This window comes from Artibeus jamaicensis, unplaced genomic scaffold (genome assembly GCF_021234435.1).
Source record: "Artibeus jamaicensis isolate MK-2021 breed Jamaican fruit bat unplaced genomic scaffold, CSHL_Jam_final contig_475, whole genome shotgun sequence".
NCBI classification, from domain to species: domain Eukaryota; kingdom Metazoa; phylum Chordata; class Mammalia; order Chiroptera; family Phyllostomidae; genus Artibeus; species Artibeus jamaicensis.
The window spans coordinates 6,597,338-6,669,426 of record NW_026521852.1 but is presented as its reverse complement, the minus strand read 5'-3'; the positions used below and the strand labels follow the sequence as shown (position 1 = coordinate 6,669,426).

General features: G+C 37.4%; 1 protein-coding gene and 2 pseudogenes across 1 annotated transcript; 1 reads left to right on the top strand and 2 right to left on the bottom strand.

The window, feature by feature from the left end:
- Positions 1-4,145: 4,145 nt before the first annotated feature.
- On the bottom strand, positions 4,146-5,084 carry LOC119064510 (olfactory receptor 10J1-like; annotated as a pseudogene).
- Positions 5,085-45,515: 40,431 nt separating this feature from the next.
- FCER1A (Fc epsilon receptor Ia) lies at positions 45,516-52,711 on the top strand. The gene is made up of 5 exons (XM_037128573.2): positions 45,516-45,582; positions 45,979-45,999; positions 47,036-47,290; positions 50,952-51,209; positions 52,374-52,711. Exons 1-5 carry the CDS (start codon positions 45,528-45,530, stop codon positions 52,538-52,540), a joined length of 756 nt encoding a protein of 251 aa, XP_036984468.1. The 5' UTR covers positions 45,516-45,527; the 3' UTR covers positions 52,541-52,711.
- An 11,107-nt stretch (positions 52,712-63,818) lies between these two features.
- Positions 63,819-64,751, bottom strand: LOC119039129 (olfactory receptor 10J3-like; annotated as a pseudogene).
- Between the last annotated feature and the right edge of the window lie 7,338 nt (positions 64,752-72,089).

Genomic DNA, 72,089 nt, shown 5'->3' with positions numbered 1-72,089 from the left:
GACAGAATACCGTAGTTGAAAAATAATTAAATAAAAAATGATTTTTTCTAAATTAAAAAACAAAGTCAATTCCATATTTAGTTTGTTGAGGAACTTTCATATTGTTTTCCACAGAGGCTGAAACCATTTAATAAAGTACAGCACCTATTTATCATAGAGCAGTCAGCAAAGTTGGAATCGAGGGAAGATTTTTCAACATAATAAAGGCCATATAAGAGAGGCCTACAGCCAACATGATACTCAATGGCCAAAAACTAAAAGCTATCCCATTAAAAGTAGGAACAAGACAAGATGTCCTCCTTCACCACTTCTATTTAACATAGTATTGGAAGTGTTAGCCACAGCAATCAGACAAGAAGAAAAAAATAAAAGGCATCAAAAGTGTAAAGGAGGAAGTAAAAACTGTCATTGTTTGCAGATGACATGGTAGTATGTATAGAAAACTCCACAGATTCCACCAGAAGACTACTTGACCTAATAAGTGAATTTGGCAAAAGAGCAGGATACAAAGTCAATATTCAGAATTCAAAGGCATTTTTGTATACCAACAATAAAATATCGGGAACAGAAATTAGAAAAAAATCCTATTCACTATAACAACAAGAAAAATAAAATACCTAGGAATAAATCTAAGGAGGTAAAAACCTGCACTCAAAAAACTACACAATACCAAAGAAAGAAATTAAGGAAGACACAAATAAATGGAAGCATATACCATGTTCACGGATGGGAAGAATTAACATAATCACAATGTCTATATTACACAAAGCAATTTATAGATTCAATGCAGCCCCTATTAAAATACCAATAACATATTTTACCTATATAGAACAAACATTTCAAAAATTTATAGGAATCATAAACAACCCCAAATAGCTGCAGAAATTTTGAGAAATAAGAACAAAGTAGGTGGGATCACCATACCTGGCATCAAAATATATGACAAGGGCACTGTAGTCAAAACAGTCTGGTACTAGCTTAAGAACAGACACGTAGACCAATGGAACAGAATAGAGAACCCAGAAATATACCCAAGTCTCTATGGTAAATTAATACTCATAGTACTTCTAGGCTATGTCTTCCTAGATTAAGTTAGTCATTATTCTCTGATTTATATACATGCCATAATATTTGCTAATTTTGCTCTCTTAATGAAGAAAAACAGTCGATTTGATCATGATTAAGCCCTCTTCTCTCATGGGTTAAGACAAGGAAGTTTTAAAGTATTTCATTCAATTATAAGTAATTCCATGATCTTCATGTTTCAGCCACGGAGGAATGAGCAGGGAGAAGTTAATTCTCAACACCTTCTTTTATTGTTATTCTATGACGGTTGTCCCAATTTTTCCCACTTTGTCCTCCTCCACCATCACTCTGTCTCCCAGTCAGTCCCCATACTGTTGTCCATGTCTGTGGATCATTCATACACAATCTCTGTCTAGTCCCTTCCCCTTCTTTCCACCATTATTTCCGTACCCTTTCCCCTCTGGTCACTTTCAGTCTATTCCTTGTGTCCATACCTCTGATTCTATTTTGTTTGATGGTTTATTTTGTTCATTGTATTTCTCTTATAGATGACAACATATGGCATTTTTCTTTCACCAACTGGCTTATTTCACTTAACATACTATTCTCCAGATCCCTCTTTGTTATGGCAAAGGTAGGAGTTCCTTCTTTCTGCTGCATAGTATTCTATAGTGTAAATTTACCACAACTTTTTTGTCCATTCATCAACTGCTGGGCACTTAGGCAGTCTCCAGTGCTTGGTTATTGTAAATAGTGTTGCTCTGAACATAGGGGTGCACAAGTTCTTTTGAATTGGTGCTTTGGGATTCTTAGGGTATCTTCCCAGCTGCAGAATCACTGGGTCAAAAGGCAGTTTCATTTTTAGTACACTTGTCTACTGATGGTCACTTGAGTTGCATATCTTGGCTATTGTAAATAATGCTTCAGTGAACATAAGGGTGAATATATCTTGTTGAATTAGTGTTTTAGATTTCTGTGGTGGAGACCTCTTTGCGAAGTCCCCCCAGTGCCACGGACACACGTGAGTGAATAAATATGGCCGAGACATGCTGAGATCTGCTTGGGGATGGAGGCGTGGGCTGTGGCCAGTTTCTCTAGGGAGAAAGAGGCCCTGAGCGCCTTTCTCCATAGCCTTTTATTGGGTTGTAATACACAGGAATACAGGGCAGCAAGGATCAAACAGTAGATAACATTTCAAAGATGTCTGAGGGCTTACTATGAGTCAGTGTCTGTCAGGAAGATAGTTGCAGAAACTTTGGGAGACAAACTCATTTCCTCTCGGACCTTTATCATATGAATGAAAGCACTCTTAGCAGAGCAGATTTCACAGGTTTATCAGCAAGTCTTTGTGGTGCCAGATTTTTCCCCAGGACACGCTCTGGCCAGGCAAGGAGCTACACCTCTCCCCATCAGGTATTCAGGCTTAAGGGGATTAGAGACAGGAAGCACTTCTCCCAGAGTACGTGGGGACTCAGGCTTTGAGGAAGCTAGGGGCCGAGAGTTCATTGCTCTCTGTTGCAGCCCCCAGAGTCCTTCCATGAAGGCCTCCCAGGTGATCGAGTCTGGCTTAGGTTGCCTCCCCGCTATGAGGGGACTTACCCTTCATTGACTTCCGACCAAGCTCTGGGGGCAGGGGGAGGAACTGAAGCAGCGTTTGCTACCAGAGACAGGCTTTGTCTCCTGTGGCTGGCATTCCAAAGGTCATCTCTCGCCCTTAGCCACAAGGGGTAGAGATACAATTCCTAAAACTAGGCAGAGCAGTCTGCAACAGATTTCTTTAGATAAAAATTCAGAAATATAATTGCTAGATTATAAGACAGTTCTTTTTTAATTTTCAAGGAATATCCATGCTATTTTCCATAAAGGCCACACCATTTGCAATCCACCAACAGTGTACTGTTTTTTCCCCATCTTCACCAAGACTCATTTGTTGATTTATTGATGATAACCATTCTGACAGGTATGAGGTGATTTCTCATTGTGTTTTAATTCACATTTCTCTGATGATTGTTGATATTGAGCATCTTTTCATATGTCTGCTGGCCATCTGTATGGTCTCTTTGGAGAAATGTCTATTCGAATCCTCTGTCCATTTTTAAATTAATTTTTTGCCATTATGTTGTATGAGTTATTTATGTATTTTAGATATTAATCTCTTATCATATGTACCACTCACAAATATTTTGTTCCCATTCAGTAGGTTTTCTTTTCATTTATTTGCTGTTTTCTTTTGTTGTGAAAAACTTTTTAGTTTGATGTAATATCATTTGTTTATTTTTTCTTTTGTTTCCCTTGCCTGAGGAGACATATCCAAAAATATATTACTGAACTTTGTCAGAGAGTTTACTGCCTATGTTTTCTTCTAAGACTTTTATGGTTTTGGATTTTACATTTAAGTTTGTAATCTATTTGAGTTTATTCTTGTAAAAGGGTAAGGAAGTGGTCTAGCAAAATACAAAATTAATATTCATAAATCAGTTGAATTGTTATAAACTATCAGAAAGTAAAATTCAAAAAATCTTTTTTTCTATTGCACCAAAAAATAACTAGGAATAAATCTAATCAAGGAGGTAAAGACCTGTACTCAAAAATTAGAAGACATTGAAAAAAGAAATTAAGATACAAATAAATGAGATCATATGCTGTGGTCATGGATAGGAAGAATTAACATTGTTAAAATGTCCATACTGCCTAAAGCAATCCATAGATTCATTGCAATTTCTATCAAAATACCAATGATATTTTTCACAGAACTTGAACAAATAATCCTAAAATTTGTACAGTATCACAAAAGTACCCAAATAGTCATAGAAATCTTCAGAAAGAAGAACTATGTTGGAGGTATCATAGTACCTTATATCAAACTATACTACTAAATTATAGTAATAAAAATAGCATGGCACTGGCTTACAAGCAAACACATAAATCAATGAAACAGAATAGAAAGCCCAGGAATAAAACCACACTTATATGGTCAATTAATATATGACAAAGGAGGCAAGAATATACAATGGGGTAAAGATAATTTCTTCAAAAAGTAGTGATGGGAAACTGGACAGATACATGCAAAAAAAGATCAAATTTTTTTCAGATTACAAAGATACCCAAATAATGATAGACTATATGCCTGGGCAAAATGGTTTTTTACTGATAGCATGGTGACAGGCATCCTTGACTTCCTTGTTTCTCAGAGTGTACATCACAGGATTAAGGAGAGGAGTAAAAATGGTGTAGGTCATTGAGATCAGTTGATTCTGATCTCCAGTGTTCTCTGACTTGGGCTTGAGGTAGGAAATGGAGGCACAGCATAGCAGACGATGACTACAGTGAGGTGAGAAGCACAAGTTGCAAAAGCCTTATTTTGGCTCCCAGTTGAGACAATCTTGAGGATGGTGGAGATGATAAGGATGTAGAAAATGAAGACTAAATCCATGGGTACCACAATAACAACTGAGCTAATGATAAAATTAATTGTCATGTAGACTGATGTCAGCACAGGAGAGTTTCATAATTGCACGGAACTCAGAGAAATAATAGGCCACCTCTCTATCACAAAAGGGGAGCCTGAACACAGAAAAAACCTGAATTATGACCACAAGAAGCCCAATGCTGCAGGATCACCATACCATTTGGGCATATACCTTCTTGTTCATGGTGACTGTGCACCTTAAGGGTTTGCAGATGGCAACATAGCTGTCATACCCCATTGTTGTGAGTAGAAAGCAGTTGTTGATGGCCAAAGGATTAAAAATTAACATCTGGGTAGCACAGCTAGCCAAGGAAATGGGTTGGCTTTGTCCTATGAGGCTGAAGAGAATCTGTGGTACAATGTCCAATGTGTGCATAGTTTATGAAGTTGAAAGCATACTAAGAAAGAAGTACATGGGGATATGAAGATGATGATCAATACCAGTAATTGTCACAATGATGACATTGCCAGCCAGGGTTAAAAGGTACAAGGTAAGAAATACTACAGATAGAGTAAGCTTGTGTTCATGAAAGCTGGAAAAGCCCTGGAAAATAAACTTACTCACCCCTGTGTGGTTCTTTCTCTTCATTGATAATCTGCATCTAAAAGCTGGAGACATAGGACAATCAGTCAGAATGTATCAGTGCCCAATGCTTTGAGCAGAACTCTAGGAAAAGGAGATAAGAAACTGCTCCTAGAAAGATGCCAGGCAATGGAGACTACTGTTAACTTGGTGAAAAGATGAAACACAATTTTGAGATAATTTTATGTATGCAGATTTATATACAAAGGTAAAGGATGGGGTAAAATGGAAGGACAACTGGGGCAAGTTTAGAAAAGTTGTCCCGAATGCTTAGAACATAAACATTAGGGAAAAACTGAGGCTGAAAAATAGAAAATGAATAGTTTTATCTTGGATTTTAGCTTCATAGTTTTGTTTACCTAAAGGAAATTTGCTAATCTTTTCTATTTTGTTTAAAGCACAATTTTGATCTTCTTGAACATCTTCCCTTCTAAGTTGAAAGAACAAGATATATGTGTGTGCTTTATTTCTGTTCCACTTATCTGAATTTCTCACACCCTTTTCACAAATCATTCAATAATTTCAAACCTGATTTTCTTCCTTTGTTTTTTAAATTTTTTATTGAATTTATTTGGGCTATATTATTAATAGAAGTATATAGATTTCAGGCATATAATTTTATAATACATCATGTGTATGTTGTATTTTGTGTTCATCACCCCAAATCAAGTATTCTTCCATCTCCATTCATCCTCCCCTTACCCTCTTCCACCCCACCCCACTTTTCCTCTGGTAATCACCATACTGTTGTCTGTGTCTATGAGTCTCCCTCCTTCCCTCCCTCCCTCCCTTCCTCCCTCCCTTCCTTTCTTCCTTCCTTCCTTCCTTCCTCACTTAATCCTTTCCATTGGATTTTAATGAAACATCTTTATTCAATACTTAAGTCTCCTCTTGCTCGGAAAGTTTCAAAACTACATACAATTTATCAATCCAAGCCTTTTCAATTGCTAGTTTTGCTCTGCAACTAATCCTCATTAAATTTATTTCTCTGTGTTTTCTAGCTTTTGCCCGCATGTGAATTTTCACAGCTAGTCTGACTCAACTACTATATTCTGAAATCTCTTTTTAAATTTCTACAGAATTATAAACTGGGTATATTGGGGGAAGCCAGGTTTGCATATCTATTCTATTTTCCACTTGAGAAGTAATTGGAGATCACAAAATTCTCATTTAAAAAAGTTAATAAAAATGGTTACAGCAAAAATAATATGCTTACTTCACTTTTTAGTTTATAAAGCATTTTTACATATATTGTTTAACAGCATAATGATCCCATATTTTGGGTAATTATTATTTCCATCTTGCAGGTAGAAAGTCTAAGTTACCAAGGGTTAGGTGATTTCTCCAATATTAATAAGTCATAAATCCAATCTTTTAATTCTAAGGTCATGGTAATTGGAAAAAATGGAAAACATCAGGGAAACTGAAAAGTTTCAAATATGTTTAGATAAGTAGATAAGATATTATCATATTAGTGACAACACATGTCCACTCTCTTTGACTTAATATTTTACTTTTAATTTATTTTAAGGAAATAACCAGAGATGTGTATCAGGATGTATGTATAAAAAGTTTTTATAATGTTATTTATAACAATGAAGGCCAAAAACAATGTAAATAAACAAAGAAATAATTAAATGAATTGTATCATATCTATTTAATGGGACTTATGCAGCCATTATACATCTATAAACTTCCGGTATGAAAAATATGATAAAGGTAGATACATTGTTATGTACATAGTTATATAGATACATATGTAGATACAAAGATGCATAGATAAACCATAATTTTGTAAAAGTAACAAAAAATTAAAAAGAATAAATGAATAAATGAAGGTAACACATTCAGTGACAAATTTGCCATTAAAAAAAGGCTGGAAGGAAATATACCAGAATACTAAAAATATATATTTTTCTGGGTAGTGAATGGAAACTCTTTTTTTAAAATTATTGTTCAAGTACAGTTTTCTGTTTTTTATTCCCATCCCAGCCCACCTCCCCAGTGCTCACCATCTCCCTTCCATTTCCACCCCCTCTTAGTTGCTGTCCATGTGTCCTTTATACTAGTTCCTGTAAATCCTTCCCCTTTTCCCCCAGAAATTTCTTCCTGTCTCCCCTCTGGTCGCTGTCCACCTGTTCTCTATTTCAGTGTCTTTGTGATTATGTTAATTCTTCCCATCCGTGAACATGGTATATGCTTCCATTTATTTGTGTCTTCCTTAATTTCTTTCTTTAGTATTGTGTAGTTTTTTGAGTGCAGGTTTTTACCTCCTTAGATTTATTCCTAGGTATTTTATTTTTCTTGTTGTTATAGTGAATAGGATTTTTTTCTAATTTCTGTTCCCGATATTTTATTGTTGGTATACAAAAATGCCTTTGAATTCTGAATATTGACTTTGTATCCTGCTCTTTTGCCAAATTCACTTATTAGGTCAAGTAGTCTTCTGGTGGAATCTGTGGAGTTTTCTATACATACTACCATGTCATCTGCAAACAATGACAGTTTTTACTTCCTCCTTTACACTTTTGATGCCTTTTATTTTTTTCTTCTTGTCTGATTGCTGTGGCTAACACTTCCAATACTATGTTAAATAGAAGTGGTGAAGGAGGACATCTTGTCTTGTTCCTACTTTTAATGGGATAGCTTTTAGTTTTTGGCCATTGAGTATCATGTTGGCTGTAGGCCTCTCTTATATGGCCTTTATTATGTTGAAAAATCTTCCCTCGATTCCAACTTTGCTGACTGCTCTATGATAAATAGGTGCTGTACTTTATTAAATGGTTTCAGCCTCTGTGGAAAACAATATGAAAGTTCCTCAACAAACTAAATATGGAATTGACTTTGTTTTTTAATTTAGAAAAAATCATTTTTTATTTAATTATTTTTCAACTACGGTATTCTGTCTTTTACTCCTATCCCAGCCCCCCCCCCCCTCCCAGTGCTCACCACCTCCCTTCCATTTCTACCCCCCTTAGTTTTTGTCCATGTGTCCTTTATACTAGATCCTGTAAATCCTTCCCCCCTTCCCCCAGAAATTTCCTCCCCTCTCCCCTCTGGTCACTGTCCCCCTGTTCTCTATTTCAGTGTCTTTGTTTTTATTTTGCTTGCTTGTTTGTTTTGTTGTTTAGCTTCCTGTTAAAGGTGAGATCATATGGTATTTGTCTTTCTACCGCCTGGCTTATTTCACTCAGCATAATGCTTTCCAGTTCCATCCATGCTGCTGCAAAGGGTAGCAGCTCCTTCTTTCTTTCTGCTGCATAGAATTCCATTGTGTATATGTACCATAATTTTTGATCCATTCATTTACTGATGGGCCCCTAGGTTGCTTCCAGCTCTTGGCTATTGTAAATTGTGGTGCTATGAACATTGGGGTGCATAGATTCTTTTGTATTGGTGTTTTAGGGTTCTTAGGATATAATCCCAGCAGTGAAATTGCTGGGTTATAAGGCAGGTCCATTTTTAGTTATTTTAGAAAATTTCATACTGTGTTGTATAATGGTTGTACCAGTCTGCAATCCCACGAATAGTGAGCTTGGGACCCCCTTTCCCCACAACCTCTCCAACACTTGTTGTTTGTTGCTTTGTTAATGATGGCCATTCTGAGGAATGTAGAGTGGTATCTCATTGTGGTTTTAATTTGCATCTCTCTGATAGCTGGTGATTTTGAGCATCTTTTCATGTGTCCCTGGATCTTCTATATGTTATTCTTGGAGAAATGTCTGTTCAAGTCCTTTGCCCACTTTTTAAAAATTATTTATTTATTTACTCATTTATTTATTTATTTATCTTTGGAGGGGAGGGAGAGAAACATCAATGTATGATTGCCTTTCGTGCATCCTCTGCTGGGAACTGGCCTGCAGGGAACTGGTCTGCAATCCAGGAATATGCCCTGACTGGGAATCGAACCAAAATCCTCTGGTTCTCAGGCCTGTGCTCAATCCACTGAGCTACACCAGCCAGGGTTCTTTGCCCACTTTTTAATTAGGTTGCTTGTCTTCTTAGAATGGAGTTGTGTAAGTTCTTTATATATTTTGGAGATTAAACCCTTGTCTGAGGTATCATTGGCAAATATGTTTTCCCATACAGTTGGATCTCTTTTTATTTTAATACTGTTTTCTTTGGCCGTGAAAAAGCTTTTAATTTTGATGAGATTCCATGTGTTTATTCTTTCTTTTATGTCTTTTGCTCTGGGGGACATATCAGTAAAAAAAGTTGCTGTGTGAAATATCTGAGATTTTTTTTGCCAATGTTCTCCTCTAGAACTTTAATGGTGTCATGGCTTATATTTAAGTGTTTTATCCACCTTGAATTTATTTTGGTGTATGGTATAAGTTGGTGCTCGAGTTTCATTTTTTTGCACATAGCTGTCCAGTTCTCCCAACACCATTTGTTGAAGAGGCTAACAAAAAAGACAAGCCTTTAAGCAGGCTCATCAAGAAAAAAAGAGAGACAACCCAAATAAGCACAATCAGAAATGAAAGAGGAGAGATTACAACTGATCCCACAGAAATACAAAGGATTGTAAGACGTTATTATAAACTGTATGCCAAGAAATTTGAAAACTTAGGTGAAATGGAGACTCTTATATCATTTTTCTCTTTATGCTCTCTATATAGTGCATATTTTATTTTTAATTATTTTTTTCTAAGCATAAAGCCAAATTTTCTAATTCTGTTCTCAAATGGAACTCTATGAGGTTGCAAAGAGGACTGAGGAGAAGAGGTGAAAGTAGGAGGTTAATTTACCTTTGAGAAAAGAAGTTGACAGAACAGATATTTTATAGAAATATGTACACCTAAGGACCCATCCAGAAGAAATTATTTTCAGTTTTTAAAGAAAGATTGTAGTTGGTAAACAGAAAAATTTTCTGAACACTGCTGGAAGTAGAAGGTGGCAAGTGAAGCACTCATCTTGGGTGCAAAATTTAAGGGAACAGAGTAATCAAGATGAACACAATTTTAATGAAATAACTTTTAAAATCAGTGCAAAAATTCATGATAAAAAATTGAAATTTTGAACAACCACAGGGTCAGTTCTAAAGGACACATGGACAAAATCAAAGGGGTTGGAATTGGGGAGGGGGGAGGTGGGGATGGCTGGGGAGGGGGGAAAATGCAGACAACTGTACTTGAACAACAATAAAATAAAATTAAATTAAATTAAAAAATAAAACTACAGTGAGATGTAAGTAGTTGGATGAGGAGAGATATTGAAATTTTCTTACTAAAATTTTTTAGGAACATAAAAATGTAAAATATTTCAAAACAGAGAAAAAAAGTTCAGTCAAACACGTACATATAAATTTTCCTCAGGGATTTGGAGATAAGCTGGTCCTTCACAATTACTGTTCACCTGAGACTCATGATTTATTACTGAAAAAAAAACCCTCAAATCTTATGTAAGTGGAGAATCTATCTTACCCACATTAAAAGGAATGGAAAAATTAAGCCAGGCTATAGAAAAGATTGAATTGAGCTTATGCACTACTACAATAGCTCTCCTCTCTCACCACCCTCTCAGGAAAACAGTGACTCATAAAATGGCAGAGACTTGATGTTTGGTAACACTAGGATTGTCATATGATCATGGTCACTGAAACAAAATAGCAGCCTCCATCTGTGGAATCCATGTCACTAAGAAACACAACACTTTACACCATATTCTGTTTCTGTGGATTCTGGATCTTTAGCCTAACATCTCTCCACACTAAAAAATATAAAACTATTATCTTCTAGTAAAATTATTTTCTGTTTAGCCATGACAACCAATCCTACACAATGGGTTAATCATAACCATGTCATTATTCAAATATTTCCAGTTGGATACAAGCTGCGAAAACTCATATGCTTTGTAGCTTAAAGTTATTTATATATAATTTAATCATATCGAGTTCAGAGGTAGTTTTAAAAGCTCCATACTCCTCACAAATAGTATACCAAATTCTGATTCAGTGCTTACAATTATTGGAAATTCTTTACCTTACAAGTTAGCAACTCCTCTCTTTAAAAAAACACAGATACTAAGTTTACTTAAAAATAAAACAGGCTTTCATGTTATAAAAATGCTTAAGAAAAAAAGACATCTGTATAGTATAAATGGAAAAGTTAGCTTTCTAGTTTTGTATGCTTTCTTTGTTCTAGAAGTAAACATAATTCGTTTGTTTTTTAAATTTATTTCTGTATAGAAATTTACTATGTACAATTATGTATATTTCCATATCATTTTAATGTTACACAAATGGAATTATGTGTAACATACTGATTCACAACTAGTTTTTTGCTTAATATTAATTAAATCTTGGATGCTTTCCATAAATCTATCTCTATATTTTCAACAGTACATAATATTGCATTTATAGGTCCATATAGACCTAATATCATTAATTTTATTTTTGAATGACCTTAATTCTTAGAAAATGCTACTTTCTATTGATTCCATATCTGTTTCCCTGCAATTCTCCACCTGCACACATTATCCTACCTCCTATTTTCCTTTTAGCCAGGCAGTATTTAAAATATTTGAAGATCATTATTATATCTGCTGAATTTCATGTCCTTGAATACATTACCACAACAAGATGATCAAAAAGAAATATAATATTAATGGATATGAGAATCAATACAACCAATTACTGAAAACCACAGAGGGGAAATAATAAAATTTTGGAAAAAATATATGGCATTCCATTTTCATTTAGTTCTGTCACTGCTCCTGACCTTGGTAATAGGAAGGAGTCATCTCTTTTCAGATAGTGATCTTTAAAAAAGAATTGAGTCTAAGCAGAGAAAGCTCATGAAAACACCTTGGTGTGTAAGTCAAAACCCAGAAAGCAAGGAAGATTTGGCTGTCTCTAGTATCAGAGAGAACTTCAAATTATTGCTATATTCCTTGAGAATGGGGACACTAGTTCCTTTTGCTGGAGAAGTGGCGCAGGAAAAATGCAATTTCTTCAACTTGAGGTTTCAGGAGTTTTAGGAATTTATTGTCCCAAGGGAAGGAAATCCCTTTGCCCTAACCCTCTTGGGAACATCCTATTACCCTTTGCAACAGCATGGATGGAACTGGAAAGCATTATGCTGAGTGAAATAAGCCAAGCAGTGAAAGACAAATACCATGTGATCTCACCTTTAACAGGAACCTAAACAACAAAACAAACAAGCAAGCAAAATATAACCAAAGACACTGAAATAGAAAACAGGCTAACAAGGACCAAAGAGGAGAGGGGAAGGAATTTCAGGGGAAAAGGGGAAGGATTTACAGGAACAAGTGTAAAGGACACATGAACAAAAACTAGGGAGGGTAGAAATGGGAGGGAGGTGGAGAGCACTGTGGGGGTTAGCTGGGCTGGGAGTAAAAGACAGAAAACTGTACTTGAACAATAATTAAATTTATATAAATAAATAAATAGATAAATAAACAAACAAACATTTCTCCAGGGTACTAAGAAGTAAGAATGTGAGAACCCCAGTGCTTGTCTCAAGGGTCTCATTAGGAACTTGGGTAACAGATGAGAGGTGAATGTCAAGTGTTTACTCACTATTGGGGTTTGTTGGAATTTCAGGAACTACTGTTACCGAACAGAGGTCTGAAGGGGGGCAATATTTGGCCCACCTGGAGACACCAAAAACTGCTACAGAACAATAGGGGCCCCTCCCAAGGACAGAATACTAATATCTACTCTGCTCTTCTGTCTGCCACCAATTGGAAAGACATCTCTCAATGCCAGAGATTTGTGAAAAGGAAACTAGATGTTTATTTAATGCTATTTAGGCCTAATGCCTCCACTAAAATATCAAAGTCCTTTAGGGTATACACCTACACACAGACACAGCTCTCCCTTCTTCCACTGTCCCAACTCCAGGTATCATAAATGAGGAAAAGAGCACACATCTGTGTTTCAGGCCGCTGGCACTGTCAGCTGTGTCGCCGTGCAGGCAGGATCTCTCTCTAGGTAATCCAAAATTATGTGGCACTCTCTAACGGTCCACTGGCAAGAGTTCTTTGTGGCAAGTTCCAGTCAAAGTCTCTCCTGCTTCCCAGGCCACGTGGCCAAAGGGGGCACCCCAAAGTTGTGTGGGCCTCTTCTACCAAAACTGCAGGGGTCCACACTCTACCAAAAGCGTGTGCCTTTCTTCTTCACTTGGTTTCTTCACATTCTGGCAAAGCTTCATGGTTTTCCCTTTCACTTTGCTGAAATTGTGTGGCTCCCCCTTTCACCTCCCCAAGAGGGGATCTTTATTCTGCTGAAACTTATGGCTCTCCCTTTCACCTGGCTGCAGGGGTCTGCACTCTGGCCAAAACCACGTGGTTCTCCCTCTCTCACCTCACCAAGAGGGAATCCTTACTCTGTTGAAACTATGTGGCTCTCTTTTTCACCTGGCCACAGGGGTCTGCACTCTAGCCAAAACCGCATGGTTCTCCCATACACGGCTGCCGCATCTGGGTTTAAATCTCTGCACCCATCCTCTTTTACAGCCCCATTTCTGACTCCTCCTACAATCAGTTACACCTGCCAGGACTCTTGTATTATTGCAAGTTTACGGGGAGGTCCCATCATTAGTCTGGGCAGGTATGGCCCCATGTCATGGAGCCAATCAACTACAAGCTCTCGTGCAGGCTCTGTACCTTGGGAGACCTGCCCCCAGTTACATCCTGGGTAGAAACCGCTCCCTTCTTCCTGGCTAAAAGCATGGCCACGGCTATTTAACATATCTATGAAACCAGTTAAAGGTTAGAGATATGTTAAATAATCATTCCAGAGGCTAGCTGCAAAACTGTAGCTATGCAAAACAGCTCTCAATGGCCCTGGCTCCATTTGTCCCTTCCCCCTGGGGTGTGGGGGGGGGCACATCTTAATATTTCCTGGACACCCTGAGCTCTGGACCTCATCTCAAATCCTTTTCTGGAGCCCCCCTCTTGGCTGCACCCTGTTACACTACCACTGTGTTGATTTTTAATCAAGTAAAACCTTAGGAAGACTCAATAAGCTTATAAAGAGAACACTCCAAATTTTATTTTGTTAATGTTAGAGAGAAAACCAACATCCTGATACTCATACAAATAAGATGGGGCAAGCAGAGGGCTATAGGGGTTAGAGGTTTTCTTGTCTTATAGCCAATTTTCCTTAATTCTCAGTAGATGTGCATGTAAGCCTAATGTTCCCATTTACAGAGAGCAATGTCCTATGCTTGGCAACAGCAGAAGATACTGTCAGACCTATTCTTTATGCTCCCTTCAGTTCATTCACCAATCTTGCTGGAGAGAAAATGAAAAAGCAGTAGATCTCTATTCCATCAAATTCAGTTCCTGGCTCTGCACAACTCCATCAAGATAATCTCTGTACTAATGGCAGATGCTTGAGGAGCCATGTTAAAGCCAACTTGTAAAAGGAGATTGCCATAACAATCTTCAAACCAGACTAGGGATTTTCTGTCTAAAATAATTATATTTTTCCTTTAATTAAAAAATTATACATGTTAATTATAGAAAACACAAAAAGTAAAATAAGATATATTATTTATAATCTCCAAATTATAGTGATACAATTAACATTTTGGTGACTTATTTTCCAATCTTTTCTCCACACATTCATATCTTTATATCTGCTTACATATATATAGACTTAGGTTTATGGCAAAAATAAGGTAATAATTATTTTTGTATCTTTTTGTCCTTTGTAGCAACATGAGATCATTCTATACAAAGTTCTTTATACTCAATTTGTTTTTTCTCCTACAAATATATGGTAAACCTTTGTTATATCTATGAACAATTTTCTACATTATTATTTTAAAATAGAGGTCTTGTCTTTATGTAGAGCAATCTTAAGATTGCTCTACATTACATTATTGTTTCAAGATCTAAACAAGCACTATACATTGTATTTTTTGTTAAATCTTTAAAGTCCCTCTTAGTCTAAACCAGGGTTTCTCAATAGTGGCACCATTAATTTCTTTGCATAATCCTTTTAAAAATACTTTTATTTATTGGCTTGATTGAGAGGTGGGGATGGAGGGGAGAGAGAGAGAGAGAAACATCAATTTATTATTCCACTTACTTATGGATTTATTGGCCGATTGTTGTATGTGTACTCACCAAAGATTGAACCTGCAACCTTGAAGTATCTGTGGTGTATTGGACCACATTCTAACCATTTGAGCTATCTGGCCAGGGTGGCACTGTTGAAATTTTAACAATTCCTTATTATGTGTGTGCAGGTAGGGAAAGAGGTGAGAAGGGGGGTCATCCTGTGTGTTATATTTAGTAGCATCTCTGGCTTCTATTCACTAGAATAGAAACATCTTCTTTCCTGCTCCCACTAAATTGAAGAAATCAAAAATGTCTTTAAATGTTATCAGATATTCTTTGTGAGGAGAGGGCATCCTCCTTTAAGTATGGTTTGTCCACTACCACCCCCACTTTTTTTGCATTTCATTGACATGTTTAAAACTAGTTCAAAGTCTCTCCTTCTGATATCTATTTATTCATTGTATTATTTAATTTGTTTTTTATTTCTTGTATTTTCTGTAGACTGGAAGTTAGTTCTAAAGGCTTAGTTATATGCAAGTTTGACTTACTAAATTATGTTAACTATATTAAACTGTATACTCTATAAGATATAATATACTATATAATATACTATAGTATACTATGTAAAATTTTGCATTACATATTTATTTATAAAATGTTGCATATAGTATACTATATTATACTACATAAAATTTTGCATCACTTCAGGCAGTGTTATCAGATTTAAAAAATAAAAGGCAGAAAAGTATACTTGAACAACAATCTTTAGATAACAAAAAAAGTAAAAAAATATAGAACACAGTTAAATTTGAATTTTAAATAATCAATAAATATTTTTAGAATAAATGTATCCCAACTATCGCATAGTGTATATTTATACTAAAATTATTATTTATCTAAAATTTATATTTAACTAGGCATTCTTTATTTTATCTAGAAACACTAATCAGGAAGCACATATTGTTTGATTACCCCTCTCTAAGCAAGGCTAAGTTGATAAGTGTTCCATGCTGCAACAGCCTGATGCTCTATTCAAGTAGACTCTGATAGCCTTTTATTATTTTATATTTGATACTTTTGTCTAAATTATTTTATTATGAGCGATAAACAGTGTTTCTCTAATCATATTATTTTCTCTACATTTATTCCATGGATTTTTTTCTTTTTTGTATAGATGTTTCTTTCATAATTAGGGCAAGAGTGCAAGGTAGAACTGAACAGAATAGGAATTCAGACCCGGGACCTCTGTTTAGTGTGCATTTCATTATACACAGTGAAAAAATTATTCACTTTTAACTTGCTGATAATACATGATTACAAATAGTCAGAAGCTGTGAGGGCAACTTTGCCCACAAGTCCTCCTGTCTGCCACGGATGAAAGTGAAACTACCAAGACGTGATCTGCATGGGGAGGAAAGGTGGCCAACCTCTCAGAGGAGAAAGGCCAAGAGCCCCTTCCTCAAAGGGCTTTTATTGGGTTCATCTGCACAATAATACAGGTAAGCAATAGATAGCATTCAAAGAACCATGAGAGCTTATTCTCAATCAGGGTCTGATAGCTTAAGAGCCATAAAACTTTGAGGAACCAACATCTTGCTTGGACCCTTATCATTTAAATGAGAGCATTCTAAACAAAGCAGGTTTCACAGGATTTTACATATTCTTTTTTAGGCCTGATCACCCAGGGAACCCGCCCTTTCCAGCACAGGGCTGCATCACCTTCCCCATTATAGGTTTTTAGGCTTAAGTGGATTATATCCAGGAAGCACTTCTCCCAGAGGACATGGGGACTCAGGTTACGTTAGAATAGCCAGGGGACCAGGGTCCATCACTCCCTCTTTGTTGCAGCCCCCCTGAGTCCTTCCATGATGGCCTCCCAAGTGGTCCTGTCTGGCTTAGGTTACCCCCCTCTGAGGAGTCATACCCATCTCTGACTAACCGACCATGCATTGGGGGCAGAGGAAAAGCTTTGTCTCCTTAGTGGTTCGCATTCCAGAGGTCGCTCACTCAGACTTAGCCACAGGGAGCAGTTATAACTCCTGAAACCAGGTAGAGTGGTTCCCAACAAGAAGTCTATGTCTTATAAGTAGCAAAGATGTAAGACAGTAGAAATATAGCTTGCATGGGAGTGATGCTTGAAAACTAAAATGATTTATTTTTTACATTATTTTTATTGTATTTTTTTCCATTGTCATTTATCCTCCCTATACCCTCTTCCACCTCTGCTCTAGAAATAAAGGGTAAATGATGCTGTCCACAACATAAAAGAGTAATGAGAAATTTTAAAAATCTGCAAATTCTTGTTTCCTCTTTCATTCTGGCAATAAATTCTGAGTAACATATAATCCAAGTAATCTATGCAGCCAAGTGCTTAGCTATCAGTGTGCCATAGAGAAGCAAATTGCTAGTGGTTTCTGAAAGGACCAGAATGTTGATTCACAAAAAAACTGTGTAGGTCAAAATAGACTTCCTCTTCTTCAGCCATGTGACTGCAGTGAAGGGTACCTATAAACAAGAATTAGTGCAAGAAATTTCATCTTCCTTTTCATTTGTTGACATTATCATATTGTTTTCCAGTTAATTAAATTTTTACTTAATATCTTGCAGTTAGAATAATAAAAAGAAGATTAGAAGATTATATCTTTTCCATATTTCATAAACATCAATAGGGTAGGCAAGCCATTAGTCACAAAATAAATATTGTATGATACTAATTACCATAGGAATTAATTGAAGAGTATGTTCTTTTATGATCATTTTAGTAAATACAAATGCAAAGGCAAGATTGGTAGTTCCCATAAAAATGAACAATTAGAGATAGAGTTGTGTAGCATGTCTCTAGTGCTCTTCAAATGATTATTATTTTAAGAAAAATTGTCTCTAAGAAAGGGAGGATGATTTTTTAGATTGTAACATCTTGATAGAAATACTCAATGAGTTAATTGCTTATTTATATCTCATAATTATTTACTGAAGATCTAAATAAGTCCTGCATTGTGCTAAGCATTAGGTAAATAGCAATGACTCAAATACATATATGTTATATGTTGTCTGATATAATATCATATATCATATGAATATACATATATTATATAAAATATATCGCATATACATATATATTATATGAAATATATATCATATATTATATGAAGCAAGACAAGAAAAAATATGTAATTTTCATTTATTGTGGTGCATGCTTTGATAGGGTAAGAATGGAATAACAGATGAACAGTAAGTAACCTTCTGCAATGAATTTTAATATAAATTATTTATATCCACTGGTAAGTAAAAATCACATGGAAATGAGAGGTCTGGTGTATTATTAAAGATTAATGAATCAGCATTCATTCTTGTGATATGGAGTAATGTCTCAAGAGACTGTTCACTTTAGTGAGTCCTTCTAGATGTAGGACTTCCATGGTTGATACCCCGGAATATGGGGTTTACACCAAAATTTTTCCAATTATCAGATTCACTGGGCTGTTCCTACTTCTCCTACTTGATAGCTGTAATTTATTCAGCATTGTTAATCATCCTCTCTCTAGAAACTCTCTTCAGCTTTATTCTGTGGTACTTCTAACTCCTGCTATTTTTACTGCAGAGAAGCTTACCAGTGGTGGTCATTTAGCATTACTATGCATCTGTCAATCTGTTCTGAAGAGAGGGTGGTGAATATCATTTAATCTGGCTCTTTAGTGAACTTGAAGTTGTTGAGATATTTTACGGCAATATTATCATTCCTTTATGTGAGTAACCTAAATTAACCAACTACGCACTCTTTATTGCATCACTCTGATTTTATTCTTTGCCTTGTTACTACCTAGTATGTTTTTGTTTATTTCTTTGTTCATATCTTTACTGCATTTCATCTCAAAATATTATACAGTCATAAGAGCACTTGGTTTCTCATAATTTTCTCAGTTTTAAAATTCAATCAAAACAAATAAACAGATAAAAGAAATCTTATAATTTAGGTTTATACATGCATACCTCAGAGATATTTCAAGTTTGGTTCTGAACTACTGCAATAAAGCAAATATAGCAATAAATTCAAATATTCTGGTTCCCCAGTGCAAATAAAAGTTATGTTTAAGCTATGCTGTAATCTATAAAGTATGTGACAACACTATGTATGAAAAACAATGTATCTATACATGCTTTAATTAAAAGATACTTTAATGCTCCCTGGCTGGTGTAGCTTAGTGGGTTGAGCACGGGCTACAAACCAAACAGTCTCAGGCTCCACTCCCAATGGGGGCACATGCCTGGGCTGCAGGCAAGGTCTCCAGTGGGGGCCACATGAGAGTCAACCACACAATGATATTTCTCTCCTTCTCTTTCTCCCTCCATTCCCCACTCTCTAAAAACAAATAAATAATTTAAAAAAATATTTATTTATCTTTAGAGGGGAAGGAGAGAGGGAGAGAAACATCAATGTATGGTTGCCTCTCATGTGTCCCCTGCTGGGAACTGACCTGCAGGGAACTGGCTTGCAACCCAGGCATGTGCCCTGACTGGGAATTGAACCATGATCCTCTGGTTCACAGGCCTGCACTCAATCCACTGGGCTACACCAGCCAGGTCCTAATAAATAAAATTTTAAAAAACTTTAATGAAAAAAAAATGCTATCATCTTTTTTTTTTACTTTTTCTTTTTTTTTAATTTTATTTATTTATTTTTTTAATATTATTTTATTTAGTTACTTTTCAAGTACATTTTTTAATCTATTTCTCCCATCTTAACCCTTTGAGAGAATGATGCCAAAAGATTTGCTTGAAGAACCACCCCAAATCAAATCTCCTTCCACTGCCATTTATTCTCCTTTTTCTTTCTCCTACCTCCATTCATCTCCCTTTCCTTCTGGTAATCAACATACTATTGTCTGTCTATGTGGTTTTTGTGGTGAGCCTCAAGTTAGCTCAGTCTTCTCTCTATCTATTTTAACTCATGTTCTTAGGTGCAACAAGACTTCATTTGGTGGCCACTGGATGCAGTTATAAATTATAAGTTAATGTGAGCACTGAAATCAAGTAGCAATTTTTAGCTATGAAATAGTTAACTAAATAATTCATGATATACTCACATTAATTTTTTATTATTACCAACAAAATGTACATATTTTATCATTAAAAATGTAAATCTTTGATTATTAGGAGCACTAGTGTGGGGGCAAATTTCCTTGCAAGTCCTCCCGTGTGCCACGGATGAGAGTAAACATGACTGAGACATGATGTGATCTGCTTGGGGAGGAAAGGTGGCCAGTTTCTCAGAGGAAAAAGGCCTTGAGCAGTGTCCAGTTTCTCAGGGGAAAAAGGCATTGAGCCCCTTCCTCCAAGGGCTTTCATTGGGTTGTAATACACAGGAATACAGGGTGGCAAGGATCAAACAGTAGATAACATTTCAAAGAAATCTGAGGGTTTAGCCTGAGTCAGAGCCTGTCAGGAACAGAGTTTAAGGGTTTCCTGCTCGAACCCTTAACATATGAGTGAAAGCACTCTTAGCAGAGAAGACTTTACAGGTTTTTCAGGAATTCTCTGTGATGGCAGATTTTTCCCTGGGACACACTCTAGTGAGGCAAGGAGCTGAACCCCTCCCCATCAGGTATTCAGGCTTAAGGAGATTAAAGCCAGGGAGCGCTTCTCCCAGAGGTCATGGGAACTCAGGCTATCTCAAAGCCAGGGGGTAAGAGTCCATTGCTTTTTGTTGCAGCCCCCCAAGTCCTTCCATGATGGCCTCCCAAGTGATCATGTCTGGCCTAGGTTGCCCCTCCTCTGAGGGTTCTTACCATCAAGGACTTCTGACTATGCTTTGGGGGCAGGGAGGAAACTGAGGCAGCATTTGCTACCAGAGACAAGCTTTGTCTCCTGCAGCTCACATTCCAGAGGTTGTCACTCCTTCATCCTTAGTCATAGAGGGTAGACAGTTACAATTCCTGAAACCAGGCAGAGCAGTCCACAAACACTGGCCTATCTGAATGCCTAATAAAATGTCCTCAATTTTCTGATATTGTGTCTGTTTCTATTATTCAGTCCAATGTTTAGAACACACATTTAAATTTTGATCAGGCATATAATATTCAGTTGTTTTCTTGAATCTCTATGAAAACGCAGTTGGTTTTGAAGTAAAAGTTTATTGGGAATTCCCCATATTTAAGTCCTCTAGTTTCATCTTCCTCTGGCTCTTTCCTATTCTTTAAAATCTGGACAAATGGTTTTCAAAAACAATCAGAATCTAATTTATGACACACAGTTTGTAACACTTTTTTGGTGATCTTGATTAGAAATCCATTGATTATGAGCTTGGCTAACAGAGATGTAGTTACACTGTGATTAATGAAAGTTAATTTCAGGTCCCTTTACTTGCATGGACCTCTCCAAAATTTTGGAAGAGGTTATATGTTTTTGCAAAATTTATAAGACATATTTTAGCCACATTTGGACAAGACTACTTTCTCCCTGCCCCCCATCAGACTTCCCTGTCACACTATTGGAACCATGATAATAGTTTCAGGAGGCTTTTGGGACCCAGCAAAGGAGAACTTAAACTGAGGATATGTTTAGTTGCAGTTTAGTATAACAGGTATATGTGGTTCAAAGTCACTACAGTAACTAGTAAATTACTGCAAACCATTCTGGGATAGAAATGGCCTCTAGGAAAACACCATAGAGCCCACTTCCTGGCTTCACGACAAAGAGGTGAAGGACTTAGGGTCATGCTGCAACATGAACCCATACTCTAGTACTTGACACTGAAAATTTGTAGGTAGTAAAGGAAAACCAAGGTTAAAATATCTGGAGTCAGAGGATAATCTTCTCAAATATCTTTTTCCCAAGCAGAGAATGTGTATCAGATTGTAAGCAGATAATTTGGTTCATTTGTGTCTAGTGAAAATGGAAATTTCCCCCATCACAAATATACTCAGTTGTGCAGAATAAAAAATTATAAACACACCAGATGTTTTTGTTTTTTGCTAGGAGTAGGCAATATAAAATTTATCAAAATTCCTGTATATGTAAGGCTCAAACCTCTAATAGTACTACAGTGAGAATATCTCATATAAATTGCATTTTCTATGCACCTCAACTATCAATAATAGAAAATAAGTGTTAATTGAGGATGCTGGGAAGATGGCGACGGAGTAGGATGGAGCTGATTCTAGCTCCTGTACTCATGGGTGAAAATCCTGGCAGATCTATAGAGAAACAGCATAATAAAACATCAGTTACCCAGAATTTATTAAATTAAAAGACCAGACATTGTGACCAACGCTGAAACACCAGACAGCCGCAGGGTAAGCTACTGGAGCTGGGACACATGCGGCCTCTGTGCTGATGCCATAGCAACAGGCCTGGGAGCCGGGAAGTCAGGTACGGGAGCTGGACACTCCAAGCCCCTGTGACAGTCCTGGGTGACAGAGGAGTCAGGTACCAGAGCTGGGACATTCTCGGCTCCTGTACTGCTGCAATAGCTATGGGCCTGGGCAACAGAAGAGTGAGTTGCAGGAGCTGGGACACAAGAGGCCCCTGTGCCTCCACAGGCCCCTGGCTTCCTGGAAGCCAGGAAGTCAGGTACGGAAGCCGGGACACTCCAAACCCCTGTGACGGTCCTGGGCGCCAGAGGAGTTAGCCACGGGAGCCGGGTCATTCTTGGCCCCTGTGCCGCTGCTGTAGTAATGGGCCTGGGCACTGGGGAGTTGGCTACTAGAGCCGGGACATTCAGCAGTGGTAGCTGACCAGCACGGGGACCAGCGTGAGGACCAGCATGAGAGTAGGTGGAGACAAAGAACATCAAGAAACTTGAAGGAGTCTGCACCACTGAACTTCACAGGTATCATACCACAGAAGTTCACACCATAAACCCAGGGAGTCAGAACAGATCAATTTTAGAAGCTGAGACTAACAAGAAGAGTCTCAAACTATGGGAAGACAAAGAAACAATCCCAAAATGAGAGAAAAAGAAGAAACTTCGGAAAGAATGTTAGATGAAATAGAGGCCAATCAACTATCAGATAGTGAATTCAAAGCACTGATTATTACGAAGTTCAAAGAGCTCACAATGAGCTATCAGAAACTACAGGGGAACTAGAATAATCTCCCTGTGTAACATACCCCAATGCGAGCAAATGTCGGAAGCCTTCAGGAGTTTATGATGGAACTTTATTGGCCAAAGTTTCAAAGTTTTACCTGCGCAGGGGCGAACTCTTGGGGTGCCTCCGGAGACACGGGTGCCAAAATGGCTGCAAATGAGAGTCGCGCCTAATGTTTACAGGCTAGGGTACTTATAGAAGCGAGCAAGCAAGCAACTTCCAGAACCAAAAGGTGGCAGTTAGCTATTGGCTCAGGGGTTTATGCTAGGGCTCCTGAAATTGCTGATGATTGGCTGGCAGGACTCATGAACAGCTTGTGCTTAGGTTTAGCCATTGGCCTAGGGGCTCATGTTAGGGGTAAAAATTTTCCCCCCTAATGGATGTTCCAAGAAGCTATCTGCTTGATCAATGTCCCAAGAAGCTATCTGCTTGACCAATTCTTATTACTTCATTGTTCTTTTCTTAACTTCTTAACTTCCTGGAACATTTGCCCGGGGTGGGTGTGGTCCCCCCACCCAAGCTTGAGCAAGCAGCTAAGGTTGAACAAACAACTCAGTTTTCTTAAGACTATTTCCCTTAGCCCCTAACATCTGCAAACTACATCAACATGAAAAAGGAAATAGAAAATATCAGCAAGGGACAAGAAGAAATGAAGAATACAATTTCCGAATTGAAGAACACAGTAGAAAGTTTCAAAAGTAGGATAGATGAAGCAGAGGATAGGATTAGTGAGTTGGAGGACAAGATAGAAAGCATCTCACAGAAAGAGCAAGAAAATGAAAAGAGGTTCAGAAAGAATGAGGAGAAATTAAGAGAAATGCATAACAATATGAAACGTAATAATATCCAAATAATAGGAATACCAGAATGAGAAAAAGAACAAAAGATAGAAAATGTATTTGAAAGTCTGAGAGAAAATTTCCCTAATTCGTTAAGACAAAAAGTCTCACAAATACAGGAATCCCAGAGAGTCCCAATCAAGAGGAACCCAAGGAGGCCCACTTCAAGACACATCATCATCAAAATGGCAAAGTTCCAAGACAAAGAGAGAATCTTAAATGCAGCAAGAAAGAAAAAAAAAGTAACATACAAGGGAGCCCCAATAAGGTTAGCTACTGACTACTCAATGAAAACACTCCAAGCAAGAGGAGAATGACAAGAAATATTCCAAGTAATGAGAACCAGAAGCCTACAACCAAAGCTACTTTACCCAGCAAGGCTCTCAATCAAGATAGAAAGCCAAATAAAGAGCTTCTAAGACAAAAGAAGCCTAAAAGAATACATCTCCACCAAACCAGCTCTACAAGAAATACTAAAAGGACTGCTTTAAAGGAAGGAAGGAAAGAGGGAGACAAACAGGAACCCAGGTACAAAAATGGCAATGAATAAGTACCTATCAATAATAACCTTAAACGTCAATGGATTAAATGCTCCAATCAAAAGACACAGAATAGCTCAATGGATAAGAAAGCATGACCCACACATATGCTGCCTACAAGAGACCCACCTCAGGACAAAAGACCATCACAGACTAAAAGTGAAAGGCTGGAAACAAGTTTTCCAAGCAAACAGAAAAGAAAAAAAAAGCTGGGGTAGCAATTCCCATATCAGACAAAATAGACTTCAAAAAAAGGGCCATAAAGAGAGACCCAGAAGGTCACTTCATTATATTCAAGGGAGGAATCCACCAAGAAGACATTAACATTGTAAACATATATGCACCAAATATAGGGCCACTCAAATATATCAAGAAAATCTCAGAGGACCTCAAGAAACATATTGAAAGCAACACAATTATAGTAGGGGATTTTAAAACCCCACTATAAAAAATGAACAGATCTTCCAAAAAAAATATCAACAAAGATATTGAGGCATTAAACAACACCCTACATGAAATGGACTTAACTGATATATATATACAGCCCTTCATACCAAAGAAGCTAAATACACATTCTTTTCAAATGCACATGGAACATTTTCAAAGATAGGCCACATGATAGGACACAAACAACCCTCAACAAATTCAAGAATATTGAAATTATACCAAGCATCTTCTCTGACCACAAGGGACTGAAATTGGAAACCAACCCGAAAAAAAAAACACCCAAAGCACCCAAAATCATGGAGCCTGAATGGTATACTATTAAACAACGAATGGGTGAAGAATGAAATTAGGGAAGAAATTAAAACGTTTCTGGAAACAAATGAAAATGATCTCACAACAACCCAAAACTTATGGGACACAGCCAAGGAAGTCCTGAGAGGGAAGTTTATAGCAATACGGGCCTACCTGAAGAAGATAGAAACATTTCAAACAAATAACCTAAACCTGCACATGCAGGAACTCGGGAAACCACAACAAAGACAACCCACAGCAAGCACAACGAAATAAATAACCAAGATTAGAGCAGAATTAAATGACATACAAACTAAAAGCACACTTTTAAGGATCAATGAATCCAGGAGTTGGTTCTTTGGAAAGATAAACAAAATAGACAAGCCTTTAAGTAGGCTCATCAAGAAAAGAAGAGAGAGGACACAAATAAACACAATCAGAAATGAAAGAGGAGAGATTACAACTGATACCACAGAAATAGAAGAGATTGTAAGAAATTACTATGAAGAACTGTATGCCAAGAAATTTGAAAACCCAGGGTAACTGGACACATTTCGAGAAAAATACAATCTTCCAAAACTCAATGAAAAAGAAGCAGAAAATCTAAATACACTAATAACATCAAAGGAAACTGAAGCAGTAGTCAAAAAACTCCCATCACATAAAAACCCTGGACCAGATGATTTCACAGGAGAATTCTACAACGCATTTAAGGAAGAGCTAACCCCTATTCTCCACAGACTATTCCAAAAAATCCAGAAGAATGAAAAACTCCCAAATTCTTTTTATGAAGCCAGCATCATCTTAATTCCAAAACCAGAGAGAGACACAACAAAGAGAGAAAACTTCAGGTCAATATCGCTGATGAACATCAATGCTAAAATCCTCAACAAAATTTTGGCAAATCTCATCCAACAATATATCAGAAAGATCATACACCAAGACCAAGTGGGATTCATCCCAGGTATGCAAGGATGGTTCAATATTCACAAATTAGTAAATGTAATACATCATATAAACAAAAGCAAAGACAAAAAACACATGATCATATCAATAGATGCAGAAAAAGCTTTTGATAAGGTACAACACCCATTTATGATAAAAACACTCAGCAAAGTGGGAATACAGGGAGCATTTCTGAATATAATGAAGGCCATATATGAGAGACCTACTGCCAATATCATACTCAATGGGCAGAAACTAAAAGTTTTTCCACTAAGATCGGGAACAAGATAAGGATGTACACTTTCACCTATTCTCAATATAGTACTGGAAGTTTTAGCCACAGCGATCAGGCAAGAAAAGGAAATAAAAGGCATCCAAATAGGAAAGGAGGAAGCAACACTGTCACTGTTTGCAGATGACATGATAGTGTACATGGAAAATCCTATAGAATCTACCTAAAAACTGCTCGAACTAATTGATGAATTTGGGAAAACAGCTGGTTACAAAGTCAATATCCAGAAATCAAAGGCATTTTTGTATACCAACAGTGAATCAGCAGAAGCAGAAATCAAGGAAAAAATCCCATTTGATATAGCAAAAAGAAAAATAAAATATCTGGGAATAAACCTAACTAAGGAGGTAAAAGACTGGTATGCAGAAAACTACACAGCCCTGAAGAAAGAAATCAAGAAAGACACAAACAAATGGAAACATATACCTTGTTCATGGATTGGAAGAATTAGCATAATCAAAATGTTTATACTACACAAAGCAATATACAGATTCAATGCAATACCTATTAAAGTACCAATGGAATATTTCACAGACATAGAACAAACACTTGAAAAATTTATATGGAACCATAAATGACCCCAAATAACAGCTGCTATTTTGAGAAAGAAGAATAAAGTAGGAGGGATCACAATACCTGATATCAAACTGCATTACAAGGCCACTGTAATCAAAACAGCCTGGTACTGACATAAAAACAGGCACATAGACCAATGGAACAGAACAGAGATCCCAGAAATCAACCCAACTCTCTACGGTCGATTAATGTTTGACAAAGGGGGCAGCGACATATAATGGAGTAAAGATAGCCTCTTCAACAAATGGTGCTGGGAGAACTGGACAGCTACGTGCAAAAAAATGAAACTTGAGCACCAACTTACACCATTTACCAAAATAAATTCAAGGTGGATAAAAGACTTAAATATAAGCCATGACACCATTAAAGTCCTAGAAGATAACATCGGCAAGAAAATTTCAGATATCTCACGCACCAACTTTTTTACTGATATGTCCCCTAGAGCAAGGAATATAAAGGAAAGAATAAACAAATGGGATCTCTTCAAAATAAAAAGCTTCTGCATGGCTAAAGATTACAATATTAAATTAGCAAGACAACCAACTGTATGGGAAAACATATTTGCCAATGATACCTCAGACAAAGCTTTAATCTCCAAAATATACAAAGAACATACATGACTCCACTCTAAGAAGACAACCAACCTAATTAAAAAATGGAAAAAGGACTTGACATACACTTCTCCAAAGAGGACATACAGAACATCCAGATACACATGAAGAGATGCTCAATATCGTTAGCTATCAGAGAGATGCAAATTAAAACCACAATGAGATACCACTTTACACCAGTCAGGATGGCTATCATAAACAAAGCAACAAACAACAAATGCTGGAGAGGTTGTGGTGAAAAGGGGTCCTTAGTCCACTGTTGGTGGGATTGCAGACTGGTACAACCATTATGGAAAACAGTATGGAATTTTCTCAGAAAGATAAAAATCAACCTGCCTTTTGGTTTTTTTTTTCTGTTTGTCTTGTGTTTTTTATTTTATTTATTTTTTTATTTTTTTAAATTGATTATGCTGTTACAGTTGTTCTTCCCCCCTTCATTCCCCTCCACCCTGCCCCCCCCTCCCCACCATTACCCCCCTTTAGTTTATGTCCATGTGTCTCAAGTCCTTTAGGTTCTATATTTCCCATGCTATTCTTGCCCCCCCTCATCTATTTTCTATCTACTGTCTATGCTACTTATTTTCTGTACCTTCTCCCCCCTTCTCCTCCTCCCACTCCCCTGTTGCTAACCCTCCTTGAGATCTTCATTTCTATGTTTCCACTCCTGATCTAGCTGTTCTTTTAGTTTGCTTTCGTTTTAGGTGTTGTTGTTAATAACTGTGAGCTTGTTGTTCTTTCACTGTTCATGTTTCTTTAACTTCTTTTTCTTAGATAAGTCCCTTTAACATTTCATATAATAAGGGCTTGGTGATGATGAACTCCTTGAATTTGATCTTATCTGAGAGGCACCTTATCTGTCCTTCCATTCTAAATGAAAGTTTTGCTGGATAGAGCAATCTTGGTTGTAGGTCTTTAGATTTCATGACTTGGAATATTTCTTTCCAGCCCCTTCTTGCCTGTAAGGTCTCTTCTGAGAAATCTGCTGACAGTCTGATGGGGACTCCTTTGTAGGTGATTGTCCCCTTAGCTCTTGCTGCTTCTAGGATTCTCTCCTTCATTTTAATTTTGGCTAATGTAATTATGATATGCCTTGTGTGTTTCTTCTTGAGTCCAACTTTTTTGGTACTCTCTGAGCTTCTTGGATTTCTTGGAAGTCTATTTCCTTTGCCAGATTGGGGAAATTCTCCTTTATTATTTGTGCAAATAAGTTTTCCACTGGTGGCTGTGCCTTTCCCCTTTCTGGTACCCCTATAATTCGGATATTGGAGCATTTAAAGATGTCCTGGAGGTTCCTAAGACTCTCTTCATTTCTTTGAATTCTTGCTCCTTGACTCTTTTCTGTTTGGCCATTATTTGCTTTCTTCTGGGTCACTCCATTGATTTGAGTCCCAGTTTCCTTTTCATCTCTATGGGTTTTCTGTGGAATTCCATTCATTTCCCTTAGTTTAGCCTTCATATGTTTCTCTAATTTGTGGCTATAATCAACCAGATCTGTTAGGAACCTGATGACCAGTGTTTTAAACTGTGCGTCTGAGAGTTTTGCTATTTCTTCGTCGCTTAGATTTATCTCTGGGTCTTTGAGGTCTTCCTGCGACATTTTTGGTCTGTTCTGGCCCTTTAAATGTGAGAAGCGGCAGCTTGAACTCCCAGGTCGCTGGGTTGTGATGCTGTATGTGGGGGCGTGGTCAGAGCGGGGATATGGCGGTGCCCTCTACTGCCGCAAGCCACGGGGACGCCGGGCCCCGGTCCAAGCGCCCACTCCCTCGCCTGTCCGCTCGCCCGCAGATAGGCAACCGCAATCAACACGCAGCACCGCCTCCCCACTGTCTCCTCAGCAGTCGCTCACCCGGTGGGTTGCTAGGTCGCTCACTAGGTCCAATCCTGGGTTTGGAACCCATGCGTCTGGATTCGCGCATCTGGATTCTGCGCCTGGGTCCGTCCGATGGGAGTCCTGTGCAACCCCTCACGAGACGCCGGTTTCGCCCCTTACCAGTCGGGCTGAAGAATTTGTTGTTACCGGACTTCCGAAAAGTTCAGTTTTCCGTGTTCTGGTTGTGTTTTCTGATGCTAATATTTAGTTGTCCCTAAACTTGGTTGTGTGAGAAGGCACGGCACATCCACCTATACCTCCATCTTGGCGGAAGTCTGCCTTTTGACCCAGCAATTCCACTGCTGGGATTATATCCTAAGAATCCTAAAACATCAATATCAAAGAACCTATGCACCACAATGTTCATAGCAGCACAATTTACAATAGCCAAGAGTTGGAAGCAACCTAGGTGCCCATCAGTAAATGAATGGATCAAAAAATTGTGGTACCTATACACAATGGAATTCTATGCAGCAGAGAGAAAGAAGGAGCTACTATCCTTTGCAACAACATGGATGGAACTGGAAAGCATTATGCTGAGTGAAATAGGCCAGGTGCTGAAAGACAAATACCATATGATCTCACCTTTAACAGGAAGCTAAACAACAAAACAAACAAGCAAGCAGAAAAAAAACACACCCAAAGACACTGCAATAGAGAACAAGGGGACAGTGACCAGAGGGGAGAGGGAAGGGAATTTAAGGGGATAAAGGGGGAGGGATTTGGAGGAACAAACAGGAAGGACACAGGGATGAGAACTAAGGGGGGGTGGAAATGGGAGGGAGGTGGGGAGCAAGGGGCGGGAGAGGCTGGGATGGGACAAATAGACAAAAAAACTGTATTTGAAAAATAAATAAATTTTCTTAAAAAATTGATTACAATACAAAAAAAAGAAATAAATTTGATATATTTTTGTATATTGGAAAAAGAACATAAAAGAAATAAAATAATAAAAAAAGAAAATAAGTGTTAATTAATTATGCTCAATAAAAGAATAAATTATATTTCTAGTCTTTATAAGAAAATTTTAGAAAAGTATCCCCATCTCATTAAGAGGATGTAGCAAAGATATGAAGGAAAAGTATTATAGTAGTATCCAGAGGAATTTATTATTTTTTCTTAATTTTATATTATTTTCCAGCTTTTATATTTTTTAACTTGTTATGATTTATTTTCTTATTCTAAATATCTAATCTAACATCTGATATTGTATTAATAATTTTCACTCAATTTTTTCAGGCAGGCCCCTAAACTGTAGAAGTTTTAGGAGGCTGAAACTGGACCCATCTCTTTGACCTACACACATACATATTTCAATAATCAATATAATTATCATTTTAAATACAAAAAATAAAATAACTTTATAATAAAATATATCAATGATGAATATGCAAACTATAAATTCCTCAACAAAATATTGGCAAACCACATCCAACAATACATTAAAAAGATCATACACCACAACCAAGTGGGGTTCATCTCATGGATGCAAGGATGGTTCAATATTCACAAATCAATAAATGTAATGTATCACATAAACAATAGCAAAGACAAAAACCACATCATCATATCAATAGATGCATAAAAAGCATTTGATAAGGTAAAGCATTCATTTATGATAAAAAAACACTCAGCAAAGGGGGAATAGAGGGAGCATTCCTCAATGTAATAATGGCCATATATGAGAGAGTGACAACCAACATCATGCTCAATGGGTAAAAACTAAAATCTTTCTCAGTAAGATCAGGAACAATAAAAGGTTGTCCACTTTCACCACTTCTATTCAATATAGTATTGAAAGTTTTAGCAACAGAGATCAGAAAGGAAAAGAAAATAAAAGGCATCCAAATTGGAAAGGAGGAAAGAAAACTATCATTGTTTGCAGATAATATGATAGTGCACATAGAAAATCATATAGACCCCACTCAAAAACTGCTCACCCTAATAAATGAATTTGGCAAAACAGTGAGATACAAACTCAATATCCCGAAATCAAAGGCATTTTTGTATAGCAACAATGAAACAGCAGAAAAAAATCATATTTGGTATAGCAAAAAGAAAAATAAAATACCTAGGAGTAAACCTAACCAAGGAGGTAAAACACCTGTATACAGAAAATTACAATACACTGAAGAAAGAGATCAAGGAAGACACAAGCACGTGGAGACATAGACCATGTTCTTAGATTGGAAGAATTAACATCATCAAAATGTCCACACTACCCAAAGCAATTTACAGATTCAATGCAATACCTATGAAAGTACCAGTGACATATTTTACACACATAGAACAAGCACTTCAAAAATTTATATGGAACCATAGACGATAATGAATAGTTGCTGCAATTTTGCTAAAGAAGAGCAAAGTATGAGAGATGACAATACCTGATACCAAACTGTATCACAAAGCCACTGTAATCAAGACAGCCTGTACTGGCATAAAAACAGGCACATGGACCAGTGGAACAGAACAGAGACTCCAGAAATAAACACATCTCTATGGTCGATTAATATTTGACAAAGGGGCAGCAACATAAAATGGAGTAAAAATAGCCTCTTCAACAAATGGTGTTGGGAGAACTGAGCAGCTACATGCAAAAAAAAAAAAAAAAAAAAAAAAAAAGAAAAGAAAAAGAAATTCCAGCACCAACTTGTACCATACACAAAAATAAATTCAAGGTGGGTAAAAAATTTAAATATAAGTCATGACACTATTAAAGTCCTAGAGGAAAGCATAGGCAGGAAAATCTCAAATATTTCATGCAGCAACATTTTTATTAATATGTCCCCCAGAGCAAGGGACATAAAGGAAAGAATAAACAAATGAGATCTCATCAAAATAAAAAGCTTCTGCACAGCTAGAGAAAATAGTATTAAAATAAAAAGAGAACCAAGTGTATGGGTAAACATATTTGCCAGTTATACCTCAGACAAGGGTTTAATCACAAAAATATTTAAATAACTTACAGGACTCCATTCTAAGACAACACGGAACCCAATCAAAAAATGGGCAAAGGACTTGAACAGACACTTCTTTAAGGAGGACATACAGAGGATCCAGAGTCACATGAAAAGATGCTCAATATTGCTAGCTATCAGAGAGTTTCAAATTAAAACCACGGTGAGATACTACTTTACACTGGTCAGAATGGCCATCAGAAACAAAGCAACAAAAAACAAGTTTTGGAGAGTTTGTGGAGAAGAAAGAACCTTAGTGCACTGTTGGTGGGATTGAGGACTAGTACGACCACTATAGAAACCATTGGAATTTTCTCAGAAAACTAAAAATGGATCTGCCTTTTTACCCAGCAATTCCACTGCTAGGATTAAATCTTAAGAACCCTGAAACATCAATCCAAGAGAAACTATGCACCCGAATGTTCATAGCAGCACAATTTACAATAGCCAAGTGTTGGAAGCAACCTAGGTGCCCATGAGTAAGTGCATGGATCCAAAAGCTATGGTACATTTACACAATGGAATTCTATGCAGCAGAAAGAAGGAGCTCCTACTCTTTGCAGCAGAATAGATGGAACTGGAAAGCCTTAGGCTAATCGAAATAATCCAGGAGGTGAAAGACAAATGCCATATGATCTCACCTTTAACAGGAACCTAAACAACAAAATAAACAAACTAGCAACATATAACCAGAGACACTGAAGTAGAGAACAAGCTGACAGTGACCAGAGAAGAGAGGCGAGAGAATTTCCGGGGCAAAGGGGAAGAAGGGATTACAGGAACAAGTATAAAGGACACATGGACGAAAACTAGGAGTTGTGGAAATGAGAGGGAGGTGGGGAGCACTGGGGGGGGGTGGGCTGGAATGGAAGTAAAAGACAGAAAACTAATTGAATAACAATTAAAATTAATAAGGAATGGATACATAGACTAATAGAATGGAATAGACAGCCCAGAGATAAACAAATGTCTCCGTGGTCAATTAATATTTGAGAAAGGGGGCAGGAGTATAAAACGCACTAAAAATTGCATCTTCAACAAATGGTGTTGGGCGATCTCCTCAGCTACACGCAAAAAAATATATATACTCAACCACCAACTTACACCATATACAAAAATAAAGTCTAGATGGATAAAATAGTTAAACATACATTTTGACAGCATAAGTCTTAGAGGAGAACATTGGCAGGAAAATTTCAGATATTCTATACAGCAATATTTTTTACCAATTCATTCATCTGCTAGACCAAGGGGCATAAGGGAAAGAATAAATTCACCAAATTAAAAAAGCTTCTGCATGGCTAAAGAAAACATGAACAAAATTAAAAGGGGATAGGCCATATGGGAAAATATATTTGTTAGTGATACCTCAGACAAGGGTTTGATCTACAAAATATATAAAGAACACACACAACTCTACTGCAGGAAGACAAACAGTCCAATCAGAAAAATGGACTCAAACATACACTTCTCTAAGGAGGACATACAGAGGGCCCAGAGATGTATGAAGAGATACTCAGCATCACTAGCCATCAGAGAGATGCAATTAAAACCACAATGAGATATCATTTTACACCAGTGAAAATGGCCATCATAAACAAATCAACAAATGACAAGTGCTCAGGAGGTTGTTGGGGAAGGGAACCCTAGTACATTATTGGTGGGAAGGTAGACAGGTACAGCCAATGTGAAAAACAGTATGGACTTTCATTTTTAAAAAAACAACTAAAAATGAAACTGTTATTAGATCTAGCAATTCTACTGCTTGGATTATACCCTAAGAGTCCTGGAACATGAGTTCAAAACAACCTGTGCACCCCAATGTTCATAGCAATGTCATTTACAATAGCCAAGTTATGGAAGCATCCTATTTGCCCATCGGTAAGTGACTAAATCAAAATACTGTGGTACATTTACACAATGGAATACTATGCAGCAAAAATGAAAAAGGAGCTCCCACTTTTTGAAGCAACATGGATGGATCTGAAGAGCATTTATGCGAAGTGAAATAAGCCAGATGGTGAAATACAAATACCATGTGATACTGTAGGGCTTTTATGTTGTCTTGACCTATGTTTAAGTTTTTTATCCACCTGGAGTTTATTTGTCATGTGTGGTGTAAGCTGTTTATCTAGTTTCATTGTTTTGCATGTGCCTGTCCAGCTCTCTCAGTATTTTTACTCCATGTTATGCTCCTGCCTCTTTTGTCAAATATTAATTGACCATGGAGACATGGATTTATTTCTGGCCTCTCTATTCCATTCTAGTGATTCATGTGTCTGTTTTAATGCCAGTACTAGACTGTTTTAATTACAGTGGCCTTATAATATAATTTGACATCAGGTAATATGATCCCTCCTACTTTGACCTTCTTTCTCACAATTGTTGAGACTATTTGAGGTCACTTATGGTTCCATATAATTTTTGAAATATTGATTCTATATCTGTGATTTGATAGGTATTGCTTTGAATGTATAGTTTGCTTTTGGCACTGTGGATATTTTAATGATATTAATCCTTCCAGTTCATGAACACATTGTATGCTTCCTTTTTTGTGTGTTTCTTCCTTAGTTTCTTCCTTCAGTGTTCTGTTGTTTTCTGAATACAAGTCTTTTACCTTCTTGGTTAAGTTTATTCCTAGGTACTTTATTTTTCTTGGTATAGTATGGGATTTTTTCCTAGTTTCCATTTCTTATATTTCATTGTTGGTGTACAAAAATACTTGGATTTCTGAATATTGACTTTGTATCCCACTGTTTTGCCAAATTCATTGATTAGATTGAGTAGTTTTTGTTTTTTTTGCTGGAGTCTATTGGGTTTTCTATGTATACTTTCATATCATCCTGAAACAATGACAGTTTCACTCCCTCCTTTTCAATTTGGATGACTTATATTTCAGAATAACACAGTTACAAAATGGAAGGAGCTTTTTAAAATATAAATTTCTTTAGGATGTTATCTGATAAGGACAAGAAATAACCCAGCCAAGGACATTTGTATTTTAATCGGTAACTTTGAAGCCTTAATCATTTATAACCTGGCTGAACAGTACTGTTACCAGTGTGTTTCTGGGGGTGACAGTGAGGTCTGGAAATTGAGGACTAGCAGGTAGTCGTCTGAACCTGTCAGATATTACTTCTCCCTGAGTTATTGCCTGCAGAAGACAATGAAGAAGTGAGTTTGTGCATTTTTGTGAATGTGTGTGTTGGGCTGTAGGTGGGATAGCGGTGGGTATCCCTTGTTGTTTGACTTAGTGATGGGAATGCAGGATAAATTTTCAACATTTATTAGTCAGTAGAATGTCATGCAACACTCAGGGTGACCTTAGATAGTAAGGAATGCCCAGCCAGAGTATGAAATAATTATTTGAGACTTTGAGCTTTGCAACTGACTGATAAATAAAGACAAAACTTTTATTTATTTATTTATTTACTTATTTCTTTACTTATTTATTTATTTTAGTTTTTCATGTATACTGGATTTAACAGGGGAAAAAAACTACATGTACTCTGAAGGAAGATTATTCTTTGTTTTTCCTGGAACAGTATCCTTCAATTGTTTACTATTTCAGAAAATTTGATCACCAACAAGCACACTATTCACTATCATATCACTAATACCTTACCTTCATGTATGATCTTTTTAATGTATTGTTGGATGTGGTTTGCCAATATCTTGTTGAGGATTTTGGGATCTATGTCCATTAGAGATATTGGCCTGAATTTTTCTTTCTTTATTGTGTCTTTATCTGTTTTGGGGGATTTGGATGATGCTGGCTTCATAAAAAGAGTTTGGGTGTCTTCCATCATTTTAGATTTTTTGGAGTAGTCTGTGAAGGATAGGAGATTAGTTCTTCCTTAAATGTTTTGTAGAATTCTCCTGTGAAACCATCTGGTCCAGGGCTTTTGTGTTTTGAAAGTTTTTTAATTACTGCTTCAATTTCATGTGATGTTATTGGTCTGCTCAGGCATTCCAATTCTTTTTCATTTATGTATGGGAGATTATATTTTTTGAGAAATTTGTCCATTTCACCTAGGATTTCAAATTTCTTGGCATATAGTTCCTTGTAGTAATTTCTTACAATCCTTTGTATTTCTGTAGTATCAGTTCTAATCTATCCTGTTTTATATCTATATGGGTTTATTTGGGTCCTCTCTCTCTGTTTTATGATGAGCCTGCTTAAAGGCCCATCCATTTTATTTATCTTTTCAAAGAACCACCTCTTGGATTCATTGTGGGGTTTTTTTAGTCTCTATGTCATTTATTTCTAGTCTGATCTTGGTTATTTCCTTCCTTCCACTTGCTCTGGGCTGTCTTTGGTTTTGTTCCTTGAGTTCTTGTAGGCATAGGGTTAGGGTTTTTTTTTTTAATGTTTCTATATTTTTAGATAGACCTGTATAGCTATGAACTTCTCTCTCAGAGCTACCTTTGCTGTGCCCAAGTTTTGGGTTGTGAATTCATTTTCTTTAGTTTCCAAAAACTTTTTTATTTCTTCCCTAATTTAATTCTTCACCCATTCATTATTTTTGGAGCATGCTATTCAATGTCCATGACTTTGAGTGTTTTGGGTTTTTCCCTTGAGCTTTGTTTCTAGTTTTAGACCCCTGTGGTCAGAAAAAATGCTTGATATGAATTAAATTTTCTTGTATTTATTGAAGCTTTCTTTGTGTTCTATCATGTGGTCTATCTTTGACAATGTTCCATGTGCATTCAAAAAGAATGTATATTTAGCTTCTTGGGGATGAAGAGCTCTCTCCATATATGTCAGTTAAGTTCATTTCATTTATGGCATTGTTTAATGCCACAATATCTTTGTTGATATTTGTTTGGATGATGTGTTCATTTTTGACAGTGGGGTGTTAAAATCCCCTACTATAATTGTGTGGCTGTCAATATTTTTTTTTAAGTCTTCCAAGATTTTGTTAATGTATTTGGGTGCTTCTGTGTTGTGTGCATATATATTTACAATGGTTTTGTGCTCTTGGTGGACTTTTTTCTTGAGTATTATAAAGTGATTTTCTGAGTCTCACTTTATGGCCTTTTGTTTGAAGTCTATTTTGTCCGATATGAGAATTGCTACCCCAGCTTTTTTTTCTTGTCAGTTTGCTTAGAAAACTTGTTTCCAGCCTTTCACTTTTAGTCTGTGATGGTCTTTTGTCCTGAGGTGGGTCTCCTATAGGCAGCATATATGTGGGTCCTGCTTTCTTATCTGTTTAGCTATTCTATGTCTATTGATTGGAGTATTTGATTCATTTTTGTTTAAGGTTATTATGGATAGGTACTTATTCATTGCCATTTTCATACCTCTCTTCTTTCTCTCTCTCTCTATTTTTTTTGGCATTGGCATTTCTTTTCTTTATATTTTTAAAATTTTATTTAGTTATTTTGCAAGTACAGTTTTTTGTCTATTTCTCTCATCCCAGCATCCCCGCCCGATGTTCCCCACCTCCCCCCCATTTCCACTCCCCTTAGTTCTCATCTCTGTATCCTTCCTATTTGTTCTTCCAAATCCTTCCCCTTTTTTCCCCTAAATTTCCTTCCCTCTCCCCTCTGCACACTGTCCCCTTGTTCTCTATTTCAGTGTCTTTGTTTTCATTTTCCTTGCTTCTTTGTTTTGTTATTTAGCTTCCTGTTAAAGGTGAGATCATATGGTATTTGTCTTTCAACACCTGGCCTATTTCACTCAGCATAATGCTTTCCAGTTCCATCCATGTTGTTGCAAATGGTACTAGCTCCTTCTTTCTCTCTGCTGCATAGAATTCCATTGTGTATATGTACCACAATTTTTTGATCCATTCATTTACTGATGGGCACCTAGGTTGCTTCCAACTCTTGGCTATTGTAAATTGTGCTGCTATGAACATTGTGGTGCATAGGTTCTCTGAAATTGATGTTTTAGGATTCTTAGGATAAAATCCTAGCAGTGGAATTGCTGGGTTATAAGGCAGGTCCATTTTTAGTTTTCTGAGAAAATTCCATACTGTTTTCCATAATGGTTGTACCAGTCTGCAATCTCACCAACAGTGAACTAAGGACCCCTTTTCCCCACAACCTCTCCAACATTTGTTGTTTGTTGCTTTGTTTATGATAGCCATCCTGACTGGTGTAAAGTGGTATCTCATTGTGGATTTAATTCTCATCTCTCTGATAGCTAACGATATTGAGCATCTCTTCATGTATCTCTGGATGTTCTGCATGTCCTCCTTGGATAAGTGTCTGTTCAAGTCCTTTTCCCATTTTTAGATGGGTTGGTTGTCTTCTTAGAGTGGACTTGTGTAAGTTCTTTGTATATTTTGGAGATTAAAGCTTTGTCTGAGGTATCTTTGGCAAATGTATTTTCCCATACAGTTGGTTGTCTTTTTAATTTAATACTGTTTTCTTTAGCCATGCAGAAACTTTTTATTTTGATGAGATCCCATTTGTTTATTCTTTCCTTTATATTCCTTGCTCTAGAGGACATATCAGTAAACATGCTGCTGTGTGAAATATCTGAGATTTTCTTGCCGATGTTCTCCTCTAGAACTTTAATGGGGTCACAGCTTATATTTGTCTTTTATCCACCTTGAATTTATTTTGGCATATGGTATAAGTCTGTGCTCAAGTTTCATTTTTTTTGCATGTAGCTGTCCAGTTCTCCCAATACCATTTGTTGAAGACGCTCTCTTTAATCCATTTTATGTTACTGCCCCCTTTCTCAAATATTAATTGACTGTAGAGAGTTGGGTTGATTTCTGGGCTCTCTGTTCTGTTCCATTGGTCTATGTGCCTGTTTTTATGCCAGTACCAGGCTGTTTTGATTACAGTGGCCTTGTAATACAGTTTGATATCAGGTATTGTGATCTCTCCTACTTTGTTCTTCTTTCTCAAAAGAGCAGCTGCTATTCGAGGTCGTTTATGGTTCCACATAAATTTTTGAAGTGTTTGTTCTATGTCTGTGAAATATTCCATTGGTTCTTTAATAGGTATTGCAATGAATCTGTATATTGCTTTGGGTAGTATGGACATTTTGATGATGTTAATTCTTCCAATCCATGAACAAGGTATATGTTTCCATTTGTTTGTTTCTTCCTTAATTTCTTTCTTCAGTGTTGTGTAGTTTTCTGCATACAGGTCTTTTACCTCCATAGTTAGGTTTATTCCCAGATATTTTATTTTTCTTTTTGCTATATCGAATGAGATTTTTTTCTTGATTTCTGCTTCTACTGATCATTGTTGGTATACAAAAATGCCTTTGATTTCCAGATATTAAATTTGAAACCCAGTGTTTTGCCAAATTTATTAATTAGTTTGAGAGGTTTTTGGGCAGAGTCTATAGGATTTTCCATGTACACTATCATGTCATCTGCAAACAGTGACAGTTTTGCTTCCTCCTTTCCTATTTGAATGCCTTTTATTTCATTTTCTTGCCTGATCGCTGTGGCCAAAACTTCCAAAACTATATTGAATAGACGTGGTGAAAGTGGACATCCTTGTCTTGTTCCTGATCTTAATGGAAAAGCTTTTAGTTTCTGCCCATTGAGTATGATATTGGCAATAGGTCTCTCATATATGGCCTTTATTATATTGAGGAATGCTCCCTCTATTCTCACTTTGCTGAGTGTTTTTATCATAAATGGGTGTTGTAGCTTATCAAAAGCTTTTTCTGCATCTATTGATATGATCATGTTGTTTTTGTCTTTGCTTTTATTTATGTGATGTATTACATTTACTGATTTGCGAATAGTGAACCATCCTTGCATTCCTGGGATGAATCCCATTTGGTCATGGTGTATGATCTTTTTGATATATTGTTGGATGCTATTTACCAATATTTTGTTGAGGATTTTAGCATTTATGTACATCAGGTATATTGGCCTGAAGTTTTCTCTCTTTGGTGTGTCTCTATCTGGTTTTGGAATTAAGATGATGCTGGATTCATAAAAGGAATTTGGGAGTTTTTCATCCTTCTGGGTTTTTTGGAATAGTCTGTGGAGAATAGGGGTTAGCTCTTCCTTAAATGCATTGTAGAATTCTCCTGTGAAATCATCTGGTCCAGGGCTTTTGTGTGATGGGAGTTTTTTGACTATTGCTTCAATTTTTTTTGCTGTTATTGGTGTGTTTAGATTTTCTACTTCTTTTTTATTGAGTGTTGGAAGATTGTATTTTTGTAGAAATGTGTCCATTTCCCCTAGGTTTTCTAATTTCTTGGCATACAGTTCTTCATAGTAATTTCTTACAATCTCTTCTATTTCTGTGGTATCAGTTGTAATCTCTCCTTTTTCATTTCTGATTGTGCTTATTTGAGTCCTCCCTCTTCTTTTCTTGATGAGCCTACTTAAAGGCTTGTCTATTTTGTTTATCTTTCCAAAGAACCAACTCCTGGATTCATTGATCCTTAAAATTGTGCTTTTAGTTTCTATGTCATTTAATTCTGCTCTAATCTTGGTTATTTCCTTCCTTCTGCTTGCTGTGGGGTGTCTTTGTTATTGTTCCTCAAGTTTTTTCAGGCGTAGGGTTAGGTTGTTTGTTTGAAATGTTTCTGTTTTCTTTAGGTAGGCCTGTGTTGCTATAAACTTCCCTCTCAGGACTGCCTTGGCTGTATCCCATAAGTTTGGGGTTGTTGTGAGATCATTTTCATTTGTTTCCAGAAATGTTTTGATATCTTCTCTAATTTCATTCTTGACCCATTCATTGTTTAATAGCATACCATTCAGTCTCTATGATTTTGGGTGTTTTGAATTTTTTTCTTTGGGGTTGCTTTCCAGTTTTAGTCCCTTGTGGTCAGAGAAAATGCTTGTTATGATTTCAATTTTCTTGAAATGTTTGAGGCTTGTTTTTATTCTTAATGTGGTCTATCTTTAAAAATGTTCCATGTGCATTTGAAAAGAATGTGTATTTAGCTTCTTTGAGATGAAGGGCTCTATATATATCAGTTAAGTTCATTTGATCTAGGGTGTTGTTTAATGCTGCAATATCTTTGTTGATATTTTCTTGAAGATCTGTCTATTTTTGATAGTGGGGTGTTAAAATTCCTTACTATAATTTTTTTGCTGTCAATATCTTTCTTGAAGTCCTCTAAGATTTTCCTGATATATTTGGGTGCCCCTATGTTTGGTGCATATATGTTTACGATGTTAATGTCTTCTTGGTGGCTTCTTTCCTTGAGTATAATGAAGTGACCTTCTGGGTCTCTCTTTATGGCCTTTTTGAAGTCTATTTTGTCCAATATGAGAATTGCTACCCCAGCTTTTTTTTCTTGTCCGTTTGCTTGGAAAACTTGTTTCCAGCCTTTCACTTTTAGTCTCTGATGGTGTTTTGTCCCAATGTGGGTCTCTTGTAGGCGACATATGTGTGGGTCATGCTTTCTTATCCATTGAGCTATTCTGTGTCTTTTGATTGGAGCATTTAATCCATTTACATTTAAGGTTGTTATTGATAGGTACTTATTCATTGCCAATTTTGTACTTGTGTTCCTGTCTGTCTTTCTGTTTTTCTTCCTTCCCTTAAAGCAGTCCTTTTAGTATTTCTTGTAGAGCTGTTTGGTAGAGGCATATTCTTTTAGGCTTCTTTTGTCTTGGAAGCTCTTTATTTGGCTTTCTATCTTGATTGAGAGCCTTGCTGGGTAAAGTAGCCTTGGTTGTAGGCCTCTGGTTCTTATTACTTGGAATATTTCTTGCCATTGTCTTCTTGCTTGGAGTGTTTCCATTGAGAAGTCAGTAGCTAACCTTATTGGGGCTCCCTGCATGTTACTTCTTTTTTCTCCCTTGCTGCCTTTAAGGTTCTCTCTTTGTCTTGGAATTTTGCCATTTTGATGATGATGTGTCTTGAAGTGGGCCTCTTTGGGTTCCTCTTGATTGGGACTCTCTGGGATTCCTGTATTTGTGAGACTTTTTGTCTTAACGAATTAGGGAAATTATCTCTCAGACTTTCAAATCCTTTTTTTATCTTTTGTTCTTTTTCTCCTTCTGGTATTCCTATTATTCGGATATTATTACGTTTCATGTGTCTTGCATTTCTCTTAATCCCTCTTCATTCTTTCTGAGCCTCTTTTTAGTTTCTTGCTCTTTCTGTGGGATGCTTTCTACTTTTTCCTCCAACTCGCTAATCCAATCCTCTGCCTCATCTATTCTACTTTTGGAACTATCTACTGTGTTCTTCAATTCAGAAATTGTATTCTTCATTTTCTCTTGTCCCTTGCTGATATTTTCTATTTCATGTTGATGTAGTTTGCAGAGAGATAGTTGTAGTTCCCCTGTAGGTTCTGATAGCTCATTGTGATCTCTTTGAACTTTACAATAATCAGTGCTTTGAATTCACTATCTGATAGTTGATTAGCCTCTCTTTCATCTAACATTGTTTCTGAAGTTTCTGCTTTTTCTTTCATTTGGGGATTGTTTCTTTGTCTTTCCATTGTTTGAGACTCTTCTTGTTAGTCTCAGATTCTAAAATTGATCTGTTCTGACACCCTGGGCTTATGGTGTGAACTTCTGTAGTATGATACCTGTAAATTCAGTGATGCAGTCTCCTTCAAGTATCTTGATGTTCTCCGTCTCCACCTACTCTCACGCTTGTTCTTATGCTGGTCCCCGCGATAGTAGCCTTCCACTGCTGAGTGTCCCGGCTCTAGTAGCTGACTCCTCCAGTGCCCAGGCCTGTTGCTGCAGCAGCAGCGCAGAAGCCAAGAATGTCCCAACTCCCATAGCTGACTCACCGGCGTCCATTCCTTTCACTATGGCAGCGGTACAGGGACAAGAATGTCTGGGCTCCAGTAGCTGACTTCTCTGGTTCCCAGGTCCGTCACAGAAGCTTGGGATGTCCGGCTCCCATAGCTGACTTCCCAGCGCCCAGGCCTGTCTCTATGGTGGCAGCACAGGGGCTTCCAGTGTCCCAGCTCCCGTACCTGACTCCCCGGGGTCCAGTCCCACTGCTATGGCAGTGGCACAGGGGCTGAGAATGTCCTCCTTTCCTTAGCTTACTCCTCTGGCACCTGGGACCCTCACAGGGATTTGGAGTGTCCCGGCTCCCGTAGCTGGCTCCCTGGCACCCAGGCCTGTCTCTATGGTGCCTGCACAGGGGCCTCCAGTGTCCCAGCTCCCATACCTGACTCCTCTGGCACCCAGGATCATCATGGGGTCTTGGAGTATGCAGCTCCAGTACCTGACTCCCCAGCTCCCAAGTCCATTGCTATGGTGGCGGCACAGGAGCCACGTGTGTCCCAGCTCCTGTAGCTAACTCTGCCGCTGTCTGGTGTTTCAGCGTCGGTCACAATCTCTAGTCTTTTAGTTTAATAAATGCTGGGTAACCGATGGTTTATTGTGCTGTTTCTCTATAGATTTGCCCAGATTTTCACCCACGAGTACAAGAGCTAGAATCTGCTCTGTCCTACTTCGTTGCCATCTTCCCAATGTCCCTAAGTTATGATTTAACATCTGCCTTCCTTTGCTGTGACTCCTATCAAAACAAAACCTCGTAGCACAAAAGAAGTGTCTGAAAATATCTTCAATTTGCTTGTCAGATAGTATATCATTAGAGAATCAGATGAAAATCTGTGGATATTTGGACTAATGGACTTGTCCAGAATTTAAGTAACAAGCAGGTTAACAGTGTTACTGGAAGAAATTGTTTCTTCCAGGATGTTACAGGAAATGAATTTCAGGGACACATATGTAGGAGGATTTTAAGCAACAGTGCAAGATGTATTAGAGTGCTCTTGAAAAGGCTGCCGAACTGAAGACACTCCCTGTACTCAGCCGGTAGATGTTCACTGCCACCAGGCCCAATGTTGCATCCATGACCAGGTGGTTCAGCTCTGTCTTGCTGTAGAAGTTCAGATTTCCAGGCTATAGGCCTACACTTGGGCCACCAGGCCCTGGAATGTCAACAGGGACCAGAGCTGCCACACTCTGGCACTTGAGGCTGGACTTGGGCAAGTTATTTAACTTCCTCATGCCTTATTCCCTATCTGCACATCTGCTTCCAATGTTCAGTGGCACCTGAGCCACCATTGCCACTGCTCTCTGGCCTATGTGGCTTCCACTTGTTAAACTTTAGTTATATTTCCTTGGGCTTATGAAGAGGTAGGCTTTTTTCTTTAAAACTAATCTATCTTTTTTTCTGTTATTTCCTGGTCTTGTGTCCTTATCCTATACTATCTTTTACCCAGCTTTGCCTCCTCCTCTTTATGGTCACCATTTTGGCTTTTACTACACATGTGCATAGTGAAAAGATGTGCTCTATACCATATCTCTCTTCTCCCATGAGTGGGGTGGACTCTTGGGGGTGCCTGCAAAGCATCTGTCCCTCCTCAGATGTCTAGAGTGACTGTGAAATTGCCTATTTTGGCTTAATCTGGCCGGCTCTATTTTTTTTTTTTGCCCTTCCTTTTGTTAATATGTAACTAACTGCCTATGTAACAGCAGCACTGAAGAACCACAACAAAATTTTGCCAATTGCTGGCCATACTCATGGACATGCATAAACAGTATATTATCATGATATAGAGTTATATTTTATGCTTAGATTTTAATGTTTGAATCACAAATTAGCCATTTATTACCCTAAGACAAGTTGCTTAAACTCTCCAAGCCACAGTTTTCCTACCTATAGAATATAGATAATAAAAAACTTCTTCATAGCGTTATTGTGAGAAATGAACAAAATATCTTCTGTACCTCACTTTTCCAAGTTGCATTGATTTATAGTTTAAGAAATTCCTGTGACTGTGTGCCTAGCCCTGTGCCTCTCCCCCACTAGATTCCAAGTGTGCTTAAGGAGGGTGGGATCAGGAGTAAGAAGGTACATATAAAATTGCCCAATTAAGCACCATACTGAATATTATCTCTAGACAAGGAGGCAAAACCAGGCACTGCTGATGAGTTAACTAGATAAGACACAGAAAATATTTCCTTCTCCTTTTTGGTTTTAAGTCTATTTTAAGTTCCTAGACTTCTTTAACTCAGTCCACCCCTGGGGGCCACAGTGGAGATGCCTACTTCCATAGGAGTCCCTGACCTGCTGTGGGTAACTCTACTGCTCTTCTGTAAGTAGAGGTTCAGTCACCTGTCTTGAAGTACCCAAAATGGATCTAGAGAACACCTGGGGTGGGAATGACAGTTTTAGCGGTGACTTCTTCTAGGCCATACTCAAACTATGGAACATTTCCCAGGGATTCTGCAGTGGAGACAAATGACAGCAGAGGAAACTAAGCTGAGCAACACCTAAGCAAGAAGTCAGACTGAAAATCTGATTTCTTGCAATAGCTCTGGCATGTCCCATCGGGCAAGGGAAGGAAAATAGAGGAAAGAAAGGATCTCTGTTTTTCTTTGGATTTAATTCCTGAGAAGTTGATTGATTCTTAAAACTCCAAGTTCCCACTGCACAGGAGTCTCAGAAGGTTGGGGATAGACACTAACTTATCCTCTCTAAAATTTTGCAGCTCCTGATGGCATGTCAGCAGGTGAGTCCTCTGTCCTTGTTCCTTCACTATCCTTGCCTCCCTACACTGTTTCCCTTTATTACAGCATCTTTGTTTTTTAATGATTGTTCTGTTTTCTAATAATTATCTGCTCTTCTCTGTTCAACCCACCTCCCATATCCATCTTGCCTTGTATTTCTTTTTTTCTCCCATTAAAAATTTTCTCATGTACCAATTCATTCTTTCAAGTCACCATCTCTTCTTTTCATGACAACAAGCATATCTGTTGAACATTTGAATGTCTTAGCTTCTCTTCCAGGCACTATTACATAATGTCTATCAATTCTTACATCATCATTTTTAATATTGCTATTTTATAATTGAGGATGCTTAAACTAAAACTTAGTGATTTTCTGGAGGTTACCCAGCAAACAACTGCATTCTAACCTAAGTCCTTACACAGCAAACAACTGGATTCTAACCTAAGTTCCTTGAATCCAAGTCTGGTTCTCTTTCGACTTCATCACCCCCTGATATTTCCTTAGCTTCATACCTCTGTTCTCAGAAGCCTTTTAAGATTGATCCTTTTTATATTTCTCACTACCTTCAGGAATGACATATATTTTTTGCTGCATATACACTCACAACACAGTTATGCATCTATTATTCACTTATTCATTTGTTCAATGTGCCATTCTTTAGGATGAGCAATGGTTAACATGACATTGTCTCTGCCTGAGAACTGATTACAGCCCTCATTTACAAATTATGAAATTAAAATAAAAAGAATTAAAAATGAATTATTCTATACGACATATTAAATTTTTCATTTGTCTGTTTTTTAAATATCCTGCATTTTTGTTCTGCCTTTCTTTCTAGGTGGGAGCTCCTTGTGGTCACAGTAATATGTCCTCCTTTTCTAAATTCTAGGTATCAGGATAGGGTCTAATCAACAACAGCAAAGTGTAGACTAGCCATTGATTGGCTACTGGTATGTCTGTACTTTGAAGTCTAGAAAATTAATTTTCAATTATTTTTTTCTCTCTGTATCTCTTTTTACAATTTGACCTTCTCAAAGTCACCTGGAAATCTATAGTGTCCTTGAATCCCCCATGGAATAGAATATTTAGAGGAGAGAATGTGACTCTTACATGTAATGGGAAAAATTCCCTTGAAGTTAACTCCACTAAGTGGACCCACAACAATACCGTGTTAGTAGTGACGACATCAAGTTTGGACATTATAAATGCCAGATCCCAGAACAGCGGGGAATACAGATGTCAGAACAACAATCTTATTCCAAGTCGACCTGTGTATATAAAAGTTTTCAGTGGTAAGTTCCAAGTCCATGGAAATGTATATTCTCCCATGTGAAAAAAAATGCCTATCTGATGATGGGGAGAAAACTTATTTCAAGGCTTAGGGTACCAGAGTGGGACTTAGGGTCTCTCATTTAAGACTCATCTATCTTTCTTCTTCCATATCTTCCTCTTCTACTTGCCTGCCCTTCTGCCTTCTTTTAATATTCTGGTTATTTCCAATGTTATTTCTCTTCTATCTTTTCTATATAGGTGCAGGTGTATTTTATATGGTCAATGGTATGTTGGATATGTGAATATTGCAAAGAGCTACATATCTGAAATAGGAACAAAAGTTTCAGTTTAAAGATTTGCTCTGCAATATCCATATGCAATGACCTAAATACTAGGATATACTCTTCATTTCAAAAGGTATCTGTGTACATTTCTCATATCCTCTGCTTTTATTGAAAAAAAATTGTTTCCTTTATTACTTTCCTATTGCTAATAATTAATGCAGCCTGCTTTGGCATATATGGGTTAGTTAGTAAATTTTGAATGAACAAACTAATGACTTTATTTGAATGACTAGGATTTTAAATCCTAGCTATATTTTACTTTATTTTTTAAATATACATTTCTTTAGTTATTTATTTACTTAATTATTATTTCAGTACAGTTGTCTCTATATTCTTCCCAACACTTACCTCCACCCCACCCATTTCTGCCACCTACCCTCGATCCTACCCCCTTTGGCTTTGTCCATGTGTCCTTTATACATGTCCCTTGACTGCCCTTCCCCTATTTTCCCCTATTATCCTTCTTCCCCCTTTCCTCTGGTTACTTTCAGTTTGTTCTTTATTTCAATGTTTCTGGTTATATTTTGTTTGCTTATTTGTTCTGGTTATATTTAGTTTTGTTGATTAGATTTTGCTTATAGGTGAGATCATATGGTATTTTTCTTTCGCCACTTGGCTTATTTCACTTAGCACAGTGCTCTCCAGTTCCATCTATGCTATCACCAAGGGTAGAATTTCCCCCTTTCTTTCTGCTGCATAGTATTCCATTGTGTAAATGCACCATAGTTATTTTATCCATTCATTTAATGATGGACACTTAGGTTGCTTCCAGCACTTGGCTATCATAAATAGTGCTGCTGTGAACACTGCAGTGAATAGGTTTTTTTGAATTGGTGTTTTGGAATTCTTAGGGCATAATCCCGGCGGTGGAATTGCCGGGTAAAAGGTAGTTCCATTTTTTAGTTTTCTGAGGAAATCCCATACTGTTTTCCCCAGTGACTGTACTAGTCTGCATTCCCACAAACAGTGCACTGGAGTTTTCTTCTCTCCACTACCTCACCAGCACTTGTTTGCTGCTTTGATTATGATGGTCATTCTGATCAGTGTGAAGTGAATATGTATCACAATTTTTATTACATGTAAGTATGTATTTAATGTCCTTATCCTCATTTTGCTCTATATTTCAAAAGGTTTGGGGCCATGTCTGTTCTTTACATTATATCTCCAGTTCCTAACATAATACCTAGGAGCTAGTAAGTACTCAATACATTTTTTAATAATGAATCATTAAATAATAAGAGTCTGTTTCTATGACTAATGCCATTTTAAGAATTGAAAAGCATGACCTGGCAATTCCACTGTTGGGATTATACCCTAATAATCCCAAAACACCAATTCAAAAGAACCTATGCACCCTAATATTCACAGAAGCACAAGTTATAACAGCCAAGTGCTGGAAGCAGCCTAAGTGTCCATCATTAAATGAATGGATCAAAAAACTATGGTACATTTACACAATGGAATACTATGCAGCATAAAGAAAGAGCCTCTACCATTTGTGATACCATGGATGGAACTGAAGAACATTATGCTAAGTGAAATAAGCCAGGTGGTAAAAGACAAATACCATATGATCTCACCTATAAGTAGAACTAATCCACAAAAAAAAAAAAACAAGAAAGATATAACCAGAGACATTGAAATGAAGAACAAACTGACAATAACCAGAGGGGAGGTGGGAGGAGATAATGAGAGGAAGAGAGGGAAGGGTTTCAGGAACATGTACAAAGGACACATGGACAAAACTGAAGAGGGGTAGAATCAAGGGTGATGAGTAAGGATGGCTAGAGTGGGGAGAATGGTAGGGGCAAAATTGAGACAACTGTACTTAAACAACAATTAAATTAAAAAATTAAAATAAAAACGGAACAGACTTGAAACACATACACCAAATAAAAATTTTAAATGGAAATATGGCTAATTTGTACAAACATATTTTATCTAAGATCAATCCTTGAGGATATTTCCAAAATTTAGTCTAAGGAAATATTTCATTTGCACTTAGAATTTGCATATGGGTGTTAAAACATTTTTTATTTGAGATAAAAATGCAAAGTTGGTTTATATTTTTTGTAACTTCTTTTTTTATTGTTGTTCAAGTACAGTTAAAGTATATTTTACTTATAATATATACATATATAATAAATGTATAATTAATATGTAATATAAACTTTATTTCTACTATGTAAATATATAAATGTAATAAATAATAAATTTATTTATAATGTATAAATACATAATAAATCTATAGTAAATACATATAATTTTAAATGTATTATATAAATTTTAAAGTATAAACAAACTTTTTTATATATTATAAATAAATATAATTCAAAATATATTATATACATATTATAAATAAACACAATTTTAATATATTACATAAATATATTTACAGTTCAATCTTTGTATTTTATCATTATAAATAAATATAATTTAAAATATATTATGTCAATATATAAACAAGCTTTATATTTTTATCTCTAATAAAAATGTTTTAACATTCATATGCAAATTTTAAATACATACAGCAGAATATAGAATAGCTCCTTCATTTCCTTAGTGTAAATTTTGGAAATGTTCTCCAGGATTGATCTTAGATAAAATAAGTCTGCACAAGCTAACCATATTTCTATGTAAAATTCTTCCTTGGTATATACTTTTCAATTCTTAAAGTGATATTAGCCATAGAAACTGACTTATTTTTTACTGACTCATTATTTTAAAATTTTTTGAGTAGTTACTAGCTCTGAGGTATTTTGTTAGGAACTGGAGATATAATGTAAAAAACAGACATGGCACAAACCTTTTGAAATATAGAGCCAAATGAAAGTAAGGACATTAAACAAATAATTATGTGTCATAAAAATTGTGATACATGTTTTGAGAAAGTTTGGGGGTCAGCTATAATTAATAATACTACTGGGAAGTCCCTGTGAGATAAGAGAGGACAAAATAGACATTGTTCTAGGTTAAGATACACTAGGAAGAATAGGTTGACTTCCCACATAGTGGCTAGAACTAATAACAATAGAGCTAAAGGGAATACTAGGTTTCAGACTTTCCACAGATGGGCTTAGCAAAAGTTTCAGATAAATTGTATGACCCCAAACTTACTTTTTTGGAGAAGAGATTTATCAATATGAAAGTTCACTCTATGGATAGTTTTTTTTTAATTGACTTTATGAGCCAAGAAACATATTAATGATTAACAATGGTTTCTGACACACATTAATGCAAGACCCCACTTATTTTATTATCTATGTATCTACAATCTACCTATATCATCTATCTATTCATTCATTGTGGAATAAGTAATATAATAAATGCTCTTTAGATTGGCTGCTCCTTCAGTCTTCTGCTGAGGTGGTATTGGAGGGTGAGTCCTTCCTCATCAGGTGCCATGGTTGGATGAATAGAAATGTCTTCAAGATGATTTACTACAAGAATGGCAAAGCACTGAAGTACTGGTATGAGAAACACAACCTCTCCATTACCAATGCCACAATAGAAGACAGCGGCAACTATTACTGCACGGGCATACTTTGGCAGATAAACTATACCTCCGATCCCCTAAAAATTACTGTAAAAAAAGGTGAGTTAGTAGAAGGAAAGGAAAGGAGCCCATAGCTTGGGAATGGAGAAAAGAAATTTCAGCTTGAAATAGTAACTGCTTGTAAAATGGTGGAACCTGTGATATCTTAGAAAGTCTACTAAACTTCAAAGAGGGAGGCCTGGGGTGTAGTATGTCTCTCAATAACTGTCTTATATTTTTAATTTATTTAATGGCAATAGTAATACCTAGTTACATTATGGTATGTTTGTAAAGATTAAATGTGGTAATATATGTGAAATGGTTTTTATAAACTGTTAAGCACAACCCAAACATAACAGATTGTCTATGAAAGCATGAGACCAGAAGCCAGAATTAAGCTCTAATGGCTCTTCTCTGTTAGTCAATTTGGGACCTAAGACTATTTAATTGTTGCTGGGCTTTTAGTATCTTTATCTGTGAAATAAATGGTTTGATCTAGGCATCATTAGAATCACTTGGTGAAATTATATATATATATACATATATATATCATATTATATCATATCTCAACCCTAGAAATTCTAATTTAATTGGTTTGGACAAGGCCTGGGAGTCAGGATTTTTAAAAGCTTTTTCAGGTAATTTATAGACATTGTTTAGAGCCACTAGTCTGGGTGAGCTCTAAGTGATATCCAGTTTTAATATTCTGTGGCTCTATAATTCTAAAATAATCACCAAAAGAAGCAGTAGTTTGTAAAAAAGAGTAACATAGTGGAACTGGAAGGAAACTTAAAGATGATTTAGTCCAAATCTTCATTTCACCCAAAAGGTATGCAAGAATGATGATTTATTGATTGATTGAGAAATAAGGCACTGGCGACTCCCTGCCCTCACTCAGTTTCCTTTCTAACCCTAAGTAATAGTATTAAACATTGGTATTGTCAAGTCCAAGAAAGAGGTCATTTTTCCTATCACCTTCCCCTTTGGGCATATTGGCTAGAGAAACTGTTAGACGAAGGCTATGGGGCAGATGGTCAGAACTCCTCAGGCTCTAGGGAGCACAGTACAACAAACCTAAACTCAGGAGTGTTTTGTCCCTGAATCTGAATGCTATATCATGCTAGAATTTGATAGACCATGCTGCTGGGCCCTTATTTTAGGGAGAATGAGGCCCTGAACCTCATTGTACAACATTTAATGAGTAATGTTTCTTCTTCCATCTAGATTCCACAAAACCTCACTGGCTACAATTTCATATCCCATTTTTGGTGATGATTTTGTTTGCGGTGGACACAGGGTTATTTATCTCAACCCAGCAGCAGTTTAAATCTATCTTGAAGATTAAGAGGCCCAGAAGACGCAGCAAACTTTCAGACCCACATCCTAAGTAAACTACCACAAAGAACTGATGTCATTGCTCAAGAAATATTTGCAAAAGCGATTTCTTTCTGGCATCAGCAATTTCTTCTTAATTGTCAAACACAACTCACAATGTACATACAAAGATTTCTATTCAACTCAACAGTTCAGTAAACCAACTGACATTGATTAAGTGGCATGCATTTCTAAGAGCTCAATAAACATCACTTAAATAAATAAAAGAATGTATAGATTCATTTATACATCCATTTATTCATTTCTTTATATGTAAAGAGAAGCACAATTTGTTTTTTTATTTTATTTAGTTATTTTTCAAGTACAGTTTTTTGTCTATTTCTCCCATTCAGCCCCTCCCGCCCCGTGTTCCCCACCTCCTATACATTTCCAACCCCCTTAGTTCTCATCCCGGTGTCCTTTCTATTTGTTCCTCCAAATCCCTCCCCTTTTTTCCCCTTAAATTTCCTTCCCTCTCCCCTCTGCACACTGTCCCCTTGTTCTCTGTTTCAGTGTCTTGGTTTTCTTTTTCTGCTTGCTTGTTTGTTTTGGTGTTTAGCTTCTTGTTAAATGTGAGATCATATGGTATCTGTCTTTCAACACCTAGCCTATCTCACTAAGCATAATGCTTTCCAGTTCCATCCACGTTGTTGCAAATGGTAGTAGCTCCTTCTTTCTCTCTGCTGCATAGAATTCCATTGTGTATATGTACCACAATTTTTTGATCCATTCATTTACTGATGAGTACCTAGGTTGCTTCCAACTCTTGGCTATTGTAAATTGTGCTGCTATGAACATTGTGGTGCATAGGTCCTTTGAAATTGATGTTTTAGGATTCTTAGGATATAATCCTAGCAGTGGAATTGCTGGGTTATAAGGCAGGTCCATTTTTAGTTTTCTGAGAAAATTCCATACTGTTTTCCATAATGGTTGTACCAGTCTGCAATCTCACCAACAGTGAACTAAGGACCCCTTTTCCCCACAATCTCTCCAACATTTGATGTTTGTTGCTTTGTTTATGATAGCCATCCTGACAGGTGTAAAGTGGTATCTCGTTGTGGATTTAATTCTCATCTCTCTGATAGCTAACGATGTTGAGCATCTCTTCATGTGTCTCTTGGTATTCTGTATCTCCTCCTTGGAGAAGTGTCTGTTCAAGTCCTTTTCCCATTTTTTAATTGGGTTCGATGTCTTCTTAGAGTGGAGTCGTGTAAGTTCTTTGTATATTTTGGAGATTAAAGCTTTGTCTGAGGTATCTTTGGCAAATGTATTTTCCCATACAGTTGGTTGTCTTTTTAATTTAATACTGTTTTCTTTAGCCACGCAGGAGCTTTTTATTTTGATGAGATCCCATTTGTTTATTCTTTCCTTTATATTCCTTGCTCTAGGGGACATATCAGTAAAAATGTTGCTGTGTGAAATATCTGAGATTTTCTTGCCAATGTTCTACTCTAGGACTTTAATGGTATCGCTGCTTATATTTAAGTCTTTATTCACCTTGAATTTATTTTGGTGTATGTTGTAAGTTGGTGGTCAAGTTTCATTTTTTGCATGTAGCTGTCCAATTCTCCCAACACCATTTGTTGAAGAGGCTATCTTTACTCCATTTTATGTTATTGCCCCCTTTGTCAAACATTAATTGACTATAGAGAGTTGGGTTTATTTTGGGGATCTCCGTTCTGTTCCATTGGTCTATGAGCCTGTTTTATGCCAGTACCATGCAGTTTTGATTACAGTGGCCTTGTAATACAGTTTGATATCAGACATTGTGATTCCTCCTACTTTGTTCTTCTTTCTCAAAATAGCAGCTGTTATTTGGGGTCATTTATGGTTCCATATAAATTTTTCAAGTGTTTGTTCTATGACTGTGAAATATGCCATCGGTACTTTAATAGGGATTGCACTGAATCTGTATATTGCTTTGGGTAGTATGGACATTTTGATGATGTTAATTCTTCCAATCCATGAACAAGGTATAAGTTTCCATTTGTTTGTGTCTTTCTTGATTTCTTTCTTCAGGGCTGTGTAGTTTTCTGCATACCAGCCTTTTACCTCCTTAGTTAGGTTTATTCCCAGATATTTTATTTTTGTTTTTGCTATATCGAATGAGATTTTTTTCCTTGATTTCTGCTTGTGCTGATTCATTGTTCATATACAAAAATACCTTTCATTTCTTGATATTGACTTTGTAACCTGCTGTTTTGCCAAATTCATTAATTAGTTCGAGCACTTTTGGGGTAAAGTCTATAGGATTTTCCATGTACACTACATGTCATCTGCAAACAGTGACAGTTTTGTTTCCTCCTTTTCTATTTGGATGCCTTTTATTTCTTTTTCTTGCCTGATCGCTGTGGCTAAAATTTCCAATACTATATTGAATAGAATAGGTGAAAGTGTACATCCTTGTCTTGTTCCTGATCTTAGTGGAAAAGGTTTTAGTTTTTGCCCATTGAGTATGATGTTGGCTATAGGTCTCTCATATATGGCCTTTATTATATTGAGGAATGCTCCCTCTATTACCACTTTGCTGAGTGTTTTTATCATAAATGGGTGTTGTACCTTATCGAAAGCTTTTTCTGCATCTATTGATATGATCATGTTGTTTTTGTCTTTGCTTTTGTTTATGTGATGTATTACATTTACTGATTTGTGAATATTGAACCATCCTTGCATCCCTGGGATGAATCCCATTTGGTCATGGTGTATGATCTTTTTGATATATTGCTAGATGTGATTTGCCAAAATTTTGTTGATGATTTTAGCAACTATGTTCATCAGCGATTTTGGCCTGAAGTTTTCTTTCTTCGTTGTGTCTCTATCTGCTTTTAGAATTAGGATGATGCTGGCTTCATAAAAAGAATTTGGGAGTTTTCCATCCTGCTGGATTTTTTGGAATAGTCTGTGGAAAATAAGGGTTAGCTCTTCTTAAATGCTTTGTAGAATTCTCCTGTGAAACCATCTGGTCCAGGGCTTTTGTGTGATGGGAGTTTTTTTTATTATTGCTTCAGTTTCTTTTGCTGTTATTGGTGTTTTTAGATTTTCTGCTTGGTTTTCATTGAGTTTTGGTAGATTGTATTTTTCTAGAAATGTGTCGATTTCCCCTAAGTTTTCAAATTTCTTGGCGTACTATTCGTCTTAGTGATTTCTTACAATTCCTTCTATTTCTGTGGTACCAGTTGTAATTTCTTCTCTTTCATTTCTGATTGTGATTATTTCTGTCCTCTCTCTCTTGTTTTCTTGATGAGCATACTTAAGGTCTTGTCTATTTTGTTTATCTTCTCAAAGAACCAACTCCTGGACTCATCGATCCTTAGAATTGTGCTTTTAGTTTCTATGTCATTTAATTCTGCTCTAATCTTGGTTATTTCCTTCCTTCTGCTTGCTCTGGGCTGTCTTTGTTGTTGTTCCTCGAGTTCTTGCAGGTGTAGGGTTAGGTTGTTTGTTTGAAATGTTTCTATCTTCTTTAGGTAGGCCTGTATTGCTATAAACTTCACCTCAGGTCTGCCTGGGCTGTGTCCCATAGGTTTTGGGTTGTTGTGAGATCATTTTCATTGGTTTCCAGAAACATTTTGATTTCTTCCCTAATTTCATTCTTGACCCATTCATTGTTTAATAGCATACCATTCAGTCTCCATGATTTGGGGTGTTTTGGGTTTTTTCCTTTGGGGTTGGTTTCCAATTTTAGTCCCTTGTGGTCACAGAAGATGCTTGGTATGATTTCAATTTTCTTGAATTTGTTGAGGCTCGTTCTGTGTCTTATCATGTGGTCTGTCTTTAAAAATGTTCTGTGTGGCCCTGGCTGGTGTAGCTCAGTGGATTGAGCGTGGGCCTGCGAACCAGACAATTGCGGTTCAATTCCCAGTCAGGGCACATGCCTGGGTTGCAGGCCAGTTCCCAACAGGGGATGCACAAAAGGCAACCATACATTGATGTTTCTCTCCCTCTCTTCTTCCCTTCCCCTCTAAAGATAAATAAATAAAATATTTTTAAAAAGTTCTGTGTGCATTTGAAAAGAATGTGTATTTAGCTTCTTCGGGATGAAGGGCTCTGTATATACATCAGTTAAGTCCATTTGATCTAGGGTGTTGTTTAATGCCACAATACTTTTGTTGATATTTTTTTGAAAGATCTGTCCGTTTTTGGCAGTGGGGTTTTAAAATCCCCTACTATAATTGTGTTTCTGTCAATATCTTTTTTGAATTCCTCTAAGATTTTTTTGATATATTTAGGTGCCCCTATGTTTGGTGCATATATATTTATGATGTTTATGTCTTCTTGGTGGATTCTTCCCTTGAGTATAATGAAGTGGCCTTCCGGGTCTCTCTTTATGGCCCTTTTGTTGAAGTCTATTTTGTCCGATATGAGAATTGCTACCCCAGCTTTTTTTTCTTGTCCGTTTGCTTGGAAAATTTGTTTCCAGCCTGGCAGTTTTAGTCTGTGATGGTCTTTTGTCCCAATGTGGGTCTCTTATAGGCAACATATGTGTGGGTCATGCTTTCTTATCCATTGAGCTATTCTGTATTTTTTTATTGGAGCATTTAATCCATTTACGTTTAAGGTTATTATTGATAGGTACTTATTCATTGCCATTTTTGTACCTGTGTTCCTCTCTGTCTCCCTCTTTTCCCCCCTTCCCTTAAAGCAGTCCTTTTAGTATTTCTTGTAGAGCTGGTTTGGTGGAGGCATATTCTTTTAGACTTCTTTCATCTTGGAAGCTCTTTATTTGGCTTTCTATTTTGATTGAGAGCTTTGCTGGGTAAAGTAGCCTTGGTTGTAGGCCTCTGGTTCTTATTACTTGGAATATTTCTTGACATTGTCTTCTTGCTTGGAGTGTTTCCACTGAGAAGTCAGTAGCTAACCTTATTGGGGCTCCCTTGTATGTTACTTGTTTTTTCTCCCTTGCTGCCTTTAAGATTCTCTCTTTGTCTTGGAATTTTGGCACTTTGATGATTATGTGTCTTGAAGTGGGCCTCTTTGGGTTCCTCTTGATTGGGACTCTCTGGAATTCCTGGATTTGTATGACTTTTTCTCTCATCAAATTAGGCAATTTTTCTCCAATTACTCTTTCAAATATATTTTCTATCCCTTGTTCTTCTTCTCCTTCTGGTATCCCTATTACCTGGATATTATTACGTTTCATATTGTCTTGTACTTCCCTTAATCCCTCTTCATTCTTTCTGAATTTCTTTTCATTTACCTTCTCTTTCTGTGAGATGCTTTCTACTTTGTCCTCCAGCTCGCTAATCCTATCCTCCACTTCATGTATCCTACTTTTGAAACTTTCTACTGTGTTCTTCAATTCAGAAATTGTATTCTTCATTTCCTCTTTTCCCTTGCTGATAGTTCCTATTTCCTTTTTCATGTTGATATAGTTAGCGGTGAGAACTTTGTAGCTCCCCTGTAGTTTCTGGTAGCTCATTGTGAGCTCTTTGAACTTCGTGATAACTGCTGCTTTGAATTCACTCTCTGATAGTTGATTAGCCTCTATTTCATCTATCATTTTTCTGAAATGTCTGCTTCTTTTTTTCATATGGGGATTGTTTCTTTGCCTTCCCATTGTTTGTGAGAGTCTTCTTGTTAGCCTCAGCTTTTAAAATTGATCTATTCTGACTCCCTGGGTTTATGTTGTGAACCTCTGTGGTATAACACCTGTGAGTTTCAGTGGTGCAGACTTTTTCAGGTAGCTTGATATTCTTTGTTTTCACCTACTCCTTTTATCGTGTATGTGTAATCAGTTGGCGGAAGGGGGAAAATGGTTTATGACAGCAGAAGAGTTTTTTATGATATTTACAGTCACAGCCAATAGAGAGGAGATAGGCGATCTTTAAGCTATATATAGTGTTACCCATATTCTTCAGCTCCACTTGCCACTTTTACAAGAGGATGGACAAAAGACAAGCCTCTTGTTGTGGAGGGAAGTCTTGTTAGTTGGAACTAGAAAGCAGTGAGGTTTCAGACAGTCAGATTTTGAGGTAAGGTGAGTGAGTGTAAGGAACAGTAAATAAGTGTAGTGTGTGAGCAAATAGAGTTAATCACAACAGTGATAAAATTCAGGGACCTGTACAATGAGGTAAGATCTGTGAGATGTGTTGTGAAGTATTTACTGTTGTATAGATCAGCTATTATTTACACTAATATTAGAGCAGCCCTCATATAACAAACTCTATGTGATCTGTCTTAGTAGGGGGTATAAAGCTTTAGGTAGTGTGCTAAGTGAAAACAAGTGAAGTGGAGTTTAGAGGATTTTCAAAGCACTGTGGAAGAAAGGACAGTGGGAGCCTGTCTAATAATACAATATACTACTCAAGACTGAGAAGCTTATACAGAAAAAGAAGGAATACAGAGATATTATTAAAATATAAAAGAAGTGAGAATAATGAAAAAATGCAATACCTCGTGGCTTCTCTGCTATAGGAGGGTAAAATTTGTCTCTCTGTCTCTACTGTTGAGATGCCCCCACTTTGGGTCCCATTCTGGTCCTTTCACAGTTCCTAGTTGTTTGTGTCTCTTGTGGGTAAAAGGAAATGAAGTAACAAACAAACAATCAAACAAAAAGGCAAGAGAAGGGAAGCAAAAGTGATGAGTTTAAGAGGAAAGGAAGAAGGACTGAAACAGGGAAAAAGAAAGGAGAGAAACAAAGTATATAAAGATAAAGCAGTGATAAAATTAAAAATATATAGGATTACTAAACAAATGCACAAAAAAGTTACTGAAAAAGGGGGGAACCCAGAAAACAAACAAACAACAAAAACAATAACATCAACAACAGAGAAACCCTTCCCTTGTTGGTTTCAAACTGTCCAGACTGGTTTTTCTGGTTGCAGCAGGATCTCTCTGTGTGCTGGGATGCCGGCACAAGTGCACACACCAGCCAGGCTACCAGATTGGGGTGTGGGTGCCCGCACACTCGCCAAGCTGCTTGGGACCCACGGGTTCTTGTAGTGTCCTTCCCAGTCTTGTGGTGGCACTCAACCACTTCTGTGCCTGTGCACACCGGCCAGTTGAAACCGGCAGGGCACTTCCCAGTCCTGTGTGGGGGACTCAGAGGCTTCTGTGCCTGTGTGCACCTGCCAAGCTGTCTGGCATCTGAGAAACCAGCAAGGTGCCTCCCAGCCCTGTGGTGGTGACTCCAAAGTCTCCACACCCGCGTGTGCCCGCAGTGCAATCGGGGGGGGGGGGCCTGCAAAACCAGCAAGGTGCTTCCCGGTCTTGTGGCTTCCCGGTCTTGTGGCCTGCAAGGCTCCAGGCCTGTGCGCGCCAGCCCACCGGGCAGTCCGGGACCTGTGAAACCGGCAGGGTGCTTCCCGGTCCTGTGGCGAGACCCCAAATGCCTCAGCTTTCCCCCGGCTCACTGCAAGGCTGGGAGGGAAGCAAGCCAAGCTGTCCTGGCAGGAGAACACCTCAGTCCACTTTTTTTTAAAAAGCCCAAAACTCTCCAGACAGCCTGCCTCTCAGTCCAGCACAGATCCCAGCTAGACCCGTGAGGCCAATGTGTCTCTCAGTTCTCCCAGGCTTGCGACCACAGAGTCTGCAGTTGAACCAGGCCCTGTGTCTTTGTAACCCTCCCTGATAATGCAAGCAAGCAAGCAGACATATCTCTGCCCAGTGTTGTCCAGTTTTGGTTATACAGCGAGTGGGGGAGCTGCTGGCCCACGCTGGTGGCCACAGGGGCTGCTGGGTGCCCAGGCTCCTGTGGTAGACACCTCTGATGTTGGTCTCAGACCAATGGCTCTGATCCCTGGCCATAGAGGCAGCACCAGGGCCACCTGGCCAGGGGCGCCAGCCCCCGCCACTGCTTTGTCTTTACTCCAGTCCTCAAGACCCCACTGACATTCCGCTTTCTGGTGTTTCAGCATCCGTCACAATCTCTGTTCTTTTAATTTCACAAATGCTGGATAACCGATGGATTAGTGTGCTGTTTCTCTATAGATCTGCCAGGGTTTTCACCCATGAGTAGGGAGCTAGGATCCACTCCGTTCTACTCCGTTGCCATCTTCCCAGCTTCCTGAAATCTCTTCCTTTTCAAAGGTGTTTTTAGTTTTGGGAAAATCTGTTAGTTACGGGGTACCGAATTCGAGGTATAGAGAGGCTGAGTCACCTGGGTGATCTGATGTTTCACCAAAAACCTCTGCATGAGATGTGATATATGAAGGAGTGCATTGTCATGATGAAGCTGCCAATCACCCATTGTGCATAGCTGTGGACCTTCTGAATTATCTAATAGTTTGCATGGAGCAATGTTCAAGTTTAATACAAAATTTGATGCAAATTTGTTGCTCTTCTTGCTCAGTGATTTTAATGCAACAGCTACACAGTACACATACTCAACAGCATCTACCATCCCCACTGATTAGTACAGTGAAGTCATCATTGTTCACACATGTGCATTCCAGTGCACTCTCATTGGCTGCCAGTTTATATCAATGTCAATGTCATGCAAACCATTCTCATTGTATATATATAAAAGTTTATCTGTCAATGCCAGATATATATAATCTTTCTATCTATGCCAGAGACAGCACATGTATGTTATACAGATGGCTGAAATAGAAATAATTCACCATTGCTTCACCTTTGATGCCTCATTTATTACCTCCAAGCTCGTATAAAATTGGTCTAGGCTAGTCCATAGAGCAAATTTTCTCTCCCACACTTTCTATTCTAAACTGCCTGCCACAAATTATCATGAACTCCTAATAGTTAGGGCATTTTATTCCAAAAACAAAAACAAAAAACAAGTCATAGGTCCCTACTGGTGGCCAAATGGAGATAAAATCTCTTCGCACTTAAGGAGTAGAAACTCAGATAAAAAAATCCAACCTGTCAGTAAATTGAAGAAATGAATGCTTAAATAAAGGCTCTGATCTTTCTCTCTACTCTAAGTGGAAAATTGGACACCAGGGCTATCTCCTTGAACATACAGATAGAATATAGTTTTAGAATGACTGAAGAGCCTTGGATAACATGAGAAAGTAGTACTGCCTTCCTGCCTTAAGTTGTCTGTTCAGCTGTGGACACTTACTTACCAAGCCCAAATTCTCATCAGTGCTTCATCAATCTCCATGACATTCCCACCATAAACAGTTTATAAATGTGCCAGGAATCACTATCAAGTTTGCTCATATATGTTACTTACAGTATCTGCACTTTTTTTCCTTCTCAAAAATTGGAATGGTATATGCCCAGGTTGTCTTTCTTATATTTGCAATCTTAAACATATCATTAACAGTGGTTAGCAATCTCATTGTAAGGTAAGGGCATCAGGCTGAAATAAAATTTAAATTACTCACAGACAAATTTTGAAGACAAAGGGATGATTTTTTGTGGATTCTGAGGTAAAATATATATTTTTTAATTTTTAATCAGTTTCCAAGAAAATAATACTAAACTACTGTTGACTGAATTGAGCCACAGTAAATACAGTTCAATTGATAGCATAAAATTATTTTTTAAATTAAAAGATAGGAATCACTCGTCTTCTGTCTTGATTAGAATATACCAAGGCTGAAAAGTTGGGTTTCCCACTTGGCAACTGTTGTTCTAGAAATGGGTTCCTAAAGGGTTGTAAAGAGATATCCCCAAGAAACAGTCTCAAACAGAGATTTGAATGCAACAAGTTTATTAGGGAGGGCTCTGAATATCAACATCTGTGTGAGAGTAGAGGAAGCAGACCTGGGGAAAGGGAATAGTTGAAATGTGACATAGCCACAGCAAAAACCTCAAACCGTCTCACAGGTGAGAGCCTAAGACACTCCCAGCATCTGGAGTAATGAATGTGGGTTCTCAAGGGAAACAATCATGGTAGTATACAACAGCCTCCACTAGATACAACCTCAAACAAAAGTGTAACATCAGCCATCAAACGTTTACCTAACATTTTTATCTTAGTTAAGAAGAACTACTAAGAAAAAGAGTTTTTATAATTGTTTTATGACCATCCTCACAGAAATGAACTGGCTCTATCATTTCTAGAAATCTGGACACAAAGGCAAATATATCTTTTATTTCTTGTCAGACTTCACATGCCAGTGTTTTTTTACAAAGTGAGACATGTTCACTTAGAGGATTTGTTAACTTCCATGGACTTGTCCCAAATCCAGTACCCAAAAGACTTTATGACACTTCCACAATCTTTTTCAGGGTTACCACTTGGTATCAGCTGGATTCTGGAGACTGCAAGAGTTGTGTTTGAAACTCAGGACTTGCTTGATTCTTGAAATACAATGCCATAGGAAATGAAAGAATGAGGGAGAGAGGATTTTTCCTTGTACCAAAGCATACACTTTTACCTTCTTTTTGCCCAAAGATAAAATTATTTTTTTCAACTCAGATTTTAAGCTGGAGTATCTAAAAATTTTTTAAAGATTTCCCTCTTCAGGTTTAGGAGCTTACTCTAAAAAACAAATTTTTAAGTCAAGTTTTATAAGTTGTACTCAAAGTGCTTACACGTATAATACTATTACAAAGGGTTTAGCTCTATCTTGCAAAATAATCTATGTTCTTGCTTGGCTCTTTCCAACCTCCACTCTCTTTCACTCTCATGTAGGAATCATAAAAAAAAAACAAAACATTGGGCTTTTCAGCATATTCAACTTTACAATTGGAGTTTTCTTACTTAGGCACATCTGGACTATGGACAACTCACTTTTGAATTTTCAGTAGCTGATGGCATTTTGATTTCCTATATTTACACTACTCATTCTCAGTAATGGCCAATTAGGGTTATTCTAGTCACTTGGAACATGAGAAAGCCATCTTTTAATGATTCTTCAGGCTGTGATGAACTATTAGCAAGTAGCTAAAACAGATTACAAGAAATTTCAGTGTCTACAGAAATTATATGCATGCATGTCCCCTCATTAATTGTTAAAATGTTTGCACAAACTACTACTATACCCTTAATAGCACAAAAAGTCTTTCTAAGATAGTTTCTAAACCCTTTGTTTAGTAGCTCTTAAAAGTCTGCTCTATTTTGTGTCTTAATGGAGTTGTATAACTCAACATATTCTCAGGGTGTGTATGGCTATGTGCATGTGTGTGAAAGAAAACATCAATATGAGTGACTCGGGAATGTAAATATTTGTCGTACATTCTTAACTGTCTGTTAAACCGTTTTTGTCTTTTCTGAAAGAAGGCACAGACAATCATAAGTAGCTCTAATGGAAGTCTACAATTTTAGCACCCAATTAAATTTAGTCTATTTTTCTTGATCTCATACTTGAAGACACTATCAAAACAGCATTAAAATTAATGCCTATATAAAATTAAGGAAAAGGCTTTAATAACCTCCCCTCATTAAGTGGAGAGGAACTTTTGCCTTATGACTCTGCACAAAGCATCCTTGACCTCCTTTTTCTTCAGGCTGTACACAACGAGGTTCAACAAGGGAGTGATAACAGTGTAGGTCACTGAGATGAGTATCTCATGCCCTAGAAAACTCTGGGACTTAGGCTTGAAGTAGATGATGAAGGCACTGCCATCCATTATCTACTGTAGATGATGACTACTGTGAGGTGGAAGGCTAGGTGGCAAAGGCCTTCTTCCAACCCTCAGCTGAAGCAAATTTAAGGATGGCAGAGATTAAGAAGACATAAGAGATAAAGACCAGATTCATAAGCAGAACAAAGAACACAGATGCTGACAACAAAGTTGATCATTTCATTAACCATGGTGTCTATGCATAGCAGCTTCAGCAGGGGTCTCACATCACAGAAGAATTGAGAGATGATAAAGAATCACAGAAAGGGGGGCAAAACACAAGTGTTACCTGGACAGTGGCCATGCCCAGACCAATTCCTAGTGACCCAGATAAAAACTGCATGCAGACTCTTTACCCTGGATAACTGAGTACTGTAGGGTGTTGAAGACTGTCCCACAGTGATCACATCCCATGGCTGTGAGCAGAAAATAGTTGTTGATACCAAATGTGGGATAAAAGAAGATCTGAGTGGCACAGCCTTGGACAGCAATGGGCTGATGACACAGTAGTCCAGAAAGCATGTGAAGAATGATGGCCACAGAGATAGGCAGCATGCTCATGAAAAACTGCATGGGAGTCTGGAGATGATGGTCCAGGTGAATAATAGTAACAACAATGACATTGCCAGAGAGAATCAGCAGATACACAATTAGAAAGGCAACAAAGAAGACAAGCCTGGGCTACCACCCAAACATGGAGAAACCTTTAAAGAGAAACTCAGTCATAGCAGTGGAGTTTGGTTTTTGCATTGAGAAAGGTCTTGGTCTGAAAGAGCAAGGCAAAGAAAAGAAAGGTGTGATAAATCAACTATGAAAGAGAGTAGCCTTTACCAAGGCCTCTAGTAAAGGACCGTACATCTTCTGAGCAATGCCCAGACCTTAAGGTCCATCACTGTTGAGCTGTTGGATAATTGCTCAGAGTCATCGCTTTTATCCATCCTCTTCTTTAGTACTACAGACCTGTTACCTAGCACCCTAGGATTGATGTCAGAGATAGGTCTGAGAGGGAAAGTAGAGACAAACTAAAAGACAGATTTTATATAAATAATTACCCAGCTATTGAAGAAGTGAGTTCAGGCAAATAAAGAAGCTCATCTCTATAGGTCTCCTCAAACACAGTTAAATTAGCTCCCTAAAGATTCAGTGACTAACAGTGACCTAGGTGAAAGATAAAACATATCTGAGGCTATTATCGACACTGTCAGCATGCACTACCAACAACAAATGCTCTGTGACGGTCCTAGATTGACTTCTCCTCCCAAGAAACCTAGGTCCTAGTCTTCATTTCCCTGTGCACTATACTTAGAATCCACTGTGATTAAGAAAGATTAAAAAGGAAACACTTGTACTAGATATCCCACTGTGATTGCACCAAATGTACTTTAGATCATGGGAAAATGGTTTGAAAAGTCACTGTAGGTTTTAGGCTCATCTCCTCGAATTCTAAATAAAGGGAAGAAAGAGGATGGAATAAATTTGAGAATATTCCTTCAAGTAGGGAATTAATTTTCCTAGCAAGAGCAAAGATAAAATTTATTTATCAGGTAAGGACAAAATATTATATTTTTACTTCAATTTTTATATTGCAAATTGTGATGGGGAATAGAAATAAGTTTACCCCAGGTGAGTTCAAAACTGGAGACTATACTGGGGCATATTTAACCATACTGCTTAAATCAATAATGTGTAATAAAACCCCTCATATTTAACCATTACCTTCATTCAGAAAGCTGAGAATCATCTCAATTCCTCCCTTTTTTTCACCCTAAAGACAGTACCTTCTAAAATTGTTTCGCCTCTGTTTTGTCTTCACTTCATGTCTTCTAACAATATCTAACTTCTGACTGCCATAGTCACCATTTCCCAACCATTAACTCTAAATTGCTGATACTTTTACAAACTATCCCAGCACTATTATGTGAGAGAATAACTGATAGAAACATCAAAATAGGAGTGCAAAGTGAGATGGAGAAATGGAAAACATTGTCAAGAATAGGATTACTGGCAGACTTCTGCCAAGATGGAGACATAGGTGGAGATACCATGCTTTCTCACACAACAAAGTCTAGAGACAACAAAATATTAGCAAAAGAAAACACAGCCAGAACACAGAAAATTGAACTTTTTGGAAGTCTGATAACAACAAATTTTTCAGCCTGACTGGTAAGAGGAGCAAAGCCAGCAGCTGGTGGAGCGGGGTTGCATAGGAAAACTTAGTCAGACGGACTCAGGTGCGTGCATCCCAGGCATGGGGTTGCAATGGGCAGGCCCAGTGAGCAACCCAGTGAGCGACCAAGTGAGTGATTGGTGGACCCAGCAAAGGCGGAGAGCAGTGGGTTGACTGTGGTTTTGCATTCCTGCGCAGATAGACCAGCCAGGGAGTGGGCAGTGAGACAGGACCGAGCAGGCCCCAGCCACTGCAGGCAGCAGAGAGGCCCGCCATTTCCCTGCTCTGAACACGCCCCCACATACAGCATCACAAACCAGCAACCTGGGTGGCCCCGCCCTGGTGAACACCTAAGGCTCTGCTCATCACATAAGAGGTGCAAACAGAACAAAAATGGCTCAAGAAGATCTCAAAGCCCCAGAGCCCATAACTCTAAGCGATAAAGAAATAGCAGAACTTTCAGATGCACAGTTCAAAACACTGGTGATCAGGATGCTCACAGAACTGGTTGATTTTAGTCACAAATTAGAGGAACATATGAAGGCTAAATTAATTGAAATGGAGGGAAATGCACTGGAAACCAATAGTGATGAAAAGGAAACTGGGACTCAAATCAAGGGAGTGAACCAGAAGGAAGGAAAAAATGGCCAAACAGGAAAATATGAAAAAACAAGAACTCAAAAAAATGAGGAGAGACTTAGGAACCTCCAGAACATCTTTAAACAATCCAACATACAAATTATAGGGGTACCAGAAGGGGGAAAGGCACAGCCACGAGTGGAAAAATTATTTGAACAAATAATAAAGGAAAACTGCCCTGTTCAGGCAAAGGAAATAGACTTCCAGGAAATCCAGGAAGCTCAGAGTGTCCCAAAGAAGTTGGACCCAAGAAGAAACATACCAAGGCACATCATCATTACATTAGCCAAGATTAAAATGAAGGAGAGAATCCTAGAAGCAGCAAGAGATAAGGGGACAGTCACTTACAAAGGAGTCCCCATCAGACTGTCAGCAGACTTCTCAAAAGAGAACTTACAGGCAAGAAGAGGCTGGAAAGAGATATTTCAAGTCATGAAATTCAAAGGCCTACACCCAAGATTGTTCTATCCAGCAAAACTTCCATTTAGAATGGAAGGGCAGATAAAGTGCTTCTCAGATAAGATGAAATGCAAGAAGTTCATAATCACCAAGCCCTTATTATATGAAATGCTAAAGGGACTTATCTAAGAAAAAGAAGTTAAAAAAAGATGAACAATGAAAGGACAGCAAACTCACAGTTATTAACCACACCTAAAACAAAAGCAAACTAAAAGGACAGCTAGATCAGGAGCGGAAACATGGAAATGAAGATCTCATGAACAGTTAGCAACAGGGGAGTGGGAGAAGGAGAAGGGGGGAGAAGGTTCAGAAAATAAGTAGCATAGATAGTAGGTAGAAAATAGATAGGGGGAGGGCAAGAATAGTATGGGAAATATAGAATCTAAAGAACTTGAGACACATGGTCATAAACTAAAGGGGGGAATGTTAGGCATAGGGGGGTGCAGGGTGGAGAGGAATAAAGGGGGGAATAGAACAACTGTAATGGCATAATTAATAAAACAAAAATTTTAAAAAAGAATAGGATTACTCATATAGGGTGTAGAAAATGTAGTTGAATGCAGCAGAAAGAAAAAAGGAGCTCCTACCTTTCACAACAGCATAGATGAATCTGGAGAACACTGTGCTAAGTGAAATAAGCCAGATGGTGAAAGAAAAATACCACATGAGCTCACCAAAAGTGGAACCTAATCAATAAAACAAGCAAGCAAAATATAACCAGAGACATTGAAATTAAGAATGAACTGACAATAACCAGAGGGCAGATGAGAGGGGAAAATGGAGGTAAAAGGGAGAAGGATTGTCAAGGAACATGTATAAAGGACACATGGACAAAGCCAAAGAGGAGCAGGATTGAGGCTGGTAGGTGGGGATGGCTGGGGTGGGAGGGAGAGTGGTGGGAGAAAAATGAGAACAACTGTAGTTGAATAAAAAATTAAAATAAAAATTAAAAAATCTAGTTAATGAAAAAATGATGAAAGAAAAAGTAGAGAGGTAATAGGTGAACAGAAAATTTAGAAATGCCTTTGACCCTGAATTTTTACCACCCTTCCCTTTCTTTCAAATAAATGACAAATAAAAAAGTGAAATAAAGTGAATCCCTGACCTATTTATGGATAAGTGCACTATTTGCAGTTTCGCAAACAAGACAACATTTCATTGCTCAGTGACATTTTTTAGTCCTCTCTGAATAAGATTTTGCTTCAAATCTAAGAAAAAACATTTTTTAGCAGTTCAATGGGCTGAGTAGTCACAAAGTATAACTGCTATGCTAGTACTAGAAAAATGAAGATGAACAAGACATGCTCTTTCTCTTTATGAAACTTAGATTTTTTAATAGCTTGTATATTAAAGGCTCTTGAAATCTTATGTTCCTCTTCTTGACATTAGTTTACACACACATACTTCCAAAATCATGTAAATCACAGCATGTATTCTTTACATGAGATCATTTACCCTTTCTAGAACTTTCATTGGCTGTGTGATAACTGAGTATGTTATAATAAATATTCCTCATTTTGAAATACAAAAAAAAAAAGAAAGAAACTCACCAAGTAGCCTGTTTCTCAGGTCCTCTAGAGCTGTCTTTATGCTTGAGAGCCAAATTCCCCAATCTGGATATTTGACTGTCTGTAATAATAGATATGGATTTTTAGTAGTAGTTATAAAATGTTTCCAAGAACTTTGTCAATGCCTTTCCTGATTTAATACCCATCAGTTATTTGATGTTAGATAACTTTAAAATATTGCTATTTTATCAAATCATCCACAAATTTTCTTATCTGAAGGTCATTAACATCTTATTGAGCAAAGCTATTATTTGATAAAAATCCCACCATTGCCTGGGAAATCTTTAGATATTATCCAGAATATAATATCTAAAAGAACTAGAAACGATGGAAACAATGTGTAAACCAGCTTTCCAGTGCCTGCGAATAGAAAAGAAGGGTAAATACACACACACAAACACACACACACACACACACACACACACACACACACACACACACTTTCCTGTAGATTGTTATAGTTCTTCCTGCTGGAAGCAGGCCTTCTTTGAGTCACAAAGTGGTAACTCTGGCTTAAGTTCTATTTATAAATTACAAACTGTCTGTAACAGATTTCTGGGTCTCTTTTCCCTGAACACCACGGGTTCCCAAGTGATCAATAGTGTGAGACACAATCCAAAAAAGCAGAGTGCCTAGAGACCCCATTACTTAGGTAACTCATTTTCTAATCCTGAAATTAACATTTTGGAGGGTAGAGTTGCCTTGGCTATTAGGAGAAATCTCTGGGGTGAAGAGATGGGCTTCAAACTTTATTAGGGCAGGCTATGATCTTGCTAAGGTATGTATCATACTTTCTGTCTATTTCCCTGGCACCACAAGAGGGTGGCTTAAGAATTTATAGTATTGCTCTTCATAATTAGAAAAAGAGAAGCAACAGTTTGCAAGTAGGGTTAAGCATTGACCTCTGCTACCAGGTAGACAGAGGGCTGATCTTTGAAGCCAGTTTAAAATCAGGGTAGAATAATCAATACACTACCTAAAATTCAGTTGTAAGAACTTTTATACTTTTAACCAACCTCTCACATCTCTGTTCTCATCACAGACCTATATGATTTTGAATCTCCTAGCTCAGATACATGCAAGACATCAGCCTTGCCAGGTCATCTTCCATGTACTACATCATCCTATTATTCACAGCCCACATAGATGTTGTGTCAATAACCTTAATAAATGTAAAAGTTGGCACTGAATTGCTATAATTTCTAACTCCTTAATAATTTTCTTTGCATTGATCTTAAATCTTAACTCAATTGTAAGCATAGTTAGAGAACTTGCATTCATCTTCTGTTCTCAGTGTATAGCTGTTACTACTAAAAAATAATTGCTAACATTTATCATATGTGCTTATTATATACTAGGTGCCAAAATATACAATGTACATATATTGACTCATTTAACCACAACAAAAATATATAAAGTAGTATCTAATTCATTTTCAGAAGACAAACAGGCAAAGAGACATTATGTTAATTTCCTAGAATACTGAGTTAATTAATAGGGAAACATATCTTAAACCCAGAAAATTCAGTTTCAGAAATTATACTAGAACAATTCTGGACACATATTTATTCTCAATAAAGATTGGTTATATTGAATTTATTAGAATTGTGTTCAATCTTCTAGCCAAGATGGAGGGGTAGGTAGATACACTTTCCCTCCTTGCACATACAAAAGAAGGGAAAAAACAAATTCAAAAACAAAACACAACCAGAACTGCCAGAAAGTCAAACTGTATGGAAGTTGAACAACCAAGAAGTTAAAGAAATAGTCATCCAGACTGGTAGGAGGGGCAGACATGGGCAGCTGGGACAGAGAGGACACATGGAAAGACAGGAGCTGGAGGACCAGGCAGGCAACATGATGGCTGGTAGTCCCAAATTTGCATGCAGATAAACTGGGAGGAACAACTGGGGAGTGAGAAAGACATGAAACTCAGGGATCCAGTGAGGAAAAAGAAAGCCTCAGAACCTCTGCCTGTAAAAACTCATGGGGGATGCAGCACCTCAAGAGACTCATGGCCTCATGGGAGAGTTTGTTGAAGAGACCAACAGAGTCCTAGAATGCACATATATCACCCTCCTGGGAAATCATCACCGGAAGAGCCCAGTTTGCTTGTGGGTAGTGGGAGAAGTGATTGAAAGCTTGCTGAGACTCAAGCAAGCCACATTGTTCCCTCTCTGGCCCCTCCTCCACATACAGCACCACAATACAGCAGCAAAGTGAGTTGCCCCACTCTGGTGAATATCTCAATTTCTGCCCCTTAAGATGTAACAGGCATGCTGAGAGAAAGAAATATGACCCAAAGGAAAGAACCGATCAAAGCTCCAAAAACAGAACTAAGCAATGAAGAGATAACCAACCTACTTGATGCAGAAATGGTTGAGCTTGGTAGCAAAGTATAGGAAAAAATGAAGGCTATACAAAGCGAAATAAAGAAAAATATATAAGGAACCAACTGTGAAGGGAAGAAAACCAGGACTCAAATCAATAATTTGAAATAGAAGAAAAAAATAAGCATTCAACCAGAACAGAATGAAGAAACAAGATTTTTGTTTAAAATGAGAAGAGGCTTAGGAACACCTGGGACAACTTTAAATGTTACAACATCTGAATCATAGGGTTACCAAAAGGAGGAGAGGAAAAGCAAGAAATCGAAAACTTATTTGAAAACATAATGAAGGAGAACTTCTTCACTCTGGCAAAGGAAATAGACTTCCAGGAAGTCCTGGAAGCTCAGAGTCCCAAAGAATTTGGGAAGCACACACCAAGGTAAATCATAATTACATTACCCAAAATGAAACATAAGGAGAGAATCTTAAAATTAGTAAGAGAAAATGAGACAGTTACCTACAAAAAAGTGCGCTTAGACTATTATCTAATTTCCCAAAAGAAGCCTTTCAGGCAAGAAGGGGCTGGAAAGAAGTATTCCAAGTCATGAAATCCATACATCCAACATTACTCTATCCAGAAAAGCTATCATTTAAAATGGAAGGGCAGATAGAGTGCTTCAAAGACAAGTTTAAGTTAAAGGAGTCCATCATCACCACGCTCTTATTATATGAAAGGTTAAAGGGACTTATTTAAGAAAAAGAAGATGATCAAAACTATGAGCAGTAAAATGACAACAAATTCACAACTATCAACAACTGAACCTAAAAAAAAAAAAACCAGACTAAGGAAACAACTAGAACAGGAACAAAATCATAGAAATGAAGATCACATAGAGGGTTATCAGTGGGGAGTGGGAGGAGGGTG

Bases quoted from the DNA above. Each gene is read 5' to 3' on its own strand.
- FCER1A (XM_037128573.2), top strand. From the start codon at position 45,528: ATGCCTACTTCCATAGGAGTCCCTGACCTGCTGTGGGTAACTCTACTG. The intron at 46,000-47,035 runs GTGAGTCCTCTG...ACCTTCTCAAAG, and splicing joins TCCTGATGGCATGTCAGCAG to TCACCTGGAAATCTATAGTG. The intron at 47,291-50,951 runs GTAAGTTCCAAG...AATGCTCTTTAG, and splicing joins GTATATAAAAGTTTTCAGTG to ATTGGCTGCTCCTTCAGTCT.